Source organism: Pinus tabuliformis, chromosome Q (assembly GCF_031772625.1).
Source record: "Pinus tabuliformis cultivar Carrire ecotype Pingquan chromosome Q, CPIR1, whole genome shotgun sequence".
NCBI lineage: Eukaryota > Viridiplantae > Streptophyta > Pinopsida > Pinales > Pinaceae > Pinus > Pinus tabuliformis.
The window spans coordinates 686,312,053-686,384,141 of NC_142296.1; positions in this window are offsets into that span (position 1 = coordinate 686,312,053).

Genomic DNA, 72,089 nt, shown 5'->3' on the forward strand with positions numbered 1-72,089 from the left:
CAGATAGATATTTTTGTATCTAAATTTTGTATATATACCTCCCCTTACAGCGTATTTGGGGTTGGTGATTTTCTCTCTGAGACACTACATTGTATATTTTCAGATAATCTAATGCAAAGGCTGGAAAAGTTCACTGTCTCTTGACTATTTGATGTCTCAATGATGCTCGGCGTGCTGTTACAGAATTCCTGTGGTGTCTAATGGAACAATAAGTTATCCTAAACTATGTTTTGTCTTTTCATGTTTATCTAACTCATATATGTGTTTCACTAGCTTAGCAATAGAGAAAAAGAATAGTACAGGAATTGTTTATCTACACCCTATGCTCAATCTCTGTTGTTAAATATGTTTTCTTTAGAATTAATCATAAACATGAATTCTTAAATTCTCATGTTTGTATTTGTTCTATCAATATGAATGTTATTCAGGAATTCTTAAATGCTCCTAAGTAATGTTCCCACTATTCCCCATATCAGCTTACTAAAAGATCCTTGGTTGCCTTTCACTCCCTGATTTCATCCCCTCAAATCACAGATTCAAAAATTTGTTCCACAGACACTTGTCTGGCTCTGTAGCATCACTGTTTCTTCAAAGCAAACATACATCAAGGACTCCATGCCCAATGGCCTAGATCACCCTGCAAAGACGTTCCTGTTCTGACTGAAATCATCATCCAGCAAATTCAAAACAAAACCTTGTGCATCATAACTAGTCTAAAAACTCATCAAAACAAAGTTAAATCATAAATAGAGAACCCTCTCTGGTTACAGGTAGGCTAGGACCTGTGGCCAAAAGATTGGTTAGTGGTTACCTCGGCCGTATTCCCTTGGGAGTCAAAGGGAACAACCTGAGTGTTAACATAATTGGCGACTCCACTGGGGACAGAACAAATTTTTCGACTGTTGTCTGCTTAAGATAGCTGTTCCAAAATTTGAGCAGTTCCTTGATAATTCTGAAAATATTCTCGAAAATACCAAAAACAAATTCGGAAGCTGGCTCCTAAAAAGAGAACTAGGCATACCAGGTCAGATCCTGACCCAAATCCTCCAGCGGTTTTCGATAATCCTAATTTGATCCCTAGGATTCTTAGGAAGCAAAAGGAACAAGAAGAATTTGCTGACTCTAGCCCTGAGGTAGTTCAGCAAAGTTATATCCCAACCCCTGTTAAACCATCAGTTCACCCCCACATAACCCCGTCTTCCCCCTCTTCCTCATCCACTTCTCAAAACATACTATTCACTCCTCTATCCAATACACAAACTGCTATTGTTGTCCCTGTTCTTCCAGTTGTCCCCCTTCTACCTGTTGTCCCATTGATTCTTGTAAATATGGAAAATTGTTATGCCCCCTTACAGTTACCTGGCAATCCTGGGGCTATGCCTCAGGACTACCAAAGTAAAATCACTTATTTTGATGGAACCAGCACATATACTGCCTTACAGCATACCAAGAAAATGCAAGATTACTTTGAAAACTATGAAATAGACGATGATGATGTGAGAATGAAAATTTTTGTTCAAAGTTTAACAGGTGAAGTAAGAACTTGGTTCAGAGCACTTGCTACAAATTCCATAGCCAATTCGGGTGCTCTTTATCAATCCTTCCTGAACAGATGGGAAAAGAAAAAAGACCCTCTACATATTCTATCTGAGTATGACACCATAAGGAGAGGTCCACAAGAAACCGTCCTAGATTATTGTACCAGATTCAACAATGTTTATGATGCCATTCCTCAAAATCTTAGGCCTCCACCTGATTTAGCCTTAATCAAATTCCCGGATGGGTTTGATGCTGATATGGCATATCAACTAAGGGAAAGAGCCCCTACAACCCTGGCAGACATGCAAAACATAGCTATAAGTGTAGAGGCAAATCTGATTGCCAAAAGAAATTAGGCAAGAGCTGAAAGAAGAACCACTTTTAAGGAAGAACCCTCAGCATTTGAACAAAAGCTAGATGCAATCATCAAAGGCATGGACAGACTCGGGGACAGGGTAGAAACAATAGAAAGAAAATCATCATGGGAAGGTCAGCCAAGTACTGCTAGAAACCCTAATTTTAGAAAGAATCAAAATCCAAATGTTGGAAGGGCTGATCCTGACCAACATATCAGACCTCCGTTTCAAGAAAATTATGCTGAGGCTTCAACATCTAGCGAACCAACCGAGGATCCTCACATCAACCTAATGGGTCTAGATAGTGAACATCAGGTCTTTTTAACGCAAGAAGATCAAGAGGTTTATAATCATAATCAATTTCAAACTAAATCTGGAGAATCATTTGATTTTAGAGAAGGTTATGATGCAGCAGTATATGAGGTACATAAACAGTATAAACTAAGGAGTAGAACTATAGATGTACCTGAACCTCTTAAACCAAAGGACAGTAAGCAGCCAAAAGGGACCAAGGACAAGACTGTTCTCCCAGAATCCGCTGATAACACAAACCCCCATACCACAGAAGTCACTGTGGAGGATATCTCAGAACAACAGCCCTCTGAAAACCATCCAGCCCCACCTCATCCTTCAAATGCAGGTTCAAACACCATCCCTGAAAATAAATATGGTACCAATTTCACTCAAAATCATACCAATCATGAAGAAAGGATTACTGAAAACCCAGCTGAAAAGGAAAAACCTGTTGTACTTATTGCTAAGACTCAAATGGAGAAGCCCTTTAATTTGGAAACAGAAATAAGTAAGCTAAAGATATCTGTCCCTCTCTCTGAATTGGCTAAACACGAAGTGTATAGACAGCAGATCAACCGGTCACTCCAAGTATCGGACAATAAGGATGTTGTGAATGTTCTAGATGATCAACCTGAGTTACTGTTTGGTCCTGAGGTCAATGGAAAAACAGCAAATGGAGGGGTTCCACCCTTCTATGTAAGTCTAAACATCCATGACAAGGTTTTACATAATGCAATGTTTGATTCCGGGGCCTCACACAACTTAATGCCCAAATCTGTAATGGAAAAACTAGACTTAGATATCACAAGACCTTACAAAGATCTATTCTCATTTGATTCAAGCCAAGTCAGGTGCCTGGGCTTGATTAAGGATTTGTGTGTCTCCCTGGTCCAATACCCAACCAAAACAATTTTGATGGATGTGGTGGTAGCTGACATACCTCCCAAGTATGGTATGCTCTTGTCCAGATCCTGGGGGGCCAAACTCCAAGGATCTTTGCAGTTAGACATGTCCTACGCTACCATTGCAGTCTTTGGGCAGCCAAAGAGGTTATACCGCGAAACCTTAATGAAATATGTGGTGAGCAGTCAAGAGAAGCCCCAAAACTTTCCAATTTATTCAATACACTCTGACATGGATTCATTTATTCTCTATAATGCTGACATGTGCAGCAGGGCTTATCCTGAACTATTAATGGCAGCACAGGCAGAGGAATTGAATGAACAATTTTCCTCCCAAGACCAAAAGACTTTTGGTATAACTGATATAACAAAGCAGCATGATGTATTAAGTGACTTGCAAGAAACCAACCTGCCCATGACCCAACTCTCTAAGAGTCTCAATACAAATCTTGACCATGAAACTCTATGGTGTCTAGAATTTGATGGTTCTGTAAACAAATTAGGAGCTGGAGTAGGAGTCTGGATTCACAATATGAAGAATGACCGAGATGAAGATCATGCATATAGGCTAAATTTTTGATGCACAAATAATATGGCTGAGTATGAAGCCCTTGTGTTAGGTCTCAAACTCATAAAAAATTTAGGTGCAACCAAAATTTCAGTCTTAGGAGATTCAGATTTGATCATACAACAGATGAAAGGAAACTTTATCACAAATGATCTAAGGTTAAGAGCTTATAAAGGAGCAGCTATCCAAGTACTTGATACCTTCTCAGAATCTCAGTTAACTAAAATTTCTAGAGAGCTCAATTTACATGCTCATAGCTTGGCAACTTTTGCCAGCACTTGCAAGCTACCTTTCAAACCCAATCACACTTTCACTGCTGAAATCAAACATAGGCCTGCAGTCCCGGATAACATCAAGAATTGGCAAGTCTTTGAGAGTGACACACAAATAAACAACTTCCTCACTCTAAAAGAAGAGTTTTCCAGCATCAACATTGATACCAGCACTATGCATGACCAACCGCAGGCATACACAACCAAGCAAAATATATCAGCTGAAACAGAAAATCTGGTTTTGCACCCTACCATCTTTAATGACGAAAATATACAAGAGTTGAGGCGAACAGATTTAGCTGAAATAGCTGAGACAGAAGCCGAGGTAATTGAGTTAAAAGACAATTTTCTGCCCACAGGTTTAACCCCGTTGGAGGATCTATTTGATTCAAATGATATCTCAAGAAAACCAAAAATGCAACCACTGAATGCTGAAATTGAAGATTGTAACATTGGAACCACAGAAAATCCCAAAATGATAAAATTATCTAAAGCATTACCAGCTGATCAAAAGTCAAAATACATTGAATTGTTTAGGGAATTTCAAGATATTTTTTCCTGGAGTTATGAGGACCTAAAGTCCTATGACACTTCAGTCATTCAGCACACCATACCTTTAAAGAAAAACCAAAAAACTTTTAAACAAAAGCTTAGAAGAGTCAACCCTGTGCTCCTTCCCCTCATTGAAAAGGAAGTGAAACGTATGTATGAAGCTGGAATCATTGCTCCAATCAGGTTTTCAGAGTGGATTTCAAATTTGGTCCCCACTAGGAAGAAGACGGGAGAGATTAGATTGTGTGTTGACCTAAGGAATTTAAACAAAGTCTCTCTCAAAGACCATTACCCCTTACCAAAAATGGATCATATCTTGCAAAGGGTAGTGGGAGCCTCTAGGATCTCATTATTAGATGGATTCTCTGGATTCAATCAGATTTTAGTTCACCCTGATGATCAGGACAAAACTGCATTTACAACACCTTGGGGGACCTTCAAATATGTCAAAATGCCTTTTGGACTTAAAAATGCAGGGGCCACATTTCAAAGAGCAATGGATATAGCCTTTGCCAAAGAAATCCATGATTTTCTGGTGATCTACTTGGATGATCTTACTGCCTTTTCAAAATCAGACCAAGAACACTTAGAGCATCTGAGGCAGGTTTTCTTAATTTGTAGAAAATATGGTATATCTTTGAATCCAAAGAAATCACTGTTTGGCCTGGAAGAAGGTAAACTCTTAGGGCATATAATTTCAAAAGATGGTATTAGAATTGATCCAGACAGAATTCAAGCTATCCTTCAGGTCCCTCATCCAAGAAATATCAAAGAATTGCAAGGTTTTTTAGGTAAGATTAATTTCTTGAGAAGATTCATCCCTAATTTGGCTGAGCTAATAAGACTGTTAAATAATATGTTGAAGAAGGATTCCAAGGTCAAATGGACCATGGAAGCCAAGCAAGCCTTTGAGGACATCAAAAGAGCATTGACAAACACACCAGTCCTAACAAGTCCTAGGTTTGATAGAGACTTCATCATTTTCTCCTTTGCATCTGAGCATACAATTGTTGCAGTCCTGTTACAAAGGGATGACCAGGGCTGTGAAAAACCCATTGCATTCTTTAGTAGAGCCCTGAGAGATTCTCCCTTGAAATATCAGATTATGGAAAAGCAAGCCTATGCACTGGTAAAAGCCATCAAAGACTTTAGAATCTATATTCTGTACTCTCATATAATTGCCTATTATTATACAATTTCTAGAAACCAAATCTTGTCCAGGTTTGGCTGTCCAGATAAAATTATTACAGACAATGCTGCTACTTTCAAGTCCAAAGAAATGATCAACTTTTGCCATAAATATGATATCAACTTGGGACATTCCACAACTTACTACCCACAGGGTAACGGCCTAGCTGAGTCCTCCAATAAAAGCCTCATCAACATCATCAAGAAAGTTTTGGAGGAAAACAAAAAGAATTGGCATAAAAAGCTGGTAAATGCACTATGGGCAGACAAGTTGACCACCAAGAGATCCATTGGCACAAGCCCATATGAACTAGTTTATGGAATGGAAGCAAGATTTCCTTCATCCTTGGGGGTCCCTGTAATGAAGTTACTGCAGGAAACACAAGCTGAACCAAATCACATTCAAAGAAGGATCAACCGGACAATTCACCTATAGCAAACAAGAGAGGAAGTCTATCAGAGAACCCAAGTACTGCAGGACAAGCTCAAGAAAATATTTGACAAAAGAACCAAAGCTGAAGACTTCTTCATAGGAAGTAAAGTGTTGAGATGGGATTCCAGGAGAGAGGATAAAGGAAAACATGGCAAGTTTGATTTCTTATGGAAAGGACCCTATGTCATTTATGCTGTACAAGGTAATAATACTTATTTTCTAAAGAGTATGGATGGCTCGAACACTGAGGAAGGCCCTGTCAATGGGAGGATGCTCAAGCATTATTTTGACTCCCTTTGATGAAACACTGCACAGTCATATATTGTACATAAATATTTATATTTTCAGTATTTCCATTTGCAGCGGATAAATAAGGGACCAAGTGGATCTGATTTTGAGAAAGATCAGGGTACTACACCATTTTTGATACATATTTTGATCCCATCACTGAAAAACAAGAGAAAGTTCTTAGGAACTACCAAGGTGATGAAGAACACTCAGAGAAACAAGCAAAAACAGGGCTGTAATTTCACAACAAATCAGCTGCCAGGATATCTTATACAAGTTTCTAAAGATTCAGATGGGTGATCTTTAAACAAAAGAAGAGAAGAATTCAGGCTGCAGCAAGATTAAAAAATAAGGCAGTCTGACCTGCTGTTCTTGACTTTTCATCTGGAAAAGTCATCCCCAAGTGGAGCCACTGTTAGTCTCCTATACCAATAGGGTCTCATTTTTCATGATTGACAGTGGAAGTGCCAAAAATGTTCATCTTTGGTGATACAAAGGTTCCATCTTTTGTGAAAGAAGCAGACAGTTAAAAAATGTAAAGAGGGTATGCCTTAAAAGAATAATCAAAAGGCCAGAAAATGAATTTTCCAGAAAAAATAATTGAAATGAACCCCAAAGAAAGACCGGGAAAGTGGCCAGCCAAGAGGCCACTACTATCTTAATGGATGACCCAACAGTTCAAGTTGGCCATGCCATGTTTTAAATTGCCTACTTTAGACTAGAGAATGAATACCTGTTCAAACAGCTCAAGCTTGACAGATGATTAGTTGGATAGAGAAAGGGAGGAGCCCAATTGCTTAATCTGGGCCCTTGGAAGACATAAGGGTAGACTTAGATAGGAGGGCAGCAAAAAGAAAAGAGGATTATCAGGGTTTACAAGGCTAAGTGCACCCATCAAAAAGAAGAAAAGATGTTAGGCCTATTAGGCAGGGTAGGTAGTTGGAGGTTGCATAAACAAGGTCTGGCCACATGGCATATCGAAAATCATATCTAATCTCTCCAATAAGAGGATGGCTAGAACAATGGTCTATTTGGAAAAACTATCAAAGCATGTCTAACTTCCCTCATTTCCCTTTAAAGGATTTCTTACTAACATTCCCTTGAGGACTTTAGGATTTGCCTAAATAGTCCTCCCTGCACTTCTCCTTTGTGAAAGCCATTGCAAGTTGTCACCTTCCTATTCAAAAGGAAGCCACATTTCTTGTGTAAAGTCATCACTTCACACTTCATCCATCTCTAGTTTCCCATTGCACCACACATACCCATATTAACTTCTAACCCTATTATATATCTCCCTAAGTACATCCCCACCCCTATTTCTTACAAAAACTATAGAAAATTCCCAAAAAATATATATTAAATATCCCCCCCTTTAGCATTATAGCTAAATAACATGTCGTGGGAGACATTAGTCCATCTGGGACCATAGTCAACCCTTCCGAGTCCTTACCCCAGAATTAATCTAACCCCTGGTTAAATTAATAGCCTATTCCTAAACCACAGTTCATCCAAAAACCCTTGCAAAAGTATTTACCCCCCTCAAAAGTTAAAACCCAATGTTTTGACAGAAAGGGATAAAAACCTTTATTATGTGTTATGGCTCCATCGCATGCATTGTTTTAAAACTATAAAACCCACCCGACCAAGGTTTTGGGCCCGCGCCATTAAAATATTAATTTAATTTTGGGCGGGTCCCATTTCCGAACTTGCACGCCACACTGCCGCGCCTCGCCAACCGTTGATCTCCCGTTGGGCTTGATCCAACGGTGGGCGGGTGATATGGGCCCCGGATGTGCCGACCTTTAATGTCCGGGGGATGGGCGGTTTTGCCACCGTACCCCCGCCACGTGTCGGCAGCCCGGGGTGTTCGAAGCCCTCCCCCCCGAAACCACCTTTCCCTAAAGGCGGTGTTATAGACATTTTTGTGCCTTACAACTATAAGCATGAAATGTCCGTAATCTAAGGGATCCAAAGTCCCTAAACATGTTGTTCCTACCCCTAGAGGAACAAGGCTAACAAACTACAGCAATTCACAGAAGTTCTCCACCAGAAACTGCTCAAAAACAAGTCAATTCAGGATCAATTTAGTGGCTCCACTAGCTGTCTGCGCTGAATGTCAAAGCCAACACTGGCTACCTGCGCTGAATGTCAAAGCCAACACTGGCTACCTGCGCTGAGCGAGAGTTGACATGTGGCAAGTTCATTTCACAAGGTGTCAAAACCCAGGAAGCTTCCAAAATCTTCCTCAATGACACTTGCCTCAGAGAATTCGACTGGTGATGAGTAAGAGGTTCCAAATCTCCAAGTGGAAGCAAGAACCTCCAAGTGGAATCAAGAACTAACAGAGGGAGAGGACACTAGTCAGATCTCAAGCTGACTCATCCTCTCTCCAAACATCTATATATGGATCTCTCCTCCATGAGATCTAGAGGTTGGAATTTTGTTATTGCAAAGAATTGTTGTTGGTTTGAGATTGGAATTATTGGGTGCTTAATGCTTTGAAGGGGGTGAAGATAGGAATTCCATTTGCTGGGAAGGAGATGCTGGATTGGAGCCTTCTGGGTTGTATCTCTTCCTGAACCTTGTTATTCATCAATAAAGCTATCTTGGTTTCTCCTATATACTGATGTATCTTTGATGTATGATTGCATTAGTATGTTTAGTTTATTTCTAATCCTGAACTAGTTATGAATATGAATCCATGTCTTGTGTAGTGTTCTCTTCTTGTGATCTTGCAGAGACCTGTTGAAGCTGGGCGAGCGAGAAGGCAAGTAGCTGAGAACTCTCAAAGAGAAGAGAAACTGGATCGAGGGACAAACGGAAGACACCGGTTAGTCCATCCATCTCTCTTCATTCTAATTCATAAAGGAAGAATACTAGAATAGCTGTCTCTGTTTGTTGCTAAGGCACTGTCACACCTTAGGTGGATAGGATCATCCTGCATAGGCATTTTTCCCCACAACAAATTGGTGACTTTACTGGGGAGATCTGTTTAGTCATTTTATTTGTGTCTCTATCATTGTTTGTTTCATAGACTCAACAGCAACAATCGAACTGCATCTGCTCTTCTCAGATGCAAAGTAGACAGTTGCTGCTTTGATCCAATCACTGGATTTGTCTATGATCTAAACAATGGACTCACAAATGATTTGATGATCCTTTGTGATAGATCTTAGTACCCCCTCAAAGCATCCCTTTGATTGTACCTTGCTTGTTGCTTTTATTTGGCCTAAAACCATAGATTAATCAGCAAACTGTGACCCAGAACCCAGTGAGAAACTCTCGTTTCTCCTTCAGCGCAAACCCTGTGAAGAGGTTCTGCATTTCAACGCAGGTCCCGTGAAGGCTACCTGCGCTGAATGTAAAAACCCCTGTGTTGAGGTTGCGCTGATCCAGTTAGGCCTTGTGCAGCTGGGGTTCTCTGCTCTGTTTTGCCTTGTTTTGATCTCTGATTTTTGCAGCCTGTAACCAGCATAGGTACCAGTCTGATAACTCCTTTTCTCTGCTTAAATTCCGCCTCCTTTTGTACAAAACGACTGTGAGTGTTTTTATGTGTTTGTGGCGTCATTTACAATTTTCCTTTGCATGAGTGAAATAATCATCCTGTAGCCCTTGATTCAGATCTGTTGATTGTGATCTTAGGAGAGAGTTCATTGGCTATTTACAGTTGATTATACATTTACTTTTGCTTTTGGTTTGAGTTTGTCTCTTTTAAGTGTCGAAACAAGTGTTCATTTCGAAAGTCGTAAAGTGTTGTATTCTCTTCTACCCTTTCTGATTTCGAAAAAGTAAACTTGTTTGTATTTGTCATTTAAAAGCAAATTCAAAGTTGTACAAAAAGCTTTCTTTGTAGGCATCAATACTAAGAAAGTGGAAAACAAACACCTGCATTGTGCATTTGCATCTTGATAGTTTGCATGCTTGATTTAGGAAAAGTGCATTAGAGTGTGCTGATTGCTCTTTGAGAAAAGATGGTGTCTTTCTTTTCCCTTTGTAGCTAGGATTTTCAAAGTTGAAAAGATATAAAGCTTGCTTATCATCTTTAGACTGCATTTAGGAATTGCATCATACATCTCGTGGTGAACCTCAAAAGGCAAACTTCTAAAAAGATCAACCTAAAATAAATTGAATGAACTTAACAATGCTTTGCAACATAACGCACAACATAGAGGTCTAGGCTAGAGACGTGTTCCGACGTCGTAAAGCCTGGTGACTGTCGATCTCGTTGATGGTGGGTGATTCCTCCTGAGGGACGATAGCGCCAGTACGGATTGTGCTCCCACGTACCGTCGCGTATATATTGGGAGACCCCTATAGGAATAAAACCTTTATCCTTAGGAAGCCGTGTCGGCCGCCCTACTGATCACAATGCACTGAACACAGCATTCAGGAAGATCGACCGCCCGTACCCTAAAAAGTATTTTGCGGTTTTGCGAAAAGTTTGGCACACCCTCTGCCTAGAACTCCAGAGTAGTTCCTTTTGGCCTTTTTCAGACTCTATAACGGAAAAAGTCCATCCGAGCATTTGTCACTTCGGGCTCGTTAAAACATCGAAGGAGACTAGAGTCATCTTTAGCTTTTTCTCGACTCTTTAAAAGTGAAAAAGCAAGTTGTGTCTAAAGCGTCTAAAAATTCATTTAATTCAGAAACACACTTTCCCCTTTTGTATTTTGGTTGATCGAGTAATCTGCAATCGTGGAAGAAAGTCAATTGAAACCCCGTCATTCGCGGAGGCTTACGAGTCAACCGTCTTTGTCTCCAGAATCGAAAACAGTATGGACAAAGCGAACTCGTTTAACCGGTTCGAAATCTCCTATCAAAGTTAGAATAAGTGTTCCAACAACATCTGAGATTCCGGTTACTCCAAACATTTCTAGAAACCCTGCCTCCACAGAAGAAGTTCAACAGCCACAGAGGGACAGTGACACTGATCCTAGTCTGAGAACAAATACTTGTGTTACTGAACCAATTCCATCTGTAACCGGTCCAGAGAGTCTTGTTCCTCAAACAACTGTCGCTGTCGATTCAACCCCTTCTTCGGCACCAGAAATATTTTACGGACCTGACGGTCTTCCTCTTCCACCTGGTTTGATTGCGATCGAAGAAATTGTAGAAGATCCTTAAGCAAGTACTCCAACGCATTTTGGAGTAGGGGTCACTCTATTTCCTTCTACGTCAAAAGTAAGTCTATCACCAGTGGAAGTTCCTGTAGAATCGCTAGGCAATCTATTGGATAGACTCAAAATGTCTGAACAACCGTCAACATCTAGGACTGTGTCGAATGACACAGCGACAGCAGAACTCCCTGCCGTCACCCCGACAATGTTTGCCGGCATACCATCTGTCCCGACTAGCTCACAACCGCTAGAAGGAGTCCACCCAGGGACTATTTCGACAGTGTGGTCCGTTCCAATTTGTTCTTCTGGAATAATATCCGGCAACTCTTATGTTGAGACTCGCCAGATTGATCCATTTGGAGGTCAATTTGGGCAATCCAGTCCCCAAGGACAAACAATCCCCTTGAGCTCCGGATTGCTACCGTATGGGGGGCAGTATGCCCTTTCATTACCCCCTCCGGGAGGATATCCATACGGGAGTTCTCAACAGTATTCAGGTTATACTGGAGTTACGACAAGTGGTTGGGTACCTATACTACCCCAACAACCAAGAGTTGTGTATTCTATGCAACAATGTGTACCTATGTCGAACATCCCGACAACACCAGCTATTGTAACAGTGTCACAAGTTCAAACGATGCCTATTGTATGTCAACCTCAGATTTCTCAGGTCGTAATGCAACAACCCCTTGACCCTGTGACACAACCACAATCGCCAACTGGTGGGACGACACAGGTCCAAACGGGTACAATTACCCCACATCTTGGTCCGCCGGTTAGTATAGCGCAGCAGAACATGGCTTCACAACCGTGGCTGGTGCAATACCAACAACCACAATTCCAGCAAGTGTACCAAGGTTCTGAGCAGCAGATCTTTGCGAACAGTGGACAATCGTACATTCAAAACGGTCAAAACCAACCGCTTTACAGTGGTCAAGTCCACCAACCGTATCAGTCATACCAACATCAATTACATTATGCTGGTATGCAAAGACCAATTTTTCAGGCGATTCCATCGTATCCTGGGTATGCTTCACCTAACCTGAATCAGCAGTTACCATTCGTGGCAACTTTAGAGTTACCCGATTTACACCGGTTAACGAACGATCCAATTGCTTATGCCCCTTGGTGGCCAGCGATTCCTCACAAACTTCCATCGGACATTCCTAAATTTAATGGAAATCCAGGCGAAGATCCATCGAATCACGTGATGACATTTCATCTATGGTGTTCATCAAACACCCTGAACGATGATTCGATAAGGCTTTGCCTTTTTCAGAGGACGTTAACGGGTCCAGCGGCTAAATGGTATATTGAATTACCTAGAGCCTTGTTCGACAATTTCAGCTCCCTAGCCACGACTTTCTTGACCCATTTTCAATAACCGATAAGGTATGAAACGGGAACCAAAATCTTAACCAACTTCAAACAGACAATAGACACTCACATATCTGATCATATACATGAGTGGCGTCGTCGTCGTAGGATGGTGAAAACGTACGTTCCCGATCAGCTATTAGCTGAATGGTTTATCAAGTCGTTACTTCCTGCCATAACGGAAGATGTGGCCAAGGGGGGAGTCGTAACGGAGGAGCAAGTTATTTCTCGTGCACAATATCTAGACTTAGTCTATACTCAGTTTGGCACGCTCTACGACAAAATATCTGACGCCCCTAGACCAGAATTCTCAATTCCTCCTCCTCCTAAATCAAATAGTGACTCTCATGCCAGCGATGGCGTGATTGGCATGGCAAACGCGAAATCGACAAAGGCTTCGTCTAAGAAAGCCCGTAAGACTTCAGATCAAAATGCAAAAGAAGAAATTCTTGCTTCGGAAGTAAATGTCGTATCAGCAGATAAAGGCAAAGAAACCAATCAACCAGGAAGCAAGAAGAAACAAAACAAAGGGAATAAGAAGAAACAAGGTGAGTCATCTCCTGGAAAAACTTCTTCAAACCCTCCTCGGAAAGGGAAACCAAAAAGTCCATGCGTGATATGTGACGAGGATCATTGGACAGCCGATTGTCCATACAAAGCTGAGCTTAAAAGATTCTTCAAAAGTTCGCAAACCTCAGCTGTGTTAACTGATCCATTTCCCAATCCAGGTCAAAATCTGGTTGATAGTGGAAATGCTTCCCCGTCGCAAGTGCTAATGTTGTCGATCTCCAAGCAACAAAATGATGCTTTGATTTCGACAAGGAACAAAGATTACGGGAATCCGCAGCTGTCGAACGACAAAGGTAAAGATCAACCAAGTAGTTCGACAACAACTTCGACAGAAGTTGTACCGCCCATCATTCCTGAATTAACAATAAAACCGCCAAAGGGAGTAGTACACAAGTTGACATTTAATCCTCGCGCCAGAGCGGTGCAACATTATAACATAGTGGAAGATTTGGCCCAATCGCCATCCGCTATGTTGACTCTTGAAGTACTACAAAATTGTCCATCCCAAAGGCAGGCCTTGTTATCAGCCATTGGTGGGGTTGATCCTAAGGATTCCAATCTTGTATCCTTCGACCACAAAGGATACGATCCTCAGTTACCAGCTCAACTAGCTTTCCTTATTCAAGTGAAAGCCCTCAACAAAACTGTTCACCAAACAATTATTGATGAGGGGGCATCTACATGTATTATGTCAATGAGTTGCTGGAAAACTTTAGGATCTCCAACCTTATCGCGATCTTCGACGACATTAAAAGCATTCGACGGAAGGACGTACACCCCGTACGGTATCCTAAATAACTTGAAGGTTGAACTAGAAGGAAAAACCGTAGAAATAGATGTTGAAGTCATCGATGGGAATCTTGATTACAATATCCTACTGGGAAGACCATGGATATATGCCATGGCAGCTGTTGTGTCGACTTATTTTAGGAAGATTGCATTCCCTTTTCAAGGAGGGTTTACGATCGTCGACCAACAAAACTTCCTCCCTAATGGTTCACAAGTTACAGGAAGCATTCCCATGATCCATGGAAGCAACCACTCGCTTCAGAATATCGGAGTAGGCCTACTGAAAGACCCCACATTAATGGGAACTTTCGCACTTCCACCTCCAATCTATATAGGAGAAATAGTGTTGGTAGCAGCCTGCAACATGATATCTTCCACAAAGATCTCAGAAGACGATATCAACATGGATCATGCAATGGTTTTGCCCCCAAGCCCAATAGAAATATTGTAGCAATCAATGTTTCGGGCATGGGAGGTGAACCCAAATCAACGCTCATCAAGCGTTTGGGTAGATAGGTCTAGAGAATATGGTACCCCATTAGATCCTTGGTCGAGAGTGCATGGAACTGACGAAGGAATTCTACAATCAATGTTGATTGAGGGAGCACCATGGAATGATTGCCACCATCGTTCCCTTCTTCCAGATTATGAAGAAGATACTCAACATGACCTTTATCACCCTTCAGTTTTTGAATTCCTATCAAATACTGTAAATACGGTGGATTCCGAGTGAAACTTATCCAATATTGAAGAGACTATAGCCATAAATATCTCGACTAAAACGAATGTTGTAGAGAATATTTATGTCGGCAAAGGTTGTTCTCCTTCAGAACTGGAAATATATAACACTCTCTTTCGCGAATTCAGAGATGTCTTTGCTTGGTCATATGATGAAATGCCAGGCATTGACTCGAGTATCGTTGAACATGAAATTAAGATGTATCCTGATGTCAAACCAGTAAGACAACGGCTTCGGCAGGTGCACCCCAAGAAAGCCGCTGCCATTAAGGCAGAAGTTGAAAAGCTTCTCCATGCTGGTTTCATCTACCCGGTTCCTCTAACTGATTGGGTATCGAATATTGTCCCCGTTATGAAGAAACAAGGGACAATTAGAGTGTGTGTCGATTATAGGGATGTAAATCAAGCTTGTCCAAAAGACAACTACCCTACACCCTTCATCGACCAGATAATTGATGAATGCGCCGGATGTGAAATTTTTTCATTTATGGATGGATTTTCCGAGTATAATCAGATAAATATCTGCCCACAGGACCAGTCAAAGACTGCATTCATTTGTCCGTGGGGCACATTCGCTTATCGAAAATTACCCTTTGGTTTAAAGAACGCAGGGGCAACGTTTCAGAGGGCAATGAATTATGCCTTCCATGACATCAAGAACATCGTTCAACCATATCTCGACGACCTTCCGGCTCATTCGCAAAAGCGGACTGATCATCCACAGCATTTAAGAGCGATATTTCTACGTTGTCGACACTACAAGATAAGACTCAATCCACACAAATGTGTATTTTGCATCAGTTCTGGTCGTTTACTTGGCTGTGTAGTCTCTAAGGATGGGATTCGTCTCGACCCTTGCAAGGTTCAGGCAATCATTAATTTGCCTCCACCTTCAAATTTGCTTCAAATTCAGAAACTCCAAGGGAAAGCAAACTTTCTGAGGAGGTTCATTCCAAATTACGCAGAACTTGCTAAAGGTTATACTCGTCTTTTGAAAAAGGATGTACCTTTTGTCTGGGATCAGGTGGCGCAAGCTTCCTTTGACGCTCTGAAAGATTCTCTAGTAAAAGCATCATTAATGTATGCCCCGGACTATCAAAGAGATTTTAACCTGTATCTGGCTACAGCGGATACGACCATTGCGATGGTTTTAGTTCAAGAAGTCGATGGAATTGAACATCCTATATATTATTTAAGTAAAAACTTGAATGATACAGAAAGCAAATATTCTTATGTTGAAAAACTAGCACTTGCAGCTGTTCAAGCGATTCAAAGATTTCGACATTATGTCCTCTTTCGGAAAACTACCATTTTATCAGATTGCAACCCCATGACTAATATATTGTCGCGACAGTTGCTGGGGGGAAAATATTCAAAATGGATAGCGATCCTTCAAGAGTTTGATCTGGAATTCGTAAAATCCAAATCAAAGAAAGCTCTAGTTTTCGCAAAATTATTGTGCGATCTCCCATCAACGTCCAACGATGAAACATCCGAAGAATCAATCGTGGACAAGAGTTTGTTTCTGATATCTACGAGCAATGAGTGGTATGGAGATATAATAATTTATCTCCAGACCCAAAAGTTCAGGCCTAACACCTCTCACTCTGAACAGAAACGTATACGATACCAAGCAAAAGACTACATGATCGTCGGTGATACGCTTTACCGTCGTGGTATCGATACAGTTCTGAGGAGGTGCCTCACCCATGAGGAGGCCAAAAAAGCCCTGAATGAGTGTCATTTAGGCGCGTGTGGGGGGCATCAATCTGGATATGCAACAGCACAAAAAATCTTACGACAGGATACTTCTGGCCAACCATGTTCAAAGATTGCATAACCGCAGTCAGAAGTTGCCATGCTTATCAAAGGATGATCGGAGTTCACAAAATAAGGTGGCACCTAATCCTGTACTCAGCCTTGTGGGCTTACTGAACATCGGTAAGAAATGCGACCGGGTTCACACCCTTTCAACTGGTGTATGGCCTGGAAGCAGTCTTGCCAATCCAGTGTGAAATCTCGTCTCTTAAACTTGCAATTGATCTCCTCCCCGGAACTTCAGAAGAAGAGGCCCATTTCTTGGAATTAATCCAATTGGATGAAACCCGTCGTGATGCCGCTTTGGCTAACGAAGCCCATAAGAAACGAGTCAAGGCGCAGTTCGACAAAAATGTCAAACCCCGTGTCTTCTCAGAAGGTGACTTGGTCTTGCTTTACGACCAAGAATCCGACAAATTGGGAGCAGGTAAATTTAATTCTTTATGGATGGGCCCCTATATTGTTAAACGGGTGTTAGCAAAAGGAGCCTACGAGTTAATGGATTATGACGGAATTCCACTGGCGCAACCTCGCAATGGGTTGTACCTCAAGCGTTACTATGCTTAAATAGTAACCTGTATGCTTTTGTTGTATTTTGTTTTCACTAAAGTGTTTGTTTTGGTCGAGTAATCCACCTTTTTACATTTATTGCAGATGTCAAACCTTTTGGAGATATGTGTTGGATACGCAGATGGAGCAAGTCGTAGTTCGCGGAACCTGTCCTCCGCAGCCTCGGCCATTTTTGATCCAAGCAGCGAGTTAGTAAGTTTCAGAGGTGTGTGTATTGGTCAATCAACGAATAACATTGCTGAGTATAGCGCGTTGATAGAACTACTCTCTGATGCCATCACCCATGGTATACGTTGACTAATCATCAGGCTAGACTCACAACTCGTAATACTACAACTCAATGGTATATATTCCGTCCGCAATCCAGCTATTTATCGTATGTTTCTAAGGGTTAAGATTTTGGAAAGACAGTTTGATTTAATTCAATACCAGCATATTTCCAGAAACTTAAACACATTAACCGACTCATTAGCAAACTATGTGTTAGATAGACATTTGCGACATTTATAAAAAGAGATGCATCATCAATGTTGTACAAGTGGACCATATAACTCAACCAAAATAAAACCCTGAAAATCAGAATATATATATATATATATAAGCTGTTTATCATTTACATATAATGTTTTGTAACCAAGACAAAATTGGTCGCATGACCCAAAAACTCAAAAATGCTAGGGGGCACCCTAGCCTAGTGATGCTCATGATAGCACGTCACGACTTGTGCAATCATGCGTAAGAGACGAGTCCATCGTCTAGGCACACCAGTAGTATGCCGCTGCAACTATAAAGGTAACTCGTCGATCCTCACATCCGGAATGCCAAGAGTAAGGCTCTCAACCTGCTCCTACACAGCTGTGAAGGTCTCGGCCACGTCAAGGTCGCGAAGAATAACCCTCCCAGCGGTCTCCCCTTCTGGGGCAGCGACTGGCGCTCTCGGGCGAACTGCTGGACGAATAGGACCAACATCTGCATGCACACGTGAGTTTGATTAAAGTATTGATAGAATAAAGCACAAGGACATTATAAATAAAAACAGTAAACAGTGATATGGTCGAAGATTTTACCAATAGCGCCCCACTGTTCGCCATCTGGCAGTGCCAAATCCGGATCACCTCGGAAATCCATGCCAACATATGGATACTCGGAATAGACCATCTCCTGACGCTCGAACCACCTGAAGAAGGTATCAGTGAAAGAAATCTGAGATTGACCAGCATGCCTAGACATGTGATCAACCCATCTCTGCATGCGTGGCTCGGTAGGAGAAGGCAAGACGAGTGCAATGTACTGAGGCTGCATCAATGGTATCTTCTCCAAGGCAAAGGCAGTCAAAATAGAACCAAATCCAAAGTTCTTCAACTTCCTATCCTTTACCTTGGTCAACTGACTTTTCATCTGAAGAAGTACTGCATCACACCAGTTGAATATTTTCGGTTGGAGGCACTCCAAGGCATGCTGCACATAGGATTTGTTGGCAACATGAAGAGATGCACTACCGGCCATCCTACCAATAGTATACAGAATGGACCTGAGAGACCTGTCAGTAATCTCACGGATAACGACCTTGCCGTCTCTACTCAGCTGAGATCCTTCCCTGCAATACTGGCGGACATAATCTCTCACGGAGTCATTCCCTCGGGCCGAACCTGACAAAGAAATGGGGGCACCCCGCCTTGACAACCCAGTCAAGAAGTAAATGTCTACTATGGTCAAGGGGATGGATTTGCCCCTAATCTGGAATACTTGGTTGATAGGATCCCAAGCATCGAGCAAATACTGCAGTAGGGAGATCTGCGCTCTCATACTAGAGATACGGAAGAACTTCAGCAGGCCACAGTTCCGCAGCGCGTTCACCATGACAGGATCATGTAAGGCAATCATGTCCTCTTCTTCATGTTCTCATTCTCACCATGTAAGGGTCATTTTGCTCAAAGATACCTGCAAAACAAACAAGAGAAGGAGTAAGATCCTGATTTTGATGCAAAACAGGCAAAATTTTCATCAAAAAATGAGCAACAAGTTCCTCTTTTTCGCCCAACGCACCTGCAGGAGTGGTTCACCTGCGTTGAATGTCAAACTGCCTTCATACTGGCTGACATTCAACGCAGGTTTCGCTAGGCACAGGGTGCGTTGATAGGAAAACGAGCTCATGAAACCCCAGGGGCTCAGAAAAACAGGAAAAGAGGCACAGAATGCAAAAAGGAAACCATGAAAAGAAAGAGCTAGGGTTTAGCTCCTACCTGATCCAGACGGCGCCGAGAATCGTCCACAGAATCTCCCGAAATCAGCTGGTGAAAATCAAGGGGGAAGAGGCACCTCCAAAGCTTCAACAAACCAAGTTCAAATGAAATGGTAAAATGAGAGGTAAAAACACTTTTTAATTGCTTTTTACGTAGTTCAAAGCGAAATATTAGGGTTTTAATCTCATTTTCAAGCAAATGTTATTCATTTCTAACTAGTTTGATGCAGCAATTGAGGATACAGTACTTTCTTTGAAAAGGGCAAAGCTAGTTATGGTAAAAAATCAAAATTTGACCATATATTCGAGCAGTTTTAGCACACAGTTCATGCTCGTTAAAAAATAAACGCAAGATCCGAGCAGTTTTAACGCGGACTTCATGCTCGTTAAAAAATAAACATAAGCAATGAGCAAGTGTTTCCACCAGCGTTTAAGCTCATTTTAAAATAAAAAATGAACCACTACCCGGTAAATAACCACTGTGAATGTAACCTTATCAGCCATTAAAGCCTTGGTCGTGTTTGCACCATCACCTGCACTTTTCATTTGGCTGATCGTTCACCTCCATATGTTTGTTTACCCATTTTGAGGAACAGCTGCGAAGAGTGATTTCACCTAGCCATGCTTGTGACACTGCCGTGATTGGAAAATTCCAACCTGTACCTAGAATCTGCTGCTAACCCATTTCATCACTCGTTCCTCAAAAGACGAGTCTTCTTTAAGCTCTTTTCATCTGACTCGTAAAATATGAAAAGATTGCCGAGTCCTTGGCCTTCCAGCTCGTTAAAGGGACAGGAAGTGCTATCCCTCCTCTAGATTTTAATCTTTTCGAACCTGAGGGATTATTGCACAAAAAGATCGAGCGCTTGTTTTGGTCGGCTCGTTAAAACTATCGAAAACTCATCCCTTCTGTATTGTTTTATACTTTTTCGGACTTAAGGGATTAGATGACGAAAAAGGACTTTTTGGAGTTAACTTTACGTACCTTTTCAGACTCTCTAAAAATGAAAAGGGACCGAGTTGTCTTTGTCGTTAGACTCGTTAAAATCATTAAATAGCGACAAACTTGTCTTTAGACGAGAACGAGTTTCACTATCGCTAGGCTCGTTAAAACATAGCGATGGGCTTTCCCGAAGGGCAGGTTATAGAACAAGCATATGTTATCCTCCTCAAGATTGACAAAAACAAAGAGGTACTGGTCAGCAATGACTGGGGAAAAATTGGGAGAAACTCAAGAAAACTTTGATGGTAGCAAGTCGCTCTTGGACATGACACTTTTCCTCCGTACCACAATCGGGTTGGGTTGTTTCATTCACCGATCACATCACCATGGTCTCGCCATACCATCCATATTTGGGGTAATGCTACCGATCCATCGCATCAGTGTCGCCATATGTTCAAGAGAAGTCATTCAGAGAAGTCAACCGTGTCCCATCCACTGCCGTACATTATCCTTCATCCTTTCATGACCGCCACCCTGAATCATATGTCACAGATCGTTTTCACCTCCATCAAAATCATTAGCTCCGTTCCGTGTCATTGATGTGGGATTCATTAAGGCCCTCCTTTGACGGATCTCTTCTTGTCGACATCAGCTCATTATCCAAGAAGTTGATCTAGGAACACCCCCTTCAGTACTTTGAAGCTTGCATGCCTCAATGGCAAGTTTCTCACTTTCGGCGACAGGTATACATCAATGACCTTCGACCGAAAGATTTTGCGTGGTGTTCGATGCCAAGTCCTTTATTCACACCACGTGAATTGTACTGCAGTACCTTGAGGGTCATTATCATTATCGGTGATTCCTCTCGTGCTTGTTAACGGTTTACCTCATTGACCGGTAATCAAGCGATGTCTTTCCATGTTCGACTTCAGAACATTTCTCACATGGATCGACTTGTACTTAGAGTGAAGATCGAATGAGTTTGAAGACCCCGGATCTAGTTTCATCCATCCAGGCTGCGATATATATTCAGGAAAGATAAAGACATTTGACATGTACATCATTGCAGCAGATGATCATCCTACCCAAAGGATGATAATTTCATCAAAATTATCAGTCTACCATCAGACGATTGTCTGTTCTATGTACAGAAAAATGAATTTATAAAGCTGAGCATGGGAATGCCCGCCTCAGCTAGATCATGAAAGCAGTATGAAAAATAATGTATTGTATTGTATCTTATTACAGGTCTCCTCCCAGCATTGGATGAACTTCGGACCCTCCTGGATAAAGCATTTCACCCGATAAACGGCCTCATACTTTAGGGGGCAACTGTTATAGACATTTTTGTGCCTTACAGCTATAAGCATGAAATGTCCGTAATCTAAGGGATCCAAAGTCCCTAAACATGTTGTTCCTACCCCTAGAGGAACAAGGCTAACAAACCACAGCAATTCACAAAAGTTCTCCACCAGAAACTGCTCAAAAACAAGTCAATTCAGGATCAATTCAGTGGCTCCACTAGCTGTCTGCGCTGAATGTCAAAGCCAACACTGGCTACCTGCGCTGAATGTCAAAGCCAACACTGGCTACCTACGCTGAGCGAGAGTTGACATGTGGTAAGTTCATTTCACAAGGTGTCAAAACCCAGGAAGCTTCCAAAATCTTCCTCAATGACACTTGCCTCAGAGAATTCAACTGGTGATGAGTAAGAGGTTCCAAATCTCCAAGTGGAAGCAAGAACCTCCAAGTGGAATCAAGAACTGACAGAGGGAGAGGACACTAGTCAGATCTCAAGCTGACTCATCCTCTCTCCAAACATCTATATATGGATCTCTCCTCCATGAGATCTAGAGGCTGGAATTTTGTTATTGCAAAGAATTGTTGTTGGTTTGAGATTGGAATTATTGGGTGCTTAATGCTTTGAAGGGGGTGAAGATAGGAATTCCATTTCCTGGGAAGGAGATGCTGGATTGGAGCCTTCTAGGTTGTATCTCTTCCTGAACCTTGTTATTCATCAATAAAGCTATCTTGGTTTCTCCTATATACTGATGTATCTTTGATGTATGATTGCATTAGTATGTTTAGTTTATTTCTAATCCTGAACTAGTTATGAATATGAATCCATGTCTTGTGTAGTGTTCTCTTCTTGTGATCTTGCAGAGACTTGTTGAAGCTGGGCGAGCAAGAAGGCAAGTAGCTGAGAACTCTCAAAGAGAAGAGAAACTGGATCGAGGGACAAACGGAAGACACCGGTTAGTCCATCCATCTCTCTTCATTCTAATTCATAAAGGAAGAATACTAGAATAGTTGTCTCTGTTTGTTGCTAAGGCACTGTCACACCTTAGGTGGATAGGATCGTCCTGCATAGGCATTTTTCCCCACAACAGGCGGTGCGGGGAAACCGGAAACCGCCTCCCCCAAACCTCCGCGCCCGTTACGTCAACACCCCGTCAGCACGACGTCATGCCCGGGCCCCCGCCACTTTCCCACGTCATCCGCCACTTCGTCCTACCGCTCCTGCATTCCACCACCGTGTCTCGCCAAGCTGTCATCCCAGTCAGCATCCATGTCACCATCTGTACCCGGGGCTCGCTGATGATGTCATGCTGACATCATCGCGGAGAAGCGCCAAAGGCACATATGCGGAAAATTTGTTATTAAAAAGGCCAAAAGTGACCGTTTTGTGTCATTTTCACGATACAACTCAGCTGCGCCGTTTCGCTGGTCACCTCCAACTAACTCCAGAGCTCAAATTCATTGCTGCGGACGCTGCCACTCGCCAATTCAATGGCATTCTCCGTCTGCTCATCAATTCGACGACCCTCGGCATTGGCTAAACCAGGTATTTTCCAAAACCAACCGTTTGCCCGTGTTCTTCCCATTCTCTGCAAATTTTCCACTGAATTGCCTAAGAACTCCTAAATTAATGGTGTTGGCCTGTTAATGATTAGCCTAAAAAGATCTAAAGCACCCTCTGTTCAAAATTTCACCGTTGCACAGTCATTCTCGGGCTTAAATTTGACTTACTCTCCCAACTGCCCGGCATTGTTCCCTTTTGCCGAGTGTTTAATTTAAAGACCTCATTACACCAGGTTGTAATCCTACTCTCCTCTGCAAATTGCCCTCATTGTCTATAAATCCTGAGAATTCACAGCAGAAACCAAAGTTCAGTCAAATTTTTCAAGTTTCTCCTTTCAAAAGGCAAATTTGGCCCCAGCTGCACTCATTCTGCCACCTCACTTCTAAGCCTCATAAGCTATCAGATTCAGATTGTTATAATAAGAAACTGCATCCTATAGTCAACTCCTGAAAATTCTACAAATGGCTACACCATCAGCTCTCAGTGTCACTCCCATAAATCCACCTAACAAAGAGCTTGAAGCCATGCCTCTTGCTGACAGAGATTACCTTATCCAAGATCTTGTGGGTGACAAGAACCATTTACAGACCTTCTGCCAATTGAGAGATAGCTTTTTGAACAACAATGACACATATGGGATATGGGAGTCCAATCTGCCTTACTATTTCCTGCCATCTGTTAATATTTTTCCAGAAATCATCCGCCTATGTGCTGAGAATTATGATCCTACTCAGAGAACTGTCAAGTCTCCATCTGGGAGCATACTTTTCCACATCAATCCTAAGTCCATCAACCAAATGCTCAATTTCAAGCAGACTCAGCTGTTGTTTCCCTTCTCCATGAACTATTTGCTAGATGCAGGTGCCAAACTTTCCACTGTTGACATTGAAAAGATCACCAAAACATTCATGAGGGCAGACCGCCAGCCTACAGGGCCACCTCCTTTCTTATATGTCCATTTCACTGATGTAGGTAGGCTCCTAGTTGATATGATCTCTTATGTGCTTGGCTTCAAAACCAGTGAGCACATTGATGAGACGGTGCTAGTATTATTAGCTGCATATAGCCCAGGCCAGCCTCCTGCTTACAAATATAACTTTGCCAAGTTTATAGCCAATAAAATACATGACCAGCTTTTGAAAGTGGATAGGGAGGGTGTGTTCAAATATTCATCATATATCTACTACTTATTCATGTATTACCAGTCTGAAGTCTTTCAATGCCCCATCAAGAAACTGGATTCCAGGGGAGAGAAGAGGTCTGTTATCTTCTGGTCATCAGTTTTCCACCAAGTTCAAGATTCACCATATTCTTACTGTGAGTTTGATGACCAATTTGTTTACCCAGTCTCTTGCCTCTTGATGTGATCTCCTCCTCCCAGACTATCATTTGAGATCCAGAAAACTCTGCAGCTGTCCAAGAATTATAAAATAGATGATTGGTACCTATATCAAAACCATAAAGTCATCAGAATTTATGGCTGTGAGCTCTGTCCATATAGGCTCCTAAGATATGTACCCATGAGATTGTTCGCCTTGGAATACTATAGGCAACTCATTAGTTCTGATCTCACCCACTTTCATAGTGCGAAGAAGAAAGCCCACCTCAAGTTCAAAGACCACATGGGCCCCTTTATCATGAATAAAAAAGAGGGTTGGCAAGAGGCTGATCAAATTCTCAAAGATAAATATAAACTAAAGAGAAGCTTCTGGTGGGTCCCTTATGACCCCAAAGGCTTCATTAGTGCTAGACGAGTCAAATACAAGCTACTAGGATATGATCACTGTAAATATCCACAAATTGAGCAGTATGCCAACCGAGATGAATGGTTGCAAGGCACATTAGTTGAGGAACTAACTCAAGAAGAAATAATGGAAAAAAATGTCAAGGATTTAGAAAAAACTCTTGACTTAGATTTTGTGCAGCAGGTAACTTTCAAACAACCACACAAAATTGGGGAAGGCACATCCACTGCTGCAACCACACCAGCCACCCAAGGGCCATCTACATCAGCAACAGCTACAAAGAAGGGCAAGGGGATAATGGGTGCAGAAAAAGAAATAGTCATAGAAAAGCCTGCCTCCTCAATTGGGTAGCAGCAAGAACAGACTCCTCCACCACAAACAGATGCACCAACAGTGCCTGCCTTACAGACCCCTGCACATGAGGAGAGAGGCAAGAAACGAGATCGAGAGGAGTCTACACCGGTTAGTGGGTCCACTCAGGAACCCGAAGCCAAAAGGCAAAGGGTTGATTCTCCAATCATAGAAGAAGTCAGTGAAGAGATCCTTGAAAGCCCAAGGAAAGAAAAAGAAGATAGCCAGCAGACAACCACAAGCTCTTTTCAGCAAGAGCAGGAAAGACAACATGGCATGGAGGTGTCCTCCTCCACACATCAAAGAAAGAAGCCATCCAGTACCAAGGCCACTTTCAAAGAAATCAAGGCACAAAATGAGCTGCTAAGAGTGTAGCTATACGACCAATTTCTCAAGGCAACGCCAGCTAAGCAAGAAAGGATAATGGCAGCATATGATATCAAAGAGGAAAAGATAGTCCTCAGCCATTTCAAACCCAAAATACCGTAGCCTCACTCAGCTGCAGATTTTGTTAGAACAAAACTGGAGGTCATGTCAAAAGACATTCACCCCATGGATCAGATAGATCTACATAAGAAAATGGGGGAAATGGTCTATGCCACACTGGTAGACAGGGCCACAATGGCCCATGAATTAAAAGAATCTCTGAAGAACACCAATACTCAGCTAGAATTAGAGAGAATGTCCTCCACGGCCAAAGATAACAGAATCAAGACACTGGAGGACATTATTGTGGACTTAGGACATGATCCTAAGGATCCTAAGGGTGTGAGGGCCCTTATGAAGAAGAAAGATGATGACATTGCTGCATTAAAGAAGGTACTAAAATTGCTTCCTACTGAGCACCCTCAAACAGGAGAATTGCAGAAAGAAAAGGAAGCTGAGGATCAATTGGATCTAATGATGCAGCTGAACTAAAGAGTGATTGATCTGGAAGGGGAGCTAGAAAAATCACTCCAAGACAAACAGGGAGAATCAACCTCCCAATCTCCTCAAACTGCCCCAACTACTGCAACAACTACAGAGGCAGCAACAACCCCTGCAACGGCTACAACAACAACAGATGCGGCAGCAGCAACAACAACAGCTACTAAGGCTAATATAAGCCTGGATGATTTGACCAAAGCTGTCAAAGAACTGGAACTATAGGCTACAGAGATCAAACAAGCCAAAGAGAAATTCGCAGAGCTAGAAACTAAGTATGATATATCCAAAATGACAGTAGCAGAGCAAACCAGAGAGATTAAGGCCCTAAAGGACAAAATAAAGGCCTTAGAGAAGGAGCTAAAATTAGAAAATACTCTGGCAGAAATAAAAAAGATTTTGTGGGCCCGGATTGACCACTCCATTACCAAATAGTGGAAGTCAATCAAAACAGTGCATGAGCAGATGGAATTGATAGGCCAAGCACAATTTGAAAGCCAGAAGGCCAGAACAGCACTAGGGAATAAGCTTGAGCAAGCCAACAGGATGATACATTTCCTCAATAATCACACCAAAGAGGAGTTGGCAGCCCTGAACATTAGCAACAGAACAGATGCTGTTCTAACAGTTAAAAAAGTGTTGACCCTCATAAATTTTGTGCAGACTGTGGAAAGGAAATGTCAAGAAATGCAGGCTGAGGTAGATGACTACAAACTTAGAATGGGAGCATTGCAAAATAAAGGATTGCCCAGCCTATTGACCAGCACAGGAAGGTTGCTCACCCGTGAGCAATATGCCACTAGGATGACAAATTTTATTGAAAATCAAATTACAGCATCCACCAGTACTTCTGAGGAAACGGGACCTCCATCATGGCAGAGCCTATATGACAAGCTTGAAAATTTATTTTTCATTGAGCATGAGATTAATCACTTGTTTGAGGTCCCACCAAAATTTTACAGATATACAGAGGCAGATGAAACTTTGATAAAAATACGAAGACACCAACTGCCCAAGGAAGATTGGTGGCAGGCAATGCTCCAGATTTTGCCCCAATAAGCTCAGTTTGATCTATCCTAATCAGCTTCAGGTCAACCAAAGTCAAAAAGCAGCATCAAGACAGCAGGCAAGGCAGGTAAAAGAAGTGACTCAGCATGATACTACGAGAGCAAGCCAAGGCAAAGGAAACGCGCAAATTTTTGGGCAACACGGCTCCAACCGACTCAATGGGTCACAAAGTCAAAACTTTCTGACAATTTTGGACAGCTAGTGCACTAAGCAGTTATTTCAGCATTTACTCTCTTAGCTGTAAATCTTCAGGAGTTGGCACAGTATTTATGAGCCATCAATTCATCAGATAGATATTTTTGTATCTAAATTTTGTATATATACCTCCCCTTACAGCGTATTTGGGGTTGGTGATTTTCTCTCTGAGACACTACATTGTATATTTTCAGATAATCTAATGCAAAGGCTGGAAAAGTTCACTGTCTCTTGACTGTTTGATGTCTCAATGATGCTCTGTGTGCTGTTACAGAATTCCTGTGGTGTCTAATGGAACAATAAGTTATCCTAAACTATGTTTTGTCATTTCATGTTTATATAATTCATATATGTGTTTCGCTAGCTTAGCAATAGAGAAAAAGAATAGTACAGGAATTGTTTATCAACACCCTATGCTCAATCTCTGTTGTTAAATATGTTTTCTTTAGAATTAATCATAAACATGAATTCTTAAATGCTCATGTTTGTATTTGTTCTATCAATATGAATGTTATTCAGGAATTCTTAAATGCTCCTAAGTAATGTTCCCACTATTCCCCATATCAGCTTACTGAAAGATCCTTGGTTGCCTTTCACTCCCTGATTTCATCCCCTCAAATTACAAATTCAAAAATTTGTTCCACAAACACTTGTCTGGCTCTGTAGCATCACTGTTTCTTCAAATCAGACATACATCAAGGACTCCATGCCCAATGGCCTAGATCACCCTGCAAAGACATTCCTGTTCTGACTGAAATCATCATCCAGCAAATTCAAAACAAAACCTTGTGCATCTTAACTAGCCTAAAAACTCATCAAAACAAAGTTAAATCAGAAAGAGAGAGCCCTCTCTGGTTACAGGTAGGCTAGGACCTGTGGCCAAAAGATTGGTTAGTGGTTACCTCGGTCGTATTCCCTTAGGAGTCAAAGGGAACAACCTAAGTGTTAACAAGGTGAAGAGGGATTCCATGCTGGGAGGATGATGCTAGATCAGACAGCTTGGTTTTAATCCTCTCTTCTACTACTTCTATCAATAAAGCTATTTGAGTTTTCCTACATATGCTTGTATATCTCTGAATCTTGCATTTGTATATGCATTTATATGGTTAATGTACATCTGATCCTACATTGTTTATGGTTATTGATCTCTATGCTTTGATGGTATTTTGTTGCTTTGACTCTACAGATGTTCTTGAAGCGGGACAAGTGAGAAAGGAATGGTGAAAGCTCTATCAAGGGAGAGAGGAAACAAGAAAGGAAACCAGTGAAGGACTGAGGTTGGTATTCTCTGCTTCTCTCTCATCTATCTCCCATGAAGGAAAACACAAGTAACTTTAGTTTGTTTGTTTCTAAGATAGCTACCCATCTTAGTGGGACTAGTAGCTCTGAATGGACACTAGTTTTCCTGATAACAATATTATCCTTACCATACACCTCCACCATAACCACAACTCCATCCACATCCATCTCAAATATCCACTCCCACTCAACTACCTGTACCACAATTTCCAAACCCACACATTGAAGTAGCTCAGCCCACTTACAATGTTGAGGTACAATACTTCCAAACATCTCCTCTTGAGATCAATGGTATTCACCATAGCTCAGGAAGAGTATTTCAAAGAAGAGATTCTCCTGATATCATTGAAGGACTACATCTAGAAGAAGAAGATTCGAAAGACAAGATCAAAGAATCATGGGTTGCACTTGATGAAGAGAAAACATCAAAATCAAAGATCGAGAGAGCTCCCTCATGCTTACCATCAAATCCTCCATGTATTCAAGAGAACAATCAACAAAAAATGGAAGACTTGAAGGTCATGGTAGAAGAATACATACAAGATGATCCAAATCAACAAGTGGACTAGAGGCATCACAACTATATTGAAATATGGTTCCAGACAATCACTAAGTTGTAGCATCACTCTCTTCCTCAACTATGTTTGGTCCTTTCAAAGTCAAATCCTTTAGTCTCTGAAATCCAGATACATGTCAAAGCATACATTTCAAGCCTCCACATCATTTTTTCTGTCATCTTGATGTGCACATGGCTCCATTGGAAGTATTCTTATACTTGAAAGTGATTTTGTTTTTCAAGTAGGGTAGGGGCAAAAAAAAAAAAAAACATAATGAAAAATAAGAGAAAAAATAAAAATATAAGGTGAAAACCTCCTTGGAGGTGCCTCAGATTGGATCGTTGATTGAAAACCTCCTTGAGGCAGTCAATGGGTTGGAAAAAGGACAAAAAAGAGAAAAAAGAAGAAGATCCTAGGTGAAAACCTTCTTTTAGACGCCTAGGCAGACCTACTTGTTGAAAACCTCATTGAGGTGGCTAGTAGGCCTAAAAAGAGAAAAACAATCCTTGCTCCATGCATGCATGTACTGTCCAACATCTGCAAGCAACAAGAACAAGTTGGTACCAAAAGGAAAATTGGTCAAGCCTAGTCAAAAGAAGTCAAAATGTGACTTTCTCCTACTTTGTTCAAATGCTCCAACAAGGCCAAGGCCATTCCAATCCATAACCCTCATCTATTTTCACCATCCACCCATCATTCTCAAGCTTCTACTACTCATTTTCCTTGCTATCCTAAAAAATTGTAGGATGCTCTATTTTACTACAGGATACAAAAATACATAGAGCAGAAATTTGTTTTTGCCATAACTTGAAAACCATGCATCCATTTTCCAAGCTATTTCAGGGGGAGATGCATATGTATGATGGTAACATGCTCAAGCAATTTCAGCAAATTCTAGTGCACGGTTTCCAAGATATTGGCCTCCATCACCTTCAACCATTGTTACATTTTCTCAATATCCATGCATCCATTTAAAAAGGTGTTTCATGGGGAGATTCATATAGATGATGGTAACATGCCCAAGAAATTTCAGAAAATGCTAGTGCACGGTTTGAAAGAAATCGGCCTCCATCACCTTCAGCCATTTTTAGTTTTTCTCAAGATCCGTGCATCCACTAACCAAATTTTTTCTATGTGGAGGTGCATAATGATGATGACAACATGCTCAAAATGTTTCAACTCAATCCAATCTACCATTTGGGAGATATGGACAAAACAAGTCATTGTTTTGTAAACTTACATGATATAGAACAACACCTACAGGATTGGCAGTGAGCAGTTTTAAAGGAGATCTAGAGGTCAATGAAGCTCCTCCAAAGCTTAGAAGCAGCATCAGGATCATCAGCATCACCATCCAACACCTGCACATAAACAACAACTCAGCAACAGCATGCATGTCTTTCCAACAACCATTAGGTAGGTACATGTATGCAATATTCTTGACCTCTTCTCTTGAGCATATTATAGTTAGAAATTTGTTGTCAATGCATGAGAGAAGAGGTTTTATAATCTAAGGATGGGTCAGTAGTCTCAAACTCCTTCAACTAGTTGATTGCAGCTCACTCCTTCACTCATGCAATGTTGAATAGTCAAATTATGAAGGGTGATGATTTCGAGGAATGAGGACAATAGTTAAAAGAAGAAATTTTTGTAAAGGCCAAGGTCACCACAACACTCCAAGCCCTCCATCCACTTCATATTCACTATCTATTTATCATTTATCCATCCCATTTCATTCTTGAAAAAAAAAACAAAAATCAAAGGGAGCATCCTCTCCATTTTCATGAAATTTCCATTTGGAGGTCAGCAAGAAGGACGGTTAAAGAGCAAAGGAGGATCACAAAGAGACCCCTGTCACTCACATTTTTATTTTACCACTCATTACCATTCATTCCTCCACTAGTTCTGTCATTTTTTCCACTCCTTTACTTCAGTTTACAAAGGGACTATGTTTTCTACAGGATGATCTTGTAGGAATTACAGTGACCCAGAAATCCTACAGGAGGCAGTCCTAAGGCAAATAAATGACTTGCTATGCCAATAAGGGTGTGGAAGACCTTGCCAAACTAAAAAAATATTCAAAAACTCATCTTGAATAAGGGAAAGAAAGAAAGCTAATGGTCTCAAGAAACAATGATTTTTCTTTGAACAAATATGTTTTTGGGCTTTTCCTTGCAGAGCTTACAGCCAAGATTCTTAATGCACAAGAGAGCGGCCACCAGGGCCATGGATTAGGGACAATGAGGTCACTAAGTTGCTCAGAGGATGAGAAACGCTTTCAACCGGGGGGTATGATGGGCCTCTAAATTAGACATAAATTAAGGCCCATGCCTCTAATTTAAAACATAAATTAAGGCCTATGACCATCCTTCAGCACATTAAACCTCTCTTTTTGCATTAGATAATTTATTTTTAACTTTAATATATTCATTAGTGAGGTTTATGAATAATTGAATATTTGTGCCTAATATTATTTATTTTTTGTGGAATATTATGAGAATATTGTGTAGATTATGAAGAGTTGGAGGAGGAGATAATTAAGGGACTTGTTCCCTACTACTGGAGGATCAACAATAAATAATAAGTCAAAAAGATATTATGGAATTATGACACAAATTGTGGAACTCCAATGATTGAGAAAATCTAGGAATGTGTTCCACTAATCAAGGGAGCAGATCCACCAATCAAGGGAGCAAATCTACTAATCAAGGGATTTCAGTGGGGAAAGCTTCCTCCATCCATGGGGAATGATATTAATAATTTTGTATAAATACCAAGTCAAATTTTCCTCTATGGAATGATTGAGAAAATCTAGGAATGTCTTCCCTACCATTTAATGAAAATTCCTAGTATTGGGGACTAGACCCACTAATCAAGGGATTTTGGTGGAGAAAGCTTCCTCCATTCATGGGAAATGATTCCCAATAATTCTTTATAAGTACAAAGTCGAATTTTCCTCTTGGGGAAGATTTTTATTAGTGTTATTGTGGAGAGAGCTTGTATTTTTGCAGCTCCATTGTATTTTCTTGCAGGGATGTAATTATATTGATGAAAATAATGAAGATTGGTGTCAAGTTAAACTTCTAAATATTGTTCTCCTCCATAGGTCTCTGATTTTACTTGGGCTTGGACATCCTAGGAACCTCAGAACCCTTTTGTATCATTTTCTTTCCTTCTTTTCATTGCTTATTCACATGCATCTCTAGTTTTTATTTCTTTCTATTTCTGCATTTAGTTTAATGATTTCTTGTTGTTAGGATTGAGTTAAATGGTAATTGTAAGTTCTTCTACAAGATCACAAGAATTATTTCATGCTTGGAAAATCCTTTTAAGTTCATAATAATCATTTAGTTGCTTGGATTAGTCTTCCTATTCCCAAATCTAGATTGTTGGACCTCATTTTTAGCAAAGAACATTAAATTTCTGCTACTTTTTTAGATCATGATAATGATCTTCAATTGAATTGATTCCACTTGCATTAGAAAAAAAAAAAACTATTTTATATCAAAAATCATCCCGTTGCATTTGCACTTGATTTGGTTAGGCATTTTTTAGATTTACTAGCTCACTAGTTCTCGAATTTCTAGATTTTTGACTAGTAATGTTTTTTTTTTTTTTTGGCATGGGTTAGTAGTGGTATTTTTGAGTGATTCCACTTGGAATAGGGACCTAAGAAGTCCTAGTTAATAAAAAAATTGTCCCATCCATTTGGATTTGATTTTATTGGTCATTAAACCGTCACCAATTTCATCATTTCACAATGAAACTTCTCCAAGCGTTTTGAGCAAATCCATCCATCTCCCAACTTTGGCTTTCAGTTCTGAGTGATCCTTGGCATTTTCTCACTCCATTCCACCCATCTACCACCTTCCCTAAGCCTTCCATCACCTACAACACCTCAAATTTTTCTCTCGGATGTATTTTGTAGGTTCATTGTAATTCCTACAAGATCAACCTGTAGGTTTCTAGTACATCCTATAGGCTTTCCTGAAATGGGTTGTTTTGAGGCCAAATTGAGGGAAAACCTCTAGGAAGTAACAAAAATAATCATAAGGGTCTCCCAAACCATCCAAACATCTCCTAACCCTTCCAGCCATCCTCCAACATCCTTAATTCACTTGCCACATCACCAAAAGAAATTACTTTGCATACTTGATTTTGCATGAAAAGACAAAAAGATAAAAATAGATTTATTTTAGTCCATTTACTTGCACATTAGTGATGTTTGATGCTTCTTAGTTCCATGCTTAGATAGTAGCATTTGGTTCATGATAATTTAGCATTATTGCAAAGCATAGTTTCTTGGCAGTCAATTAGGAAATGGTGTGATTTAGCATTGAATTTCTATCTCTTTCCTTGTACTTTCTTTCTTACAATAGGTTAAGGTTTCATTTCAAACATTTCATTCTCTACAATTAGTTTAGTATTTGACTTCAGTACATGCACTCCATTACATCATGACAACAAAGGAAAGACACATTGTATGCCACACATATAGTGTCGACACCTCTTAAGTTTGTACGAACCTCGAGTTGATAATTAAATTAGGTAGCCTTGGGAGTTGTAGCATTCTTGTTGCAATACTGAGGCTCATCAACCAACTTGACACTTTACAAAATAAGGGTAGACAACCATTTATAACTCTTGACACCTTCGCACTCTGTGACCACAAAATGCAGATACTTTACAACTTTATTACAAAACTGTCTCAAAACATGGGCTTTTAGCTCCAAAACTGCTCTTGGGGAAACCCGTTCCCAACACAACCATGATGGAATAATGTTTTCTAGATGTCCTTTATAAACCTATAATGAAATACATGGAAATGACCTCCCATTTACACTCTGTAATCAAAATCAATTGTAGTAATCCACCTAGGTTCTTACACTCTACCTTCACCTGCTAACAATCCAAGCACCTAGCCACAAACTCTGCCACATCCTTCTTTAGATTTGGCCAATAATAGAACCTATTCACTGCAGTTAATGTCTTCTGATATCTTGGGTATCCTGAATATGGTTTCGTATGAAACTCCCTCGAGATAATCTTCTTGAGATCACTACTATCTAGCACATATATCTTGTCCCTAAATTTGATCAAGCCATCTGCTAAGAGATGATAGTCCACATTTTGTGCACCTGTACCACTACCTGTACCTGTACTCTATTGTAACATGTTCTTGAGATCCATGTACTTGTTATCCTACTAACCTACCTATAAGATTCAATCTTGTAGATCTATCCCATAAGAAGTCATAATCGCAATGTGATTTCCTTGTACCCGCTTGCTAAGAGAATCTACAACCCTATTCTCTTTACCTTTGATGTACCTGATCTCAAAGTCAAACTCACTGATTGTGGCCAACCATCTATCTTGTTTAGCATTCATATTTCATTGGTCAAACAGGTACCTCAACCCACTATGATCACTCATCAATACAAACATCCTTCCAAGAAGATAGTGCCTCCACATCTTCAATGCATGAATGATTGTTGCTAACTCAAGATCATGAGTAAGATAGTTTCGCTCCTACTCATTCTGTTTTTGTGACTCATAGCACACTACCTATCCATCCTACATAAGGACTCCATGAAGTCCTCTCTTGCAAGCATATGTGCATACCACAAACATTTTGTTTGGATCTACAATCTTTAACACTAGAGCATTTGTTAGCAATTGCTTTACCTGATCAAAACTTGCTACACATTATTTTGTCCACTAAAATTTATTACCTTGCTTCTGCAGTGATGCAATAAGATATGCAATCTGAGAGAAGTTCCTAATGAACCTCCTATAATATCCTGCTATCCCTATAAATGATCTTACCTCATCCACATTTCTAGGAGTTGCCCACTCCATGATAGCCCTTATGTTCTCTAGATCCATTATTATGCCTTCCTTGGAAACAACATGTCCCAAATAATGCACCTCTATCTGAAAGAAACTAAATTTATTGATCTTAGAATATAAATGATGCTTACTCAACAATCTCAATACTACTGCTAAATGCTCAGAATTTTCTCCCTCATTCTTAGAATATATCAAGATTTCATCAATGAATATAATAACAAACTTGTCCATATAAGGACGCAACACACTATTCATCAAGAACATAAAGGTAGCTAGAGCATTATCCAAACCAAATGGAACTACAACAAACTCATAATGTCCATACCTGGTCTAGAAATTAGTATTGCAGATGTCATCTTCTTTAATACATACCTAATGATATATGAATCTCAAATTGATCTTTGAGAATATTATTACTCCCTTAAACTAATCTAACAACTCATCAATCCTCGGCAACATATACTTGTTCTTGATGGTCACCTTATTCAACTACCTATAATCAATGCATAACCTAGGGGTACCATCCCTCTTCTTCAAAAACAATATCTTTGCACCCCAAAGTGATACACTTTGCCTAATGTATCCCTCGTCAAGCATTTCCTTCAATTGCAACTTCAACTCTAATAACTTTGGAGTGCTCATCATGTAAGGTTCCTTTGATTTTGGTGCTGCCCATGGTACCAACTCAATAGAAAATTCCACTTCTCAGTGAGGTTGCAACTTTGAAATATCAGTTAGAAACACATCCTAAAACTATTATAAAACTGGGTACCTACTCAATGCCTCTGCATCCTCATCCTCCTTACCTTTGTCACTAGATATATGTACTACAAATAATACACACCCGTTTATGTAACTACGCTTTTCCTACATAGTTATCATCATCCTAACTGATGTTTCCTTTTTCTTACCTTGTAAGATTCTTTGCTCTCCATTGTCATCCAAGCGTTTAATGGCTTTGTCATAAAAATCCACCTTGGTCCTATGTAGATACAATCAGTCCATACCAAAAAACATATTGTATTATCCCAATGGAAATACATTCAAATGTGCTGATGTAGGCATTCCATTTAGTTCAAATGCACAAGATCTTACCCAATGATGAAATCTTTTCTTTGTACCTATAGCCAACTGTACTAAGCAAGATTCTACATGCAATTCTTTATTCAAATCACACTTATCCACCAAGACACTAGTAATATAACTATAATTTGATCCAGGTTTAATCAAAATATAAACAACTTGATCACAAAGCTTATCATCCATCTAAATGATAGATCCTTGATGATTTGCATGCCTATTATCCAGCATTGCATAGATACGAGGAATTCTCTACATGACATCCCCAATAGTCTACACCTTCTGTGCACTATAAATTTAAGGCCTACCACCCCAATGCTACGGAAAATATCTTTTGAGATTCTCTTTACCACAGATCCAACACTCCAACCATCTGGTACCATCATCTCTATTATGTTTTTGTTACCCATGTACCTACCTAACTACATTGAACTTCTTGTATGGTGAAACATTCTCTTTCTCTTCTGCATTCTGAGGCCTTGTTCTTTTCGGATGCCATTTACCTTTAGCTTTTTCTTTCCCTTTCCAACCTTGCTAATATTTTGTCTTACGTTTTGACTGCTCATAACAGTGCTTCAATTTCCCAATAACTTCCTCCAATGACCAAGGCTCATCATACTCAATCTGATCCTTAAATTCTAATGGAAATCCATTAACAAATATCTGAACTTTAGTCTTTTCATCTTTAAGATATGGTACATACCTCAATAGCTCTAAGAACTTAGTCATATACTCCTCATCTGTCATCGATCCCATTTTTAGCTCATAGAATTCCTTGGCTTTGTTTTCATAGTACCTCTCCAACAAGTACTTCTTCCTGAAAAGTATCTTGAATTCATGCCAACTCAAATATTTTGTCTTGATGTCTCTAACCCACTTCACATATTCCCACCAGATGTCTGATTTACCTTTCAAGTTGAAGATAGCTACTTTGGCCTTCATATTATATGTGTAATCATGCAACTCAAAGAACTTCTTCATCCCAAGTAACCAAGCTGCTACATCATCCGACTTCTTCAAATATCCATCATCGTAGGTGGCTTAGATTTCTTAAACTCATCCAGCAAATATTCCTTGTCACTCTTCCTGTAAGGATGATAACAATGATGATCATAGTGCAAGTCAGAACCAAAACTAGAATAGTACCTGTGTCCATCACCTCTCCAATCCGGAGTATCCAAGGACCTTCCACCTCTAACCATGTAGTCCTTATCTGACCTCTGCACACCATGATATCTATTTCCATATGCCCCATTTTTCCTATTCTCATGTCCATGGCCGATCCAATGTGGTCCTTGTCTCTGTAAGTCTTTTGATGGATTACCACATTGACTTCTGCTTGTTTCTCTTGTGCCTGCATGATTTTGTCAGTATCTGTCTTGTAACTCCATAATTCTTCCTTCAATCTTCTCAATGTGTCTGCTAAGTCAGAAGAATTCCCAACACCACACTGCTCATCTGATCCATAGGGAGAGTCTCAAGAACTATAGTCTACCATCTTGCTAGTAATATTTGTTGTTTTCTTCCTGCAAAACATACCATGTCAGTGAAACCAAAATATAAACATAACCAACATACTTCTATATAGTTTGTAGATGATATCTCATTTGCAAGATCAACTAGATTAGCAAAATACATGTATAAACATAATCACAATAGCATATAGATATCATCCTAACCATATTCCAGTCATCAATGTATGACCATGTCAACCACACATCATGACCTCATGCATGAAAATTACACCCATATATATGTATGCATAACCAACATATGGATGGCATGCATGCATGCATGATACATACAAACATTGACATGCACAACCTATGCATAACTAACCTATACTAATTATAAACACATCCAACAACACATCATCCACTTTCACATGGCGACATCATTGCAACCATGACCACCACCATGCATATGAAACAAGCACATAAACCACAAGTATAAGTAACACATATGTAACTGACATGAATGCATGACCAACACACACCGCCCATCCAATCCAAGTGGTGAACCATGCTCTAATACCACTATGTAATTCCCTCCTCCAACATTTACCCAAGTTAACCAGTCCACTGGGGTAAACAAGTGACAAGAGGTTAGTACAATATGATTGAAATCCCCATGTACAGTTAAGGAAGTGGAACCGACACAACACAACCAATCTGACCTTCTACACATACCACAAAACCTACAGGAGCTAACCAACCCTTCCAATTGATCAACCCCTACGACAACATGATACTTCACTACCCTATAACCTTAGTCTCTCTCATGACATGGGCATCCATGCAACTAGTGCCCTCCAGTCACTCTCACAGCATGGGCATGCAAGTGAATGGGATCTTTTTTAGTTAGTTTTGAGCCTGCAACCGTGGAATTTGTGCCAATTTTTTAGGGCTAGGTCAGGCCACTGCTTCTTTACCGTGTATGAAATCCTAGGATTCCTAGGCCCAATCAAGGGTACTCACCATTGATATTTATTGTGTATCCCACCATTCATTGCTCAAGGGATTCCTAGGATCAATAGAGGTGTTCACATTTAGGCTTTACCATGTATTCCATCCCAAGATTCCCATGCCTTGTTAATAATCTTGGGACCACCCCGCTTAGCTTCAATTCCATCCAGCAATCCAGCTCAACCACATACAAAAGAACCCACCACACCATGGTTATTTAGAAATGGAAAGTATAGGCTGAAAAACACTATCACAACTGGAAAAACTCATGCCCATGGCAGCAAGAGAACCCAAAACACACATTCATAACCATGAATGCTAAATATAGCAAGGAAATCACACATGAAAAATGATACCTACAAATAATCCCATTTTAGCTACTAGATCCTGCTCTTCCTTACTTTATCTTTGCCTCCTCTTGTGTTGGATGTGGGATCCCTCCAAGACAAGTTTTTGGGCTTAAAGCCCAAGTTTTGACTATGTTCGATGTAAAGACTCTGTGATTTGTGGGCACGAAGCGTGAAGATGGTAAATGAGTCAGAGGGTTGTCTGCGCTCATTTTTGTAATGTAATGTCAGTTTGAGAGATCTACCCATGGTCCGCAGACCATGGGATTGTATAAATAGAGCGAGGCTCTATGTGTGAAGAGAATATCATAGAGGAATCAATCAATGGAAGATTTAATAAGGAAGCATTGAGTCTAAGTGTAGAGTCATGTCTTTGGGTCATAGAGTAGGCAAAGGCTCTGCAACTGAGTGTGTAGAGGCCTAGTAGTCTGCAGTTGAGTGCGCAGGGTAGGTTGAGTCTGTAATCGATTGAAGAATTAATAAAGAGAAGTTTGACAATATTTTTGTGTATCTTTTCCTATTTTATGCATTGAAGTATATTGGGTATGAATTGCAATGTTACTGTTCATTTGCTACGCGAACTTATATGAATGTGCTAAATAAGTGAATATAATATAAGGCATCTGTTTACGTGAAGATAACCAATTTTTATAAGAAAATAAGTAAGATTTGCAGTATGACTTGGGGAAATAGCGTAGATCTCTGCTCTAGCAGCGCGAAAGCTCCACAACCCCTGGTTAAGGCTGCGCGAAGGAAAATATAACAAGGGTGTGAAGGCCTCGCAGGTCACAAAAGTGCTTGAAGTAACCCGCACCAAGGTATTCACAGTTGGACTAAATTGACCCCACAAACATCTCAAGGGTGTGGAAACCTAGTTCCAACATCCCCCCATACTGCTTTGCATGAGACCTCAATGCATGCTCCATGGGCTGTTACTGAAAGGGCCATTAGTAAAGGGATTTGTTTGGCTAATTAACTCTGAACTTGAGTCAGGCCCCAATAAGCCAACAAATGGTTCCGTTGCCAGGACTAGAATCTACATAGAGATGTCTGATGCCGTATCATTGGAATCCAACTAAGAAATAAATTGAAGGTTTGTTACACAGTGTTTTGTCACCGACCCTGCATTCCCTAATCCCAACCACTGTCGGTCTGTGTTATTGACATCTTCTTTGTGTCATGTTGCAAAATATGTGTCAGTGTCTTCCTTGTCATATCAGGAAGAATACCTCAGTTCATTACTCCTGGAGCAGACCCTTTTTAACCTCTGTTTTTGGGTCATCACGGGTCATCAGTTATTCCACCCATGAAGATGGCCAAGATTGAACTAAGCCTAGTGACGTCATCACCCTATCCCTGTGTTTCACTTGCAACAAGATACTTTTGGTGAGTTTGTTTTTAACAGATTCTCAAAGCTTCTGAGTGGCGGTCCTAGGGTTGGTTGTTGGATCAGATGAGCTCGGATCTCTCCTTTGGGATGGTTTTTCCACCCTTTGTGAAACCTCCCAAAGGGATAAGCTCTTTATCCCATCTTTTATGGAGGCTCCTCCTCCTATGAATACCTCCTTCATAGTTGAGATCTACTAGTTAGAGAGTTTAGTGGATTTTTGCAAGTAGCTTCTAATGTAACTTAGCCTGGGATAGTCTTGTGTGGATTTGGCTTGATTGTATGAGTGTTCTAGCATCATAATTTTGCCTTTTGGGTAGGAGAGAGAGTTATTCATCCTCTTGGGAGACAATTCATGAGTGAATTCTTGCGGAGACATGCTAACAGGACCCTTCAAGGAGACCTACAATGTCAAGGCATGGTTGTAAGTTTTACATTAGTTCATATTAATACAAATCAACAGTTTATTTCCTATATCTTACGTCAAAATTGCATATTGATGGCTTGAAGTTCCTTGACCCTTTAAGTGGATCAGTTTTGTTTTATTCTATTATGTTTGTTGTTGTTCTCTATATGGTGTTTCAAGTACAAAAGTGATTAGAAGAGAGCTAGAGCAACACAATGAGAACTTCATCAAACAAGGATTTGAAGGTAGGCCTTCATGACATTAACTATCTAAGGGAGTTTTCTTTGATATTGTTCTTGCTATGACTAGACCCACTCTAGGGATAGAGGGGTTGCCTCTCTCCACAGAGGGAACTTACCTGCTTCACATGTTGGCGACCATACTGGGGATCTGTGTCTTTTGTCTCTTGATTTGATTTTGCTTTGCTTGTTTATTATCTCCTTTACTTTTTGGGTAAAATTCTCCATATTGTGGGTTGTTTAACTACTCCTAGTAGTCTTCCCTCTATCATAAGTGATAGGTCTAGCCTTTCCTCAGCTGAAATTTTAAATTTTCCTTTGATTTGGGGTCGTCATCTTTTATTTTATGACAGTTGCAATGATAATTGCATCTGCTCTATTTAATTAGTTGCGCTTTCTGATGTTTGGTGTGATTAAATCGCCTCAAAGTCATGATGGGCTTTGAGTTATGCTCGGTGTTGTTTCCTGGTGTACTTCTGCAATGACGTCACAAGTTGCTAGTTAAGGGGGTGTGACTTTTCATTGTCAGCGTAGGTTGTGAGTTTGATGCTTGTGGAGATTCCTGTAGGTTTTCATTTTGAAGTTCTGTTTGTTGATTGGCCAGTGTGTCCTATCCCTTTGAGCATGTCTTCTACCTAATTATTGTGTGTCAAATTGTTGTTTGCTGGAATATTTGACTCTTGGTTTCATTCCCTTGAGATTTCTCCTTTTGAACTGTATGACCTGTTCACCTTAGGGTTTCTTGAAGCATTAGCTTTTTCTTGGGTTGCTTGTTCATTTGGACCTTTGAGCTATGTTTGAAGTGATCCCTTACTTTGTTTGAGGCTTTTCCTTATTGACTATTCTTTCATCTTCCTGATTGCTATGTGACATTTTGTTATCAAAACTTTCAAGTCTTGTTTGTTTGGTTTCCTTCCATCAATTTGGCATATATCACATTGCTTCCCAGTCAGTTACAAAGCTTTCAAGTTTTTGCAAAAAGAAACATATTCTTTGTTTTAATTCTTTGATTACTTTCTGAGTGGAATGTTTCTCTCTACTTATTGAATGATTTCATTTGAGAAGGACTTAAAACTAGCATTGTTTTGAGTTTTTCATTTGGTTTCTTGTCATCTATTCAAAAAAACAAAATATCGCATTCATTTTACATTAGGAAATGAGAACAATCTTTTGCATTAGTAAATTCTTGACATTTAGAAGTTGAAAAGAAAAGGATGTATTTTTCATTTTCTTAATTAGATTGCTTGCAAGTTAGTGAAAGATAGAAGCATTTCTCTTTCCTGTTGATTGGTTTGCTTACGAAATAACGAAAAGTACCATTCTTGCATTTGCTTGCTTGTTGCTTCGATTGCTTTGAAGTGAACCTCTAAATTTTCTTTAGTTAGTTCTTTATTGAAAAGAAATGGTTTCTTTACTCATTTAGTTGCTTTCTAGGATTTTTTGAAGATACATTTGGTAGGGCCTTAAAACTAAGATCTAATTCAAGATAAATTGCTGAAATTTATCGAATTAATCTAAAAACGCATTGGAACGTAACACTCATATATCTAGAGGTCTAGGCTAGAGACGTGTTTCGACATCTTTAAACCTAGTGGATGTTGTTTTCACTAAGGTTGGGTGATTCCTCATTTTTTGATTCGGTAAGTGCTAGTACGGAATTGTGCTCCCTGTACCATCACATATATGATGGGAGACCCCACTAGGTTGCAATCCTGTTATCCATAGGAAGTTGTGTTTTCCACCTTATGACTTGTAATGCACCAAAAACAGCATTCGGGAAGATTAGCTGCTGTACGGGAAGTCCTTGGTCATTTCTCTTTCATTTTACTACCAAGGTGTATATCCAGTTTTATGATTTGTCTGGTAAACCTTTTGCTAAGAGTTCCAGAGCAGTCATTTGATCCTTTTGACTCATTAAACTTAAAAGATCGTTCAAGCACTTGTGATTTCGAGCTCATTTCCAATCGAAAGTGATAAAGTCACATTTCGTCCTTTTCTCAACTCTTAAAACATGAAAAGGAAAAATTTTGCTTCAGTGTTCTAAAATTAACTTCCCACGTAATATTCCTAGTAAATGTTATCTTCCTTAGTAGTTCTTTAGAGTTGATTCCAATGGAAACATTTCCGGAGTCCACCCATTAAGGGTTCCCCTCAGAAGGGAATCTTGGTCCTTTTCCTTCTTTTGGAAACGTTGGTGCTCCTTATATGGCAACATTGTCACTCTGTGGGTTAACCATTGGTTTACTTGTCTAGTTATTTTCGACCTCAGTGATCCCGAGTGTCCCAACTCCTACCCCACTGTCTTCTTCATTCAAATCACATCACGATGATTTTAAGGTTGACCCCTTGCCTTATTCCCCTATTTCTTCACCTTCCTCTTCTACTTCACCTAGTGAAAGTTTCAAATCTAGTAACCAGGAGGCTACAAATAAGAATAAGAAGACGAAGAAGAATAAGTCAACTAAGAAATATGATGATCGTTGGATTGTTACTCCAAATGCACCTCCTATAGGTAAACCTTTTGTTCCTCCACGGAAGGTGAGATTCCCTTGAAAGATGTGTAAGGGTGACCATCTCCTCCGAGACTATCCTGGCATTCCTAGAGTCTTAGAGGTATGGTCTCAAAATCTGGATCAACCATCCCCATCGACCTCTGGAGATCATGTTGATGCTACACTCTTGTCTAGTGATGGTAAGAAGAAAGGGAGGATTAGATTCCCCTATAGGCTATGTGAAGGAGAGAATATTCTTCTCCTTTGTCCTCTTATGGATAAAGCTTCCAAAGTTTTGGAAAACCTTATAGTGCCTCAACCCCAACTCCCTATTGGTTATCAGAGTCTTTCTTCTAACCCTCTCTCGGTTGGTAAAGAGATTGACTTGGGTTCATCTCTTTCCCGTCCTACTCTTCCTAAGAGAGACTCTTTTGTGTCTTTTCCTAACCAACCATTGGTCGAAAAGAGTGTCGACTTGGCTCTACCACGAATTGCTCACTCTGTTCCGGAAGAGCATAGTGATCTTATTACTCATGTTCTTCTTTTCTCCTCAGTTTCTCATGAATCAAAGAGTGACCCTCCCATCCTAGTTGTTCAGGAGAGTCCTTCTTCTATTCCTGCAGAGCATGGGGGCAATCATACGACACCCCCACCAAGTAGTTTTGTCAACTCTTTCAATTGGGGTCCATTGACTGCTTCCCGCCTCCCATCTTATGTGCCTTTCCAGATCACAGTACAAGCCTATAATATGGTAGCACCTGGCACTATATTAGATGAAGGTGCATCTGTTAGCATAACGTATTCTACTACTTGGAAAGCTTTTGGCTCCCCACAGCTTTTGCCTGTCACCCAGAATCTGTTGGCTTTCTATAGGGGAACCAGTCAACCCTTAGGGATCCTTTCGCAGTTCCCTATTACTTTGGGAGGAAAGACTGTCTATATAGACATGATGGTAGTCCAAGGTCCATTAGATTTCAATCTCCTCCTTGGACGTGACTATGTGTATGTCATGGGAGCTCTTGTTTCTTCAGTTTACCGTGTGGTTTGTTTTCTGCACGAAGGAATAATTGTGACTATTGATCAACTGTCATTCATTGGTCACTAGGCGTCTCCTTTGCAACCATCATCCCCTATCAGCTCTTGTTTGCAAGCAATACCTTCCTTGCCATAGGTTAATTATGTGGCTACTCGTTCCGTCTCCGCATTTGCTAATGATCACACAGATGGTATAATACACTATGTAATGGGGGCATTGGAACCCGATCTGTCTTTGGTACCACATGACATGTATCCCCCCCAGAGCATGGTCCTTCCATCTAGGGAAGGCCTCTTGGAATCCATGTTCTCATATGGTCCATGAACAGTTGTATGAGGACAGTTCTTTTCTTGTGTCAACCTCATTAAAAATGAAACAAGGGTCATGAGGATAGCTCCTGGTCTTGTGTCAACCTCATTAAAAAATGAAACAAGAGATGAGGAGAGTTCCTTGTCTTGTGTCAACCTTGTTAAAAAATGAAACAAGGGGTGATGAGGACAGTTCTTTTCTTGTGTCAACCTCGTTAAAAAATGAAACCAAGGATATGAGGATAATTCCTAGTCTTATGTCAACCTCGTTAAAACATGAAACAAAGGCTATGAGCATAGTTCCTTGTCTTTTGTCAAGCTCATTTAAAAATGAAACAAGGAATCTGAGCAAAGTTCCTTGTCTTGTATCAAGCTTATTAAAAAGTGAAACAAGGTCCCCTGGAGAAAAGTTCCAATTCAAGTCTTTGATTAGATCTCGTAAAATCCCAGTTGATTCTTTCACTTGATCTCATCAACGAACCTTCATTCCATCCACCTGATAGCCACGAGTAGTCTACTTAGGTGAATGTAATGAATCTTGGGGGGCATGCACCTAGTGGTAAAGTTAAGTTTCCTTGTAGGTTATGTGAAGGGAATCACTCCATTCACCTTTGTCCCTATCTGGACGAAGCTAAAAAGGTGTTGGATAACCGTCCTACTTCACCATAGCGACTTCCATCTAGTTACAAGAGACTCTCCATTTCATCATGTTAGGGGCATGTAAACCAATCTCAATCATAGTTCCTCGTTTCAAGCTTGTGTAAAAATGAAATTGAATGCAAGTATAGTTTTTCATTTCAAGATTTTGTAAACATGAAACTGAATCCAAGTAGATTTATCCATGGTTAAAGCTTGTGTAAAAATGAACCCATACCCAATTTTAACCCTCTTGATCTTCATTTTTATCAGCTAATTTCTACTAGATGAGCCTTGGTTGTTTCATTGCATCACCACCATCTCTTTGGCTGATCATATGCTTTCACTTGGTTGTTTTTCCTTTCCTGAGGGACTGCAACGATGAGAGGTTTTATTAGCTAGCCTCTTGACCATTACATGTTTTGAACAGTTCCACCAATGCTACCCTTTATACCACTAGTTCCTCCAAGATGAGTACCTTTAAGCTCTTTTCTGACTCGTAAAATATGAAAAGATTGTCGGGTATTTTTCCCTTTGTGACTCGTTAAAGAGAGTAAAAATGGGGGTTCCGCTTTTAGCTCTTTTCCAACCTTTTAAAAAGGAAAAGATGGCCGAGCCCTTGTCATTTTGAACTCTTTAACGGATGCAAAACATCATGCGCCTAGTATAAGCTCACCCCTTTTTGGCTTGGGAGACACTATTTACAAAAAAGGTACTCCTTGGCTAAAATGGTTAAGTGGTTCCCTCAAGTATTGTTTTCTACCTTTTCGGGCTCAAGAGACACAACATACAAAAAGGGACCATGTGGATTTTTCTTTTATGAACTCTCTAAACATGAAACAAATACCAAGTTACACCTTTGTCGAACTCGTTAAACTATTAAATGACATCGAATTCATCACCATGATGGACACGAGTTTCTCCTTCCTAGGGCTCATTAAACTTACTATGTCACATTCGTCCAAAGGATGAACTTACAATGAAATCATATGCTATCCCCTTCAAGCTTGAGATAAAAAATAATTGGGGTACCCACCAGAAATGGTGGGGAAAAATTTGGAAGTATTTTGTTGGTTGTATTAATTATTACAGTAGCTTGTCACTCTTGAACATCGACACTCTTTTTGCTTCGTGTCGGGTTGTGTTGTGCCCTACAACAACCCCGCTTTTCATATCATTTATATCTACAAAATTATCATATGAAATGGGTCCCTTTAGAAGTTAATTGGTATCAATATTGCATTATTTGAAAAAGGTCCGAAAACCAAATGAAGACATTATATAAAACCTTTTGAAAAACCCATTTTGATCAAATAAAACAATCTTTTATCATCGCGATAAAGCGATCGCAAGATCGCATATCGCAATGACATAGAAAACACAAATAAGTGACATATGGGTTCCCGCCAATGCGATATCACTATCGGCTATCGGCGATACTCTATACGCAGTCTTAAAGCACCCCAAGCCTTTCACCCCGATGCGATGGGATATCGCAATCGACAATCGACAATATCCTATGCGCAATAATAAGGTGCCCAAGTCATACCCCCGATGCGATGCGATATCGCAATCGGCAATCGGCGATACACTATCTATGCACATTGTTATGCCCATTCACCTCGATGCGATGTGATTTCGCTATCGGCGATCGGTGGTATGCTATCCATATGTTTATATAATACCAATTCTCCCGATGTGATGCGATATCACTATCGGCGATCGGGGTTTCAAAATTGTCAACATAAGGATTTAAGTGTTCCCGACGCCCGATTATGATATAGCGCGGATTTCAAAAAAAGCCGTTAAATCGAGGGATATTATGATCAAATCATATTCAAAGCTTAATCTGCTAAGCAATGATGCACCTGCGCCCAACTGCCAAAACATCCATAGCACGCTTAAACGGGTCATTCGGTCGAATAATGGTATAATGCGCATTTAAGGGGTGGCAGGTTTTAAACGACCATTTAATGTAATTGTAAGATCTTCCCATGGATTGTATCCGCGGCCATTTTTAGAGTTAATCTCTCAGTACGCTTTGATCAATATATCTTTCCCATATTGGATTTTCATTGGCATATCTCTGTGTTACGTTTATTTTCGCCTCTGTGCAGAATTCATCCAAAGGAGAAAGCTCAAGCAAAATGGGGAAGAAATGCAAGAAGACCACAGGCGCTTCCGCTACACCAGCTGCAGGACAAGCTGTTGTGGACAAAAAGAAGGGATTGATATCTGATACTACATGTACGGGTCTCGTCAGAGTTACTTGGCAAGGTACCTACAACCTGATTGAAGCCGAAGAACCAGCAGTGACAACAGTAGAAGCTATTGTGGATTTAACTCAGAAATCTGAGGGTACTCTCAAGGACTTAGCCGACTCTTTCCTTCACAGGATAGCAACCAGGGAGCAAATTCTCCCATACACAGACGTAGTGCGGTGGGCGATTGAGGAAATCCCAATCCTGGATAGAACCTTCAGCACCAGAGATGGGAGAATTTTCGGGTCATTCAGGGCGGATGTTCTAAGGCAAATGTATCATTTGCCCGAGCCAGAGAAGATATATAATAAGGCGTTCCTGGAGAAATTCGCAAACGAAAATGAAGTTGAATCCGAACCCATCTGGGATTGGAGACAAAATCCGGCCAAGCACAAACATGAGTCGTCTGGTAAGTACTCAGTTGATTCCCTGGCCTCTCCTTATTGCTATGCTGGAATAATGATGTGTAGATTGTGGGGATTGCATGACTCTGCTAATTTTACCATAGAAATGGTTCCCCTAATGGAAGCAGCATGCAACAGTGTAATTATGGATTGGGCCACTATCCTCTCAGACAAATTAGCAACAGCTGTGCTTGAGTTTAGAAGCAAGACCTGTATTTCTGAAAGGGTAATTCCCCCATTCTACTACAGTGCCTATATTCTAGATACCCTGTGTTTTAACTCTGAATTCCCCATACTTGGCTAGAGGTGGACTGCACAAGACCCCACGCCTATTCATATATATCATCAGAAATTGTGGAAATCTTCTTATAAACATCATCTATACCAAGTCTGTAATGGCTTTATGTTGCCTATTTATTATTCCATTTTCGATAAACCTGCTCCCAAGATTTCTTATCAAGCCGGAATTGATTTAACCGCAATAGGTAGATGGTTTGGAGAGGAAAGATTTACCTACATAAGAGTTTTCAATAGCCAAGCCAGACCTCATGTCCTCCCTTTATACATACCGGATAAACTACTGGTGAGGGAAATTTCTTACCAAATCATTGCTGAGAGTGTTACACAAATGCTCAAGAAAAATAAGAAGCAAGGCTGGCCCTCTTTTCCTTTGAGATGCGGTGTATATACCTTGCATGACCTCAAACATGCAGAAAAGGAAGCTACAAAGATTCAATCCTTAACCCTGGCGACTCTCCCAAATAGGCAGTTTGATCCAAACAAAGTTGCCTATACTGCACTAGAACAGGCCAAATTGACAAGATTTGACCATAAAGAAGATATGTTTGACGACCTGTTCTCTTCAGCTGAGACAATAAATCAGGTTAAAGCATTCGCTAAAGTGAAATATAATGATGAAGGGTTGACGAAATTTAATAAACTTAGAGAACAGAGGTTGCAAACTCTGCCTCTAGATTTACTAGCGACAACCCCAGCGACATCATCAAGCGAGCCTGATCGGCAACAGTCAAAGGAACCTCCGGTTATAACAAAGGATCATAAGAAGGAACAGGAGGAAAAGCAGATGAGAGAACAAGAAGAAAGGCAGAGAAAAGAAAAAGAGGAAAAGCAGAAGAGAGCGCAAGAGGAAAAACAGAGAAAAGAGCATGAGGAAAGGCAAAAGAAAGAACAAGAGGAAAAGAAGAAGAGAGCGCAGGAGGAAAAACAAATAAAAGAGCATGAGGAAAGGCAAAAGAAAGAACAAGAGGAACAGCAGAAGAGAGAACAGGAAAAAGTGCGGAAGGAGTCGCAAGCCGAAAAGCAAAAACAAACCACCATTGATGTCAATATAGATACTCATATTGACCCTAAATTGCTCCAGGAATGGAAGCAATTTGATTCCATCATCAGTGGGTTGGAATGTTCAAAAGATACAGACACTTCCAAGACAACGGACACACCAGAAATCACTTCATCACAGGTTCTGAGTGGAACCAGTGGCCCACCCATTTCTAAAGACGTTGAGATAATACCAAAGGACCCCTCCAACCAAATAATTCTCCAGGTAGAAGATATTCCTCCCCTGGATGTTTTCTACAGCCCGAGGCATAAAGCAGTGGTGAAACGACAAAGGAAAAGAAGAAGGACTGATCAACCTTCCCTTTTCCCAGAGCAAACTGTTACGGGCAATGTGGTTTGGAAGGAGGAATTTGACCCCTCCGATGACCTGACAAAACTGTCGCAGTATGCGGGAGCCTATGCGACAACAACAATTGATAAGGCGTCGGAGGTAAGTCTTCTACTGAAAACCAAGGATCAAGAGATTTTCTCATTACAGGCAGAGTTAGCTGAGACAAAGCAGAAAGCAGAGCAGGCAGAGCAGCAATTGTTGACACAACAGCAAGTGAACAGTCAACTAACTCAACAATTGCAGGCAGAAAAGCAAAGGATCGACCAAAGCGCGATCCTGAAATAGAAAGAATTATCAGAGGCATTGGCACAATTGAAGGCAGCGAACGAGCAAATGATGAAAACAAAAGATGAGCAAATTGCTCAATTATCATCACAGCTCGAGAAAACAAAGGGCGTTCCACAAGTGGCTGAATTTAGGGCAGAAGCATTACAAATAAACACGGCATTAATATCCCAAATTAAGCTTCTGTGTCAACAAATCGCACAGGCAGAGCCATTGTGTGAGTTAACGGCATCCATAAATAAGCAAGTAGAAAAGGCTAGAACTGAATTGGATCAAGCCGAAGAAACCATAGCTGCATTTCTTGACTGGCAAGATTCTGATCAAGGACAAGCGGCGAATTTGCCCAGGATCCTAGAACCACATAAAGATATACTCTTCACAGAATGGCAGTCCCAGTTAATGAAAGCAGAGAGAGCAGCTTCAAGATGTAAATCAACTTCTAGCAATTTAGTTGAGTTAGTTAATAACACTCTCTACTTATCAAACATGATCTCCCAATGCACACCAGGAAAGTTGACAACAACGAACACATTGGAGCAATCATGTTATCCTGATTTAGAGGAAAAGGGGAGATTAATCACTGGGATTAACAGTTTAACCTGGGACACATATTGGTTCTTCCTGGTAAAGCCGCATACACAAAGAGTCGCCCTTAAGTGCCTAACAGATGTGATCGGGTATATGATTCCCGATATTCAGGATGCCACCTATGCCGCCCAGCTCAGTTCGCGCCTCAACAAACCTCCTGAAGTAGAGCCAATGCTTGCGATAAGTCAGCTCAGATTTAAAGGCAAGCAGCCTACTTGATGAATCATGCCGCCGATTGCCAGATCACTGAGGAAAATAGGATCAAGATTTATTGATACCGATTTAGTAGGATTTCAGTTTATTAGATATTTAGATTAATTTAGTATTTATAGACCCTTTCATTGTTTTGGAAAGGGTCGTAAAGTTTTGTACCAGACTTAAAGACTGAAGTTTGCACTATTGTGCTTCAGTCAATATTCTTTTATGAAACTGGACCAGTTGTTCTTAATTCAACAAAGAAGTTTTTTATGAAATTGTGCACTATTGTCTTTGTTGAGAATGTTTCTGCGTTGAAGGAAGAATTACAAGTAGCGATTGATATTGGGAGTGTCAAGCAGCTCATATGGTATTTCTATCTATGTCTGAATTCATTCCTTTCATATGAATTGTTATGTGATTATTCTTGTTATTATTGATTATATGCATGCGCTGTAATAGCAGATCTATATTCATTCCACTATTGGATGTTTTATGATGTGCCTTTCTTTTTAATCATGTATATATCAATGATATAAATGATAAGTGTGGTAATATCGCTTTAATCGCTTTGCTTAACTATTTAAGCATAGTAATCATGAATGAAATAATGTCCATGTTTGTTAAATGGAGTCATCTATATGCCTGTTTATAGACACGGATCAACAAGCGCTGCACTTTAAAGCTCAATAAGTTCCCGGGATAGATCATAGTTTACTATTCTTGTTAATAGTTTTAGTTATTCGCTCACCACTAGTTTAGTTTATAAATCATCCATTCATCCTGTTTATCCACTTTTGGGAAACTGGTCCCATTATCCCTAGTCGGAGCCACTATTCCAAACGGAAAAGGAGCTGTACTAAGGTCCGGACCGGGTGGTTATCCCCAATGTTGTTGCAGCGATTTTCGAGGCATCAACATTTTTGGCGCTAGAAGGAGGGCCTGAACCTTTGAATCCCCTCAAACTTCTCATTCGCATGTTGGTTCTCCAGTATCCAAACAAGAAGAAGAGGAATCAACTACCACTGCTCAAACCCATCATACTCCAGAACAATTAAGTCTTGAATCACCTGAAGTCCAATCTCTTATCCACAAACTTCAGAGCTTCTCGATTTCACCACAGAAATCTGAGGTATCACAAAGCAGTGCGACTTCACAGTTCAATTTACCTCACCCTCTCACCAGACTTCAGAGTGAAAAGCTCGGTATTGAACCCACTGAGTTCCCTTTACCCAAAAGGAAAAAAGCGAAAAAAAATACTGAAGGATCTAATAGTGAAGAGCTTTCATCCACATCCTCCATTTCAACTTCTCATCTGCAAAGTCAACCATCCACTCCCCCATTACATATTGTTGTTCACCAGGGATTAGAAGCTTCAGCATCCCAACCTGCTCATTCCTCAACATTATTTCCTTCCCAGACATCTGGAGTTCCAGCGGTAGTATAAACTACTACTGCTATTATAATGGCAGATCCATGGACCAGACCTGGTGCAGTCAATATGCCTGCACCATTGCATCCATTACCAGATGCTCCTGAAAAATGGCTACCCAAGTTTAATCCAGATGATGGGACCCAGGATGAGGAACACATTAATAATTTCATGTTAGCAGTCAACTTGAAAGGAGTAACAGAACAAGATGTTGTTGTTAGACTTTTCCCTTACACCTTACAAGGATCAGCAGGATCCTGGTATTTCTCTTTACCCTCTAGTTCCATTACCAGTTGGAACACTTGCCAAGAGCAGTTTCTTACCAAATATGGAGATGATAGGTCTTTGGCTACCCTAATAAACGATCTCTCCAATCTGAGAATAGAGCATAGGGAACCAATTAAGGAATTTAATGCCCGCTTCAATAAACTCCTGAATAAAATCCCTACAGCCTCCAAACCAAGTGAACAAATTCGAAGCGAATGGTATATCACTGCCCTACCTGCCAATATAGCCATTTTTGTAGACAGTGCTGGGAAACCTACCTTAGCTGAAAACATGAGAGAAGCACTTGCTGTGGAAAAACACATCAATGCTCTAGAAAAGAGAGCTGCTCTAGAAGACAGAAAAGCCAAAAAAGTCTCTTTTAAAGATGACTCAAGAAAGAAGACCCCAAAAGACCCATATGACATGGAAGGTTTGCAAAAAGTCCTAAAAACTTTATCAAATGAAATGGTTGAGATAAAGAAACAGGTAGCCGAAACCTCAACCAAAAGACCCTTTAGGACTTATAAGAGAAATGAATCAAAGCCACCAAATGTCATATCTAATGCAGATTCAGAGCAAGAAGAAGAAGAGGAAGAGGAAACGATTTCACCAACTAGCGATGAGGAAGAAGTAGTAGAATGTCATGGAATGTGGGATTTTATACTCCCCAACTCTGATACCGATAATGAAGAGGAAGCGTTCCCGGTCACTACTAGGAGTAAAAGTACTTCCGAACCTGTTCAGGTAACATCAAAGAAAAGGAGTGCTGGTGCCGCTACAACCAAAGAAAAAACACCTGCAGCAGTTCCCCAAAACCAGCCTTCAACTTCTAAAACTCCTTCAACATCTAAAACATTAGTGGTATCTGATTCAATGGAGTATAACATTGTTGATGACATGAAGAAAACTAAAGCAAACATTACTATGTTTGAATTTAGTAAATTAAAGCATCAGCAGAAATTACTTCTTAAAGAATTGAATGTTGTTCCTTCTATACCTCCTCCAAGTGCAAAAGCTGCTAATGATTCAGGCCAACCTCCTCCAGGTATGGTTGAAGCTACCGATTCAGTTCTGATTGGAGATAGATCAAATTCTCATACTCCACCCTTCCTTCTAACCTATGAGATCTATAACAGAAACCTGCACAACTGTTTAATTGACTCAAGGGCATCGTCTAACATAATGCCAGCTTCAGTTTGTTCTAAACTGAACATTGAACCCCAGAAGTCTGCTATTCATATTGTATAGTTGGACAGGACCAAAGTACAGGTTGTGGGAGAGATTAATTCCGTAACTATTAGGTTGTCTGTAGATCCCAGAGTAGTACAAAGGATTGACATCCTAATAGCCGATATACCTGAATTTTACGGTTTAATTTTGAGTAGGGATTGGTCCGAAAAATTGCATGGGTATATTTCCACTGATTGGTCACATATGTGGCTTCCCTATAAGGGTAAGTCAAATCAAATAAGGATCGATCGAGAGAACTGAATTTGAGCAAGAAAACCAACCCATAGCGTTCAACAACAACATTTTGGGGAATTATTCATCAGAGTCATTCTTTGGCAACTTTGTTGCCCAACCATCGCCTTTCTCAGTTAATCATTTTACATCTCAGATTGAGAATTTTTCGCAAACAGATAGGTCTAGATGTTTCAATGATACTGAGAAGACTGTAAATACAATTGCTAATACTTCTTTATTTTGGTCATTATATTTCGATGGGTCCAAGTCTAGCGAGGGCTCAAGAGCAGGATGTATTTTGGTTATCCCACAAGGAGAAAAGACAATGCTGTCCTGTAGGCTAGAATTTGAATGCACTAACAATACAGCAGAATATGAAGCTTTAGTCCAGGGATTATATAAAGCAATCGGCCTTAAAGTGCAATATCTGAAAGTATTCGGCGATTCTGAAATTATTGTTAAACAGGTGAGGAATGCAATCCATTGTCTTTCAAATCACCTCAAGCATTATCAATCGCTAGTACAAGAACTTACCTCGCACTTCCCCGCATTCAACATTTCCTCCATCCCTAGGTCCCAAAACTCGGTAGCCGATCTCCTAGCCAATGTAGCTTCCAAGCTCCTACCTTCTGAAGACTACAGCCCAGATAGATTTTCCATAGAATTGCTTTTTAGGCCTTCAATTCCTGACAATGTCACTAATTGGAGAGTATTCAACCATGATGAGGATATTTTACAATTCTTAACTTCTGAAAAGTCCTATGATAATCAAATCATTGAGGAAGATGAGCATGACTCCCAAATGAGAGAAACACCTCAGGAAAATGCAATTCCTAAGCATGTGGTAAAGCTGGAGGATCTTTATGATATTAAAGACAGGTTTAAACCTGTGACTAATGCAAAGCTCCAAAGCTCTACCCTAAGGTTTGAATTGATAAATCTAGGTACTCAGCAAGCTCCTCAAAATATTAATTTAGGATTAGGACTTTCCTTTAAAGAGAAAGAGGCATTCATTAAACTATTAAGGAAAAATAAACAGGTTTTTGCTTGGAAATATGATGATTTGAAGACATATGATACATCTATTATCCAGCATACCATTCCGGTACTTCTCGATCAGAAACCGATTCAGCAGAAGTTAAGAAAAATACATCCAAACTTAGAGAGCTAGATAAAATCGGAACTTAACAAACTCTTGAAAGCCAAGATTATTTTTCCTGTCCGACACTCAAACTGGGTCTCTAATATGGTGCCAGTCAGAAAGAAAAATGGCGACATTCGAATTTGTATTGATTTCGGAAATTTGAACAAAGCGAGCTTGAAAGACAATTTCCCATTACCTACTATGGAGCAAATACTTCAATCAGTAGCAGGCTCTGAATTGATGTCCTTTCTAGATGGTTTCTCAGGATATAACCAAGTCCTGGTTCATCCTGATGATCAACTTAAAACTACATTCAGAACAAAATGGGGAACATATGCATATCAGAAAATGCCTTTCGGACTTATAAATGCAGGAACGACATTCCAAAGAGCTATGGATATAGCTTTTAGAGGGTTGATTAATAGAACAGTAGTCATCTATCTAGACGATATTACTGTATTCTCTAAGGACAGGTATAATCATTTGCATGATCTAAATCAAATTTTTCAACGTTGCAAAAGATATGGTATCTCCCTTAACCCTAAAAAGTCTTTCTTTTCTCTTGACCAAGGAAAGCTCTTAGGCTTTATTGTGTCTAAAGATGGCATTTATATTGATCCTGATCGGATCAAAGAAATATCTGAAATCCCTTTCCCACACAATAAAAAATCGATGCAGTCATTTTTAGGCCAGATCAATTTTGTTAAAAGATTTGTTCCAGATTTTTCTCAAATTATTTTGCCACTTCAAACAATGATTAAGAAAAATTCAGTCTTTAAGTGGGGATCAACAGAAAAAGAAGCTTTTGATCTAATCAAGCAATCAATAATCAATGCCCCAGCCTTAAATACTCCAAATTTTTCTAATCATTTTACATTGTATACCATCGCATCCAACTCGTCGTATGCTACAGTACTCACGCAACTAAATAATCACAATCAGGAAGCACCCATTTCATTTTTTAGCTCAAATCTTCAGGGTGCTGAATTGAATTACTCCGATGTAGAAAAACAAGCCTTTGCTATATTTAAAGCAGTCAAGCATTATAGACCCTTCCTTTTGAAAACCCACACAAAAGTTATAGTTCCTTTCCCTGCAGTTAAGCAACTATTAATCCAAAAAGAACTGGGTGAAAAAAGGGCAAATTGGGTCACAGCGCTTCAAGAATATGACTTAGAAATTAGGCCAGCAAAGATTGTTAGGGGCCAAGGTTTTTGCAGGATATTGGCAGGAGCATCCAACATTCCAGAATCAAGCGATACAGATCAAACTGAAGAAATCAATCAGATAAGTGTTACTGATTCTGAATCTCAATATGCAGATTTAATCTTTTATTTAAAGAATGGTTATGCACCTCCAAACCTGTCTTACAAGAACAAAAGGGCCATTAGGTTAAAAGCGAAGAATTTTACAATTATTGATGATGTGCTTTTTAAGCAGAATTATGATTCTATCTTATTAAGATGCCTTGAGAAACCTGAAGCACAAAAGGTTTTGCAGGAGTTACATGATGGACCAGCAGGAGGACATTTTGGAGCTGACACAACAGCTCACAAAATTATTCATGCTGGATATTATTGGCCCACTCTATTTAAAGATGCCCACGAGTATGTAAGGAAATGCCTCAATTGTCAAACTTCTAGTGGAAGACAACGCAAATCAGCTTTCCCTCTGCAACCAGTCAACATTGAACAACCATTTGAGCAATGGGGATTGGACATCATTGGGGAGATTACTCCACCTTCTTCCAAACAACATAAGTATATCCTTACTGCTACCGATTATTTTACTAAGTGGGTTGAGGCAATCCCTTTGAAGACAGCAAATTCTGAAGCAATCATTGAATTCATAGATCAATTCATCATTACCAGGTTTGGTGTCCCAAATGCTCTTGTTTTTTATAATGCATCTTATTTCTCAGGCAATGCTATGTTTGATTTCGCTATTAAAAGAGGATTTAAATTGAAATATTCTGCTAATTACTATCCCCAGGGTAATGGTTTAGCAGAGTCTACTAATAAAAATCTGATCAAAATCATTAAGCGAACTATCGAACAGAATCATAAAAACTGGCATAAATCCTTAATGTTTGCATTATGGGCTGATAGGATAACACAGAAAGCTTCTATAGGATCTTCCCCATTCAATCTCGTGTATGGAAAAGAAGCAGTACTGCCCACAAATCTTGTTCTTCCTTCTTTAGCCCTAGTACAGTTCATTGAGGAAACTCCTTCTTCTTCTATTCAGCTTAGACATGATCAAATTCTAAAATTAGAAGAGGAAAGAGAAAAAGCCAAGGTTATTCATGCCAAACATCAGCAAATCATCAAGGCAGCTTTTGATTCAGTCTCATCCGGTTCAAAACAATTTCAAGTCGGTGATTTAGTTCTGAAATGGGACAAAGCCCATGAGGACAAGGGAAAACACACCAAGTTCCAGAAGATGTGGCTTGGACCATTTCAGATCTGTGAAAAGATAGGCCATTCGACCTTTATATTGCAAGACTTATCAGGGTTGAGAGATTCTCTCCCTGTTAATGGCCTTATCTTGAAGAAATTCTTTAATTGAGGAGGTAACCCCTTCTCCTTTCAGTTTGATAGAGTTTTGTAGTTTGTAGGATTTGTAGAAAATAATGTTGTAAGGTATCTACTATTGACCTTTGCTGTGTTTGAAAATTTGATCTACAGAAGTAGTGTGATATTTGCTTTTAAAATAATAGAACTCTTAACCAAAAGGGATAATTTCTAGAAAATTAGGTATCATTGTATTCTGAAACCATATTTCAAGTTTTGTGAACTCCTCTCAAAGTTTAAAAGTATTGTAAATCATTTTCTGTTTTCAAATTGGTCTCAAAAGGTTATCAATATCAAGATAGAAGCTAATCCAATTTCAGCATCTTCAACTCTTACCCTGTCATCCATTTACTCTTAAGGAGAAGATTGTTCATCCCATTCACTAAAGTTTATGATTACTCAGAGTGTAATTCTAAAATATCTGATATTAAAGATAAGGGGTCTTATTACAAGCCTGCTTACCATGTTCATAGGGAAATAGTTTAACCGACATTACCAATACTGCATACCAAAACAGGGTAATGGCTTAAAATTATAAGACAAGGGGTCTCATCACGAGCCAGCTTGTTCGGTTAGATTACTACCAGTGAATGGCATTGTCAATAGCTGGCCACCAAACCAGGACAATGGCTTTTTATCTTATCAATAACAGAAAAAGGAAATGAAATACAAAATATGAAAACATGTTTTGAATTCATTCTGTTAATCACACTCTTAATTGGATGGAACAATGGACAATAGCATGGTTAAAAGGTATCCCTGTCGAAACTATAAAAGTTTGCTGGCAGCAGAGGCTCTACCTATGACAGAAGAGTTCACTATAAAAGCTGATTTGGAAAAGTTTTCTGTTTTATCATTATAAACCAATAGAGGCCTATTTAAAACTTAGAATGTATCTATTTTCTTAAAAAAAAGAGAGGAAATTAGCAAAAATAGATTCATTTTACTTGGAATGCATATATACCTAGTTATATTAGAATTTTCCCCTTTGATTAGAACTCTATTTTGCAAAAGTTTAAGTATTTCTATGCTTTTCAGAGATAACTGGTTCTTCCAGCGAATCGCCAATTGTTGTGCCCTACAACAACCCCCCATTTCATATCATTTATATTTACAAAATTATCATATGAAATGGGTCCCTTTAGAAGTTAATTGGTATCAATATTGCATTATTTGAAAAAGGTCCGAAAACCAAATGAAGACATTATATAAAACCTTTTGAAAAACCCATTTTGATCAAATAAAACAATCTTTTATCATTGCGATAAAGCGATCGCAAGATCGCATATCGCAATGACATAGAAAACACAAATAAGTGACATATGGGTTCCCGCCGATGCGATATCGCTATCGGCTATCGGCGATACTCTATACGCAGTCTTAAAGCACCCCAAGCCTTTCACCCCGATGCGATGGGATATCGCAATCGGCAATCGGCAATATCCTATGCACAATAATAAGGCGCCCAGGTCATACCCCCGATGCGATGCGATATCGCAATCGGCAATCGGCGATACACTATCTATGCACATTGTTATGCCCATTCACCCCGATGCGATGCGATTTCGCTATCGGCGATCGGTGGTATGCTATCCATATGTTTATATAATACCAATTCTCCCGATGCGATGCGATATCGCTATCGGCGATCGGGGTTTCAAAATTGTCAACATAAGGATTTAAGTGTTCCCGACGCCCGATTATGATATAGCGCGGATTTCAAAAAAAGCCGTTAAATGGAGGGATATTATGATCAAATCATATTTAAAGCTTAATCTGCTAAGCAATGATGCACCTGCGCCCAACCGCCAAAACATCCATAGCACGCTTAAACGGGTCATTCGGCCGAATAATGGTATAATGGGCATTTAAGGGGTGGCAGGTTTTAAACGGCCATTTAATGTAATTGTAAGATCTTCCCATGGATTGTATCCGCGGCCATTTTTAGAGTTAATCTCTCAGCACGCTTTGATCAATATATCTTTCCCATATTGGATTTTCATTGGCATATCTCTGTGTTACGTTTATTTTCGCCTCTGTGCAGAATTCATCCAAAGGAGAAAGCTCAAGCAAAATGGGGAAGAAATCCAAGAAGACCACAGGCGCTTCCGCTACACCAGCTGCAGGACAAGCTGTCGTGGACAAAAAGAAGGGATTGATATCTGATACTACATGTACGGGTCTCGTCAGAGTTACTTGGCAAGGTACCTACAACCTGATTGAAGCCGAAGAACCAGCAGTGACAACAGTAGAAGCTACTGTGGATTTAACTCGGAAATCTGAGGGTACTCTCAAGGACTTAGCCGACTCTTTCCTTCACAGGATAGCAGCCAGGGAGCAAATTCTCCCATACACAGATGTAGTGCGGTGGGCGATTGAAGAAATCCCAATCCTGGATAGAACCTTCAGCACCAGAGACGGGAGAATTTTCGGGTCATTCAGGGCGGATGATCTAAGGCAAATGTATCATTTGCCCGAGCCAGAGAAGATATATAATAAGGCGTTCCTGGAGAAATTCGCAAACGAAAATGAAGTTGAATCCGAACCCATCCGGGATTGGAGACAAAATCCGGCCAAGCACAAACATGAGTCGTCTGGTAAGTACTCAGTTGATTCCCTGGCCTCTCCTTATTGCTATGCTGGAATAATGATGTGTAGATTGTGGGGATTGCATGACTCTGCTAATTTTACCATAGAAATGGTTCCCCTAATGGAAGCAGCATGCAACAGTGTAATTATGGATTGGGCCACTATCCTCTCAGACAAATTAGCAACAGCTGTGCTTGAGTTTAGAAGCAAGACCCGTATTTCTGAAAGGGTAATTCCCCCATTCTACTACAGTGCCTATATTCTAGATACCCTGTGTTTTAACTCTGAATTCCCCGTACTCGGCTGGAGGTGGACTGCACAAGACCCCACGCCTATTCATATATATCATCAGAAATTGTGGAAATCTTCTTATAAACATCATCTATACCAAGTCTGTAATGGCTTTATGTTGCCTATTTATTATTCCATTTTCGATAAACCTGCTCCCAAGATTTCTTATCAAGCCGGAATTGATTTAACCGCAATAGGTAGATGGTTTGGAGAGGAGAGATTTACCTACATAAGAGTTTTCGGTAGCCAAGCCAGACCTCATGTCCTCCCTTTATACATACCGGATAAACTGCTGGCAAGGGAAATTTCTTACCAAATCATTGCTGAGAGTGTTACACAAACGCTCAAGAAAAATAAGAAGCAAGGCTGGCCCTCTTTTCCTTTGAGATGTGGTGTATATACCTTGCATGATCTCAAACATGCAGAAAAGGAAGCTACAAAGATTCAATCCTTAACTCTGGCGACTCTCCCAAATAGGCAGTTTGATCCAAACAAAGTTGCCTATACTGCACTAGAACAGGCCAAATTGACAAGATTTGACCATAAAGAAGATATGTTTGACGACCTGTTCTCTTCAGCTGAGACAATAAATCAGGTTAAAGCATTCGCTAAAGTGAAATATAATGATGAAGGGTTGACTGAATTTAATAAACTTAGAGAACAGAGGTTGCAAACTCTGCCTCTAGATTTACTAGCGACAACCCCAGCGACATCATCAAGCGAGCCTGATCGGCAACAGTCAAAGGAACCTCCGGTTATAACAAAGGATCATAAGAAAGAACAGGAGGAAAAGCAGAGGAGAGAACAAGAAGAAAGGCAGAGAAAAGAAAAAGAGGAAAGCAGAAGAGAGAGGAGGAAAAACAGAGAAAAGAGCAGAGAAAGGCAAAAGAAAGAACAAGAGAAAAGCAGAAGAGAGCGCAGAGGAAAAACAGAGAAAGAGCATGAGGAAAGGCAAAAGAAAGAACAAGAGGAACAGCAGAAGAGAGAACAGGAAAAAGTGCGGAAGGAGTCCCAAGCCGAAAAGCAAAAACAAACCACCATTGATGTCAATATAGATACTCATATTGACCCTAAATTGCTCCAGGAATGGAAGCAATTTGATTCCATCATCAGTGGGTTGGAATGTTCAAAAGATACAGACACTTCCAAGACAACGGACACACCGGAAATCACTTCATCACAGGTTCTGAGTGGAACCAGCGGCCCACCCATTTCTAAAGACGTTGAGATAATACCAAAGGACCCCTCCGACCAAATCATTCTCCAGGTAGAAGATATTCCTCCCCTGGATGTTTTCTACAGCCCGAGGCATAAAGCAGTGGTGAAACGACAAAGGAAAAGAAGAAGGACTGATCAACCTTCCCTTTTCCCAGAGCAAACTGTTACGGGCAATGTGGTTTGGAAGGAGGAATTTGACCCCTCCGATGACCTGACAAAACTGTCGCAGTATGCGGGAGCCTATTCGGCAGCGACAATTGATAAGGCATCGGAGGTAAGTCTTCTACTGAAAACCAAGGATCAAGAGATTTTCTCATTACAGGCAGAGTTAGCTGAGACAAAGCAGAAGGCAGAGCAGGCAGAGCAGCAATTGTTGACACAACAGCAAGTGAACAGTCAACTAACTCAACAATTGCAGGCAGAAAAGCAAAGGATCGACCAAAGCGCGATCCAGAAACAAAAAGAATTATCAGAGGCATTGGCACAATTGAAGGCAGCGAACGAGCAAATGATGAAAACAAAAGATGAGCAAATTGCTCAATTATCATCACAGCTCGAGAAAACAAAGGGCGTTCCACAAGTGGCTGAATTTAGAGCAGAAGCATTACAAATAAACACTGCATTAATATCCCAAATTAAGCTTCTGTGTCAACAAATCGCCCAGGCAGAGCCACTGTGTGAATTAACGGCATCCATAAATAAGCAGGTAGAGAAGGCCAGAACTGAATTGGATCAAGCCGAAGAAACCATAGCTGCATTTCTTGACTGGCAAGATTCTGATCAAGGACAAGCGGCGAATTTGCCCAGGATCCTAGAACCACATAAAGATATACTCTTCACAGAATGGCAGTCCCAGTTAATGAAAGCAGAGAGGGCAGCTTCAAGATGTAAATCAACTTCTAGCAATTTAGTTGAGTTAGTTAATAACACTCTCTACTTATCAAACATGATCTCCCAATGCACACCAGGAAAGTTGACAACAACGAACACATTGGAGCAATCATGTTATCCTGATTTAGAGGAAAAGGGGAGATTAATCGCTGGGATTAACAGTTTAACCTGGGACACATATTGGTTCTTCCTGGTAAAGCCGCATACACAAAGAGCCGCCCTTAAGTGCCTAACAGATGCGATCGGGTATATGATTCCCGATATTCAGGATGCCACCTATGCCGCCCAGCTCAGTTCGCGCCTCAACAAACCTCCTGAAGTAGAGCCAATGCTTGCGATAAGTCAGCTCAGATTTAAAGGCAAGCAGCCTACTTGATGAATCATGCCGCCGATTGCCAGATCGCTGAGGAAAATAGGATCAAGATTTATTGATACCGATTTAGTAGGATTTCAGTTTATTAGATATTTAGATTAATTTAGTATTTATAGACCCTTTCATTGTTTTGGAAAGGGTCGTAAAGTTTTGTACCAGACTTAAAGACTGAAGTTTGCACTATTGTGCTTCAGTCAATATTCTTTTATGAAACTGGACCAGTTGTTCTTAATTCAACAAGGAAGTTTTTTATGCAATTGTGCACTATTGTCTTTGTTGAGAATGTTTCTGCGTTGAAGGAAGAATTACAAGTAGCGATTGATATTGGGAGTGTCAAGCAGCTCATATGGTATTTCTATCTATGTCTGAATTCATTCCTTTCATATGAATTGTTATGTGATTATTCTTGCTATTATTGATTATATGCATGCGCTGTAACAGCAGATCTATATTCATTCCACTATTGGATGTTTTATGATGTGCCTTTCTTTTTAATCATGTATATGTCAATGATATAAATGATAAGTGTGGTAATATCGCTTTAATCGCTTTGCTTAACTATTTAAGCATAGTAATCATGAATGAAATAATGTCCATGTCTGTTAAATGGAGTCATCTATATGCCTGTTTATAGACACGGATCATCAAGCGCTGCACTTTAAAGCTCAATAAGTTCCCGGGATAGATCATAGTTTACATATTCTTGTTAATAGTTTTAGTTATTCGCTCACCTCTAGTTTAGTTTATAAATCATCCATTCATCCCGTTTATCCACTTTTGGGAAACTGGTCCCATTATCCCCAGTCGGAGCCACTATTCCAAACGGAAAAGGAGCTGTACTAAGGTCCGGACCGGGTGGTTATCCCCAATGTTGTTGCAGCGATTTTCGAGGCATCAACATTTTTGGCGCTAGAAGGAGGGCCTGAACCTCCAAATCCCCTCGAACTTCTCATTCGCATGCTGGTTCTCCAGTATCCAAACAAGAAGAAGAGGAATCAAATACCACTGCTCAAACCCATCATACTCCAGAACAATTAAGTCTTGAATCACCTGAAGTCCAGTCTTTTATCCACAAACTTCAGAGCTTCTCGATTTCACCACAGAAATCTGAGGTATCACAAATCAGTGCGACTTCGCAGTTCAATTTACCTCACCCTCTCACCAGACTTCAGAGCGAAAAGCTCGGTATTGAACCCACTGAGTTCCCTTTACCCAAAAGGAAAAAAGCGAAAAAAAATACTGAAGGATCTGACAGTGAAGAGCTTTCATCCACATCCTCCATTTCAACTTCTCATCTGCAAAGTCAACCATCCACTCCCCCATTACATATTGTTGTTCACCAGGGATTAGAAGCTTCAGCATCCCAACTTGCTCATTCCTCAACATTATTTCCTTCCCAGACATCTGGAGTTCCAACGGTAGTATCAACCACTACTGCTATTATAATGGCAGATCCATGGACCAGACCTGGTGTAGTCAATATGCCTGCACCATTGCATCCATTACCAGATGCTCCTGAAAAATGGCTACCCAAGTTTAATCCAGATGATGGGACCCAGGCTGAGGAACACATTAATAATTTCATGTTAGCAGTCAACTTGAAAGGAGTAATAGAACAAGATGTTGTTGTTAGACTTTTCCCTTACACCTTGCAAGGATCAGCAGGATCCTGGTATTTCTCTTTACCCTCTGGTTCCATTACCAGTTGGAACACTTGCCAAGAGCAGTTTCTTACCAAATATGGAGATGATAGGTCTTTGGCTACCCTAATAAACGATCTCTCCAATCTGAGAATAGAGCATAGGGAACCAATTAAGGAATTTAATGCCCGCTTCAATAAACTCCTGAATAAAATCCCTACAGCCTCCAAACCAAGTGAACAAATTCGAAGCGAATGGTATATCACCGCCCTACCTGCCAATATAGCCATTTTTGTAGATAGGGCTGGGAAACCTACCTTAGCTGAAAACATGAGAGAAGCACTTGCTGTGGAAAAACGCATCAATGCTCTAGAAAAGAAAGCTGCTCTGGAAGACAGAAAAGCCAAAAAAGTCTCTTTTAAAGATGACTCAAGAAAGAAGACCCCAAAAGACCCATATGACATGGAAGGTTTGCAAAAAGTCCTAAAAACTTTATCAAATGAAATGGTTGAGATAAAGAAACAGGTAGCCGAAACCTCAACCAAAAGACCCTTCAGGACTTATAAGAGAAATGAATCAAAGCCACCAAATGTCATATCTAATGCAGATTCAGAGCAAGCAGAAGAAGAGGAAGAGGAAACGATTTCACCAACTAGCGATGAGGAAGAAGTAGTAGAATGTCATGGAATGTGGGATTTTATACTCCCCAACTCTGATACCGATAATGAAGAGGAAGCGTTCCCGGTCACTACTAGGAGTAAAAGTACTTCCGAACCTGTTCAGGTAACATCAAAGAAAAGGAGTGCTGGTGCCGCTACAACCAAAGAAAAAACACCTACAAAGAAATCACCTGCAGCAGTTCCCCAAAACCAGCCTTCAACTTCTAAAACTCCTTCAACATCTAAAACATTAGTGGTATCCGATTCAATGGAGTATAACATTGTTGATGACATGAAGAAAACTAAAGCAAACATTACTATGTTTGAACTTAGTAAATTAAAGCATCAGCAGAAATTACTTCTTAAAGAATTGAATGTGTTCCTTCTACACCTCTTCCCAGTGCAAAAGCTGCTAATGATTCAGGCCAACCTCCTCCAGGTATGGTTGAAGCTACCGATTCAGTTCTGATTGGAGATAGATCAAATTCTCATACTCCACCCTTCCTTCTAACCTATGAGATCTATAACAGAAACCTGCACAACTGTTTAATTGACTCAGGGGCATCGTCTAACATAATGCCAGCTTCAGTTTGTTCTAAACTGAACATTGAACCCCAGAAGTCTGCTATTCATATTGTACAGTTGGACAGGACCAAAGTACAGGTTGTGGGAGAGATTAATTCCGTAACTATCAGGTTGTCTGCAGATCCCAGAGTAGTACAAAGGATTGACATCCTAATAGGCGATATACCTGAATTTTACGGTTTAATTTTGAGTAGGGATTGGTCCGAAAAATTGCATGGGTGTATTTCCACTGATTGGTCACATATGTGGCTTCCCTATAAGGGTAAGCCAAATCAAATAAGGATCGATCGAGAGAAACATATGACCCATACAGTTACTGAATTTGAGCAAGAAAACCAACCCGTAGCATTCAACAACAACATTTTGGGGAATTATTCATCAGAGTCATTCTTTGGCAACTTTGTTGCCCAACCATCCCCTTTCTCAGTCAATCATTTTACATCTCAGATTGAGAATTTTTCACAAACAGATAGGTCTAGATGTTTCAATGATACTGAGAAGACTGTAAATACAATTGTTAATACTTCTTTATTTTGGTCATTATATTTCGATGGGTCCAAGTCTAGCGAGGGCTCAGGAGCAGGATGTATTTTGGTTAGCCCACAAGGAGAAAAGACAATGCTGTCCTGTAGGCTAGAATTTGAATGCACTAACAATACAGCCGAATATGAAGCCTTAGTCCAGGGATTATATAAAGCAATCGGCCTTAAAGTGCAATATCTAAAAGTATTCGGCGATTCTGAAATTATTGTTAAACAGGTGAGGAATGCAATCCATTGTCTTTCAAATCACCTCAAGCATTATCAATCGCTAGTACAAGAACTTACCTCGCACTTCTCCGCATTCAACATTTCCTCCATCCCTAGGTCTCAAAACTCGGCAGCCGATCTCCTAGCTAATGTAGCTTCCAAGCTCCTACCTTCTGAAGACTACAGCCCAGATAGATTTTCCGTAGAATTGCTTTTTAGGCCTTCAATTCCTGACAATGTCACTAATTGGAGAGTATTCAACCATGATGAGGATATTTTACAATTCTTAACTTCTGAAAAGTCCTATGATAATCAAATCATTGAGGAAGATGAGCATGACTCCCAAATGAGAGAAACACCTCAGGAAAATGCAATTCCTAAGCCTGTGGTAAAGCTGGAGGATCTTTATGATATTAAAGACAGGTTTAAACCTGTGACTAATGCAAAGCTCCAAAGCTCTACCCTAAGGTTTGAATTGATAAATCTAGGTACTGAGCAAGCTCCTCAAAATATTAATTTAGGATTAGGACTTTCCTTTGAAGAGAAAGAGGCATTCATTAAACTGTTAAGGAAAAATAAACAGGTTTTTGCTTGGAAATATGATGATTTGAAGACATATGATACATCTATTATCCAGCATACCATTCCGGTACTTCCCGATCAGAAACCGATTCAGCAGAAGTTAAGAAAAATACATCCAAACTTAGAGAGCCAGATAAAATCGGAACTTAACAAACTCTTGAAAGCCAAGATTATTTTTCCTGTCCGACACTCAAACTGGGTCTCTAATATGGTGCCAGTCAGAAAGAAAAATGGCGACATTCGAATTTGTATTGATTTCAGAAATTTGAACAAAGCAAGCTTGAAAGACAATTTCCCATTACCTACTATGGAGCAAATACTTCAATCAGTAGCAGGCTCTGAATTGATGTCCTTTCTAGATGGTTTCTCAGGATATAACCAAGTCCTGGTTCATCCTGATGACCAACTTAAAACTACATTCAGAACAAAATGGGGAACATATGCATATCAGAAAATGCCTTTCGGACTTATAAATGCAGGAGCGACATTCCAAAGAGCTATGGATATAGCTTTTAGAGGGTTGATTAATAGAACAGTAGTCGTCTATCTAGACGATATTACTGTATTCTCTAAGGACAGGTATAATCATTTGCATGATCTAAATCAAATTTTTCAACGTTGCAAAAGATATGGTATCTCCCTTAACCCTAAAAAGTCTTTCTTTGCTCTTGACCAAGGAAAGCTCTTAGGCTTTATTGTGTCTAAAGATGGCATTTATATTGATCCTGATCGGATCAAAGAAATCTCTGAAATCCCTTTCCCACACAATAAAAAATCGATGCAGTCATTTTTAGGCCAGATCAATTTTGTTAAAAGATTTGTTCCAGATTTTTCTCAAATTATTTTGCCACTTCAAACAATGATTAAGAAAAATTCAGTCTTTAAGTGGGGATCAGCAGAAAAAGAAGCTTTTGATCTAATCAAGCAATCAATAATCAATGCCCCAGCCTTAAATACTCCAAATTTTTCTAATCATTTTACATTGTATACCATCGCATCCAACTCGTCGTATGCTGCAGTACTCACGCAACTAAATGATCACAATCTGGAAGCACCCATTTCATTTTTTAGCTCAAATCTTCAGGGTGCTGAATTGAATTACTCCGATGTAGAAAAACAAGCCTTTGTTGTATTTAAAGCAGTCAAGCATTATAGACCCTTCCTTTTGAAAACCCACACAAAAGTTATAGTTCCTTTCCCTGCAGTTAGGCAACTATTAATCCAAAAAGAACTGGGTGAAAAAAGGGCAAATTGGGTCACAGCGCTTCAAGAATATGACTTAGAAATTAGGCCAGCAAAGATTGTTAGGGGCCAAGGTTTTTGCAGGATATTGGCAGGAGCATCCAACATTCCAGAATCAAGCGATACAGATCAAACTGAAGAAATCAATCAGATAAGTGTTACTGATTCTGAATCTCAATATGCAAATTTAATCTTTTATTTAAAGAATGGTTATGGACCTCCAAACCTGTCTTACAAGAACAAAAGGGCCATTAGGTTAAAAGCGAAGAATTTTACAATTATTGATGATGTGCTTTTTAAGCAGAATTATGATTCTATCTTATTAAGATGCCTTGAGAAACCTGAAGCACAAAAGGTTTTGCAGGAGTTACATGATGGACCAGCAGGAGGACATTTTGGAGCTGACACAACAGCTCACAAAATTATTCATGCTGGATATTATTGGCCTACTCTGTTTAAAGATGCCCACGAGTATGTAAGGAAATGCCTCAATTGTCAAACTTCTAGTGGAAGACAACGCAAATCAGCTTTCCCTCTGCAACCAGTCAACATTGAACAACCATTTGAGCAATGGGGATTGGACATCATTGGGGAGATTACTCCACCTTCTTCCAAACAACATAAGTATATCCTTACTGCTACCGATTATTTTACTAAGTGAGTTGAGGCAATCCCTTTGAAGGCAGCAAATTCTGAAGCAATCATTGAATTCATAGATCAATTCATCATTACCAGGTTTGGTGTCCCAAATGCTCTTGTTTTTGATAATGCATCTTATTTCTCAGGCAATGCTATGTTTGATTTCGCTATTAAAAGAGGATTTAAGTTGAAATATTCTGCTAATTACTATCCCCAGGGTAATGGTTTAGCAGAGTATACTAATAAAAATCTGATCAAAATCATTAAGCGAACTATCGAACAGAATCATAAAAACTGGCATAAATCCTTAATGTTTGCATTATGGGCTGATAGGATAACACAGAAAGCTTCTATAGGATCTTCCCCATTCAATCTCGTGTATGGAAAAGAAGCAGTACTGCCCACAAATCTTGTTCTTCCTTCTTTAGCCCTAGTACAGTTCATTGAGGAAACTCCTTCTTCTATTCAGCTTAGACATGATCAAATTCTAAAATTAGAAGAGGAGAGAGAAAAAGCCAAGGTTATTCATTGCCAAACATCAGCAGATCATCAAGGCAGCTTTTGATTCAGTCTCATCCGGTTCAAAACAATTTCAAGTCGGTGATTTAGTTCTGAAATGGGACAAAGCCCATGAGGACAAGGGAAAACACGCCAAGTTCCAGAAGATGTGGCTTGGACCATTTCAGATCTGTGAAAAGATAGGCCATTCGACCTTTATATTGCAAGACTTATCAAGGTTGAGAGATTCTCTCCCTGTTAATGGCCTTATCTTGAAGAGATTCTTTAATTGAGGAGGTAACCCCTTCTCCTTTCAGTTTGATAGAGTTTTGTAGTTTGTAGGATTTGTAGAAAATAATGTTGTAAGGTATCTCCTATTGACCTATGCTGTGTTTGAAAATTTGATCTACAGAAGTAGTGTGATATTTGCTTTTAAAATAATAGAACTCTTAACCAAAAGGGATAATTTCTAGGAAATTAGGTATCATTGTATTCTGAAACCATATTTCAAGTTTTGTGAACTCCTCTCATAGTTTAAAAAAGTATTGTAAATCATTTTCTATTTTCAAATTGGTCTCAAAAGGTTATCAATATCAAGATAGAAGCTAATCCAATTTCAGCATCTTCAACTCTTACCCTGTCATCCATTTACTCTTAAGGAGAAGATTGTTCATCCCATTCACTAAAGTTTATGATTACTCAGAGTGTAATTCTAAAATATCTGATATTAAAGATAAGGGGTCTTATTACAAGCCTGCTTACCATGTTCATAGGGAAATAGTTTAACCAACATTACCAATACTGCATACCAAAACAGGGTAATGGCTTAAAATTATAAGACAAGGGGTCTCATCACGAGCCAGCTTGTTCGGTTAGATTACTACCAGTGAATGGCATTGTCAATAGCTGGCCACCAAACCAGGACAGTGGCTTTTTATTTTATCAATAACAGAAAAAGGAAATGAAATACAAAATATGAAAACATGTTTTGAATTCATTCTGTTAATCACACTCTTAATTGGATGGAACAATGGACAATAGCATGGTTAAAAGGTATCCCTGTCGAAACTATAAACGTTTGCTGGCAGCAGATGCTCTACCTATGACAGAAGAGTTCACTATAAAAGCTGATTTGGAAAAGTTTTCTGTTTTATCATTCATAAACCAATAAAGGCCTATTTAAAACTTAGAATGTATCTATTTTCTTAAAAAAAAAGAGAGGAAATTAGCAAAAATAGATTCATTTTACTTGGAATGCATATATACCTAGTTATATTAGAATTTTCCCCTTTGATTAGAACTCTATTTTGCAAAAGTTTAAGTATTTCTATGCTTTTCAAAGATAACTGGTTCTTCCAGCGAATCGCCAATTGTTGTGCCCTACAACAACCCCCCTTTCATATCATTTATATTTTAAAAATTATCATATGAAATGGGTCCCTTTAGAAGTTAATTGGTATCAATATTGCATTATTTGAAAAAGGTCCGAAAACCAAATGAAGACATTATATAAAACCTTTTGAAAAACCCATTTTGATCAAATAAAACAATCTTTTATCATCGCGATAAAGCGATCGCAAGATCGCATATCGCAATGACATAGAAAACACAAATAAGTGACATATGGGTTCCCGCCGATGCGATATCGCTATCGGCTATCGGCGATACTCTATACGCAGTCTTAAAGCACCCCAAGCCTTTTACCCCGATGCGATGGGATATCGCAATCGGCAATCGGCAATATCCTATGCACAATAATAAGGCGCCCAGGTCATACCCCCGATGCGATGCGATATCGCAATCGGCAATCGGCGATACACTATCTATGCACATTGTTATGCCCATTCACCCCAATGCGATGCGATTTCGCTATCGGCGATCGGTGGTATGCTATCCATATGTTTATATAATACCAATTCTCCCGATGCGATGTGATATCGCTATCGGCGATCGGGGTTTCAAAATTGTCAACATAAGGATTTAAGTGTTCCCGACGCCCGATTATGATATAGCGCGGATTTCAAAA